The 60,744-nt window shown below is 42.6% G+C and overlaps 1 protein-coding gene across 2 annotated transcripts; it reads right to left on the reverse strand.

The window, feature by feature from the left end:
* Positions 1-1,255: 1,255 nt before the first annotated feature.
* On the reverse strand, positions 1,256-50,003 carry ERGIC2 (ERGIC and golgi 2). Of its 2 annotated transcripts, XM_030538231.1 has the most exons (17): positions 49,808-50,003; positions 38,917-38,965; positions 38,329-38,377; positions 36,054-36,199; positions 33,322-33,430; positions 31,188-31,234; positions 28,809-28,879; positions 21,343-21,383; positions 19,906-20,007; positions 18,015-18,110; positions 16,053-16,108; positions 14,390-14,488; positions 12,871-12,968; positions 8,306-8,468; positions 6,125-6,198; positions 5,671-5,725; positions 1,256-4,835 (listed from the first exon to the last, which is right to left on the reverse strand). In XM_030538231.1, exons 4-17 carry the CDS (start codon positions 36,157-36,159, stop codon positions 4,810-4,812), a joined length of 1,143 nt encoding a protein of 380 aa, XP_030394091.1. In that variant the 5' UTR covers positions 36,160-36,199; positions 38,329-38,377; positions 38,917-38,965; positions 49,808-50,003; the 3' UTR covers positions 1,256-4,809. The 2 variants fall into 2 exon arrangements, with proteins under 2 accessions (XP_030394091.1, XP_030394918.1); XM_030539058.1 differs by lacking the exon at positions 1,256-4,835 and having other exon boundaries at positions 4,873-5,725; positions 49,808-49,997.
* Between the last annotated feature and the right edge of the window lie 10,741 nt (positions 50,004-60,744).

A 60,744-nucleotide genomic window follows, 5' to 3' on the forward strand; every position in this document is an offset into this window, starting at 1 on the left:
TCACTGAAAGAGAATAATCTGCCACCTCGGCCAAAAGGAGCTGGGAGTGCTATGGACACAGAGCACTGAGCCATGGGGTTGAAAAGAGAAGGAGCAACTACCCCATCCTGCTGAACACAATGGCATCACTAACTCAGGAGCCCCATTAACCCCTGCTGAAGCCGAAGGCCAAGTGCCATGATGCTAGACCAAGTATAATTCCTTCAAAATGTTCTTAAGGGTGGGTGTGGGGTGTAGAATACACATGTGCAAGGATGTTTTGTCAAAATACCAAACTACTCCCAGGGCTCCAATACCAGGGCAGAAGCCAGCACTAAATGAATTTTGATGGAAGGGTCATTACATAAAAAATTAATATATGGAATAAACTACCACGGCAAGACCAGGTGCACATAGTACAATTGTTCTCAAATATTTTCGCACCGTGGAGTCCTTGAAGGCAGAGACAAACCTTTTCATGGACACTTTCCCTCCCAATCAAACAATTTTGATCTCACATCTTCCAAGAAGCAGCTACACTGCTTGGTTGCATTAAAAAAATATTAAGAAGGAACTTAAATGCCATGAGTGTGATAGCTCAATTACATCCCCTTGCTTTGTACTTGCACTGCTTATTTCCTCTTCCTACATACACCTCTACCTCGATATAACACCACCCGATATAACACGAATTCGGATATAACGCAGTAAAGCAGCCCTCTGGGGGGCGGGGCTGCGCGCTCCGGCAAATCAAAGCAAGTTCAATATAACACGGTTTCACCTATAACATGGTAAGATTTTTTGGCTCCTGAGGACAGTGTTATATCGGGGCAGAGGTGTATAAGGCTTTGCATTTTTTTAGTCCCAAAGCTTTCCTCTTTGCTTTCAGCCCCACTTCAGGACACTTGAAAGTTTGGTCCTGCCCTCCAGTGCAACTACTATCCCTCCAGAATTGGTGCAGTATACAAAGAGCATCACAGCTGAGTTTACACCACAGAAATAGCTGTAACAGATAGAAAGACAATAAACAGCCAGATAGGGATGTGTTGGTGTTTTGAGTAAGATAGTCAAGGTAGTCCCTGAAAATCCATAGAGAATCCTGCACTGGGATACTGCTAAGCGAGAACAGTATCTCTTGAGAGTGAAATGCCTCACGGTTGTGACTGAGCACATCTGCAGAAGCAGCTCCACCTGGATGAGCTTCACATACCATCACTGGTCCATGAATATTGAGTGTACACACACACACACACACACACACACACACACACACACACACACACACACACACACACACACACACACACACACACACACACATAACATTACAAGGGGCTGCCCAAGTACCCTCATCTAAACTCACAAATTAGGCAGTTTTGCTTGGATGATTTTCACATCAGTGATTTTCTTAATTCCACCCCAGTAAATGCCCCCCACAACATTTCCTCTAGAAAAGTCTGAAGCAGAATTTCTCTCTGCCTTATCCATGCACTCAAATTATTCCCTTCACTTTGCCTCCTCTGAGTCCAACTCTGGATTTGAAGCTACAAAGGCAAAGGAAGAAAGCAAAGTAGTAACAATAGCGAGACTCAGCGTCGATTTAGCTGCAACAAGGGCAACCAGCCACCAGGCTGAACAATAAGGAAGTGAAACAAGCCGCAGCCAGGAGCAGCTCGGAAAGGATGGCTAGTACATTGTATGGCTTATGTGGTATGGCACTAGAAGCCAAGAGGTGGGACAGATTAAGCTTTCCAAGGCAAGGAGGCTGCAAGTGCAAATAAGTTATAAAATGATATTAATGAAAAAGTCAAAAAGCAGCACAAATATCTAAAAGCAAACCTCGAGCAGCCCAACAGCCTTAAAAGGAAACAAGCACTAAAATATTTGGTGGATGCTTGGGCCCTGAATGTTGAGACTCACGCCTGTCTTTGATCATGAGTATGGTCATCCTGATTCTGACCTTCACGTTTCTCTCATGGACACATCATCTGTATTTTCTTTAAGGCATATGGCAGATGCCATACCAGGTCAGATCACTTTTCCGTCTAGGCTCACATCCTGCCTCTGGCAGCCACCTATGGCGGATGAAGAAGGGGATCCGACAACTTAACAGTCAGAAACATATATTAATCACAAGTCTGTGCAAGGGCATGGAGAGGAAAGAAACAGAAATTTGTTCCTTACCCAGCTCACGAAAAGAGTTCTACTTAACTATATCTTGCATAACCATCTTGCTTTTATCCATTTAAAATGTCTTGTCTTTTAAGTGCCCTCTGGTTCTTGTATTATGATACAAGATATGAAGAGTCTCCCAACTGGCTTCACTGTACTTATATTTATAGCTATATATATCTGCATTATTGCATCTTACTCTTTGCCTTCCCACATTTAATAGCCCTAACCAGCATTTTCAGGAAGTTTTGGGGTGCCTTTATTTCTGGAAACTCAACCTTGTGTCCAGTTTTTGGCTGGAGCTGTTGCTGTTCAGGACTGAGGCTCCAGCTACACCAAGAGCTTACAATGGTGCAGCTCCGGTGCTACGGGCTCTCTAAGGTAGCTGTTCTAACACACTCAATTTCTAGAATGCTGTTATAACAGATTCTGAACTGTTCTGTCTTCTGACCTCTTAGAACACAATGCAGCTTCTAGGTGGTGGGCACCTGAAAACCAACCAATCTGAGGGCTTTCAGATGCTTGGAGTATATGTCCAGTGTTTGTAGGAGGTTTCTAGCACCTGGGAGATGGGTTTAATTTGGACACAATGATATTGAAATCCCAAAACATTCAAGTAACTGGAGAATTGGTCTGAAATCAGTAAAATGAATTTCAATAAAGACAAGTGCAAAGTTCTACACTTAGGAAGGAAAAATCAAAATGTACAAATGCAAAGTGAGAAATAACTCGGCAGGCAGTTGTGGAGCTGAATAGGATCTGGGGGTTATAGTGGGTCTCAAATTGAGTATGAGTCAACAATGTGATGCAACTGCAAAAAAGGCTTATATTCTGGGTGTATTAACAGGAGTACCATATGTAAGATACAAGAGGCAATTGTCCTGCTGTACTTGGCACTGGTGAAGCATCAGCTGGAGTACTGTTTCCAGTATTTGGGCACTACACTATGAACAATGTGGACAATCTGGAGAGCATTAAGCAGAGACCAACAAAAACGTTGGTCATCAGAACCAGTGCAAGCAGAAGCAGGAGGGAGAATAGTCTGCAAGAGCGGCAGCAGCGGAAGATTCTGGCTTGAGGGAGTTGGAGCTGAAGAACTTACAAAGAAGTAACAAATTCAGAATGAATGACTCTCTGAATGGTTTAAATATTCCCTCCTGTGGATGTTTCCTTACATTTGTTTACAGTAACTGTCACCAACCATCACATTGTCCAAATACACATTTTATATCTTTCTTTGGTCACTATCTTCCCTAAACTTGACTAACTCAAGAGAAGTTATATTTAAGATGCAACTTCACTAGTTTCCTGTCCAGCCAACCTTCCAGAATACTTACTGAACAACGCTAGCATTCATACTGGTCACTGGGAAGCCACACTCTTACACTTAGCCCTACTCTTTTGCCCAGCTACACAAAGCAATGAAGCATTACAAGAAACCATTGTAATAAGCTGACTTAGCTTGCAACCCTTGTGTACCTTCTTGCAGCCACACAGAACGGCTGTCCAAGGTGCGGCTGCAATGTTAGTTAGCTGCAACACTTGGTACAAGATCTTCAGTTCAGATCTAGATGAGTTGGTGCTGACTATAATGACTTCACCCCAGTACAGACATGTAGCAACTAGCATGGCAGCTACAATGGTACAACTGCCTCTAACTATTCCACAACGCAGTGCCTCATATCTGGAAGTTACCCCAAAAGCCCCTGCTCCTTGCAAAGGTGCTAGGCACTACATGATGGAATGCTCTGGTATCACAGTTGCAATACAAGACTCACGTGAATGCACTAGCCTGGTTCCACCATGAACGGCATTACTGTGTGGGTGCACTACATGGTTGCAAGGACACACGATGCACCATGCCACTTAATGCAGTCTCACTGTGTGATGGTTTCCTTGCTTAAGGTAGCCAAGACCTTTGTTTCCCATCTCAGTCAGTTTTAATCTATGACAAAACTTTACTTCTGTCCTCAGATGACCTAGTTTCTCTAAATTTGGGACTTTTTCAATCAACCAAACAATGCACAGGTTATTCCCTTCCCACTCTTTATTTAATACTCTTCCGCACAATTCTCACAGCTTAAAGAGGCATTAGCTTTACAAAAATCAGGGTGGTATAAATCAGCCTATACTCTGTGTACTCTCTGGCGGAGTAGCTGTGTTTCTTAACGACATGTTTTGGTTAGTAGTTCAGCTATAGTACTTAGTTCTTTAGTTTCTCAATGCCACCAACTCCACTAACGTATTCCAGCATAAAGCTCAGGATGCTCCATTTACTTAAACAACAACAAAAAACCAAAAACTTTCATGACCTGTAAATTTTAACTTTTCCTCATCACCTACACTACAGAGAAATTTATTCAGATTCTCTGCCATCACCTGTTCCTTGGTGATTGTCTTTATTATACCCTGGGTAGTCCAGCAGACTCACTGGCTGACTCAGTTTACTTGCTTCTGTAGTATTTAGTAAAACTGCTTTGCTGTACTTAGCCATTTGTTTTTCAATCTTTTCTCCCTCCTCTTGCTCTCCCGTTATTTGTCAAAGCTTATGTTCCAGCAGCAGGCAGAGTACGTGTCTCTTCTTGAAAATCAGTGTTGTGGCCCTCCTAATCACAAGACATTCATTTTTTTTCTAAGCCATAGCAGAGAGGTGGTTTCTTACTTGCTGGAGATCGAGTTTAGCCCTGGGATAGGAAAACAGATAACGATTCCGGTCAAACACCTTTTCAACAGTGATTTATTATTCCTAATTCCTTGGCTCAAACTCAGAGAGAATCTGATTGTTGGCAAAAAGCGGCTATGAGAAGAGACACAGAGAAATGCCATATTCCCTGCTCTGCAGTATTTTTTCCTCTTGTAGATAGATAATGGTGCTACTGGAGAATGGCAGTGACTGCTTAAAGTGCTATGGCTCTGTCTCAGTCCCTGAGACCGCTTCCATTTCAAGGTTTTCAATAGTGCCCCCCACCCCCATCAGCATAGTATCTAAGCCTTCTCTACCTATTCATTTAAAAAAAAAAAAAAAAATCTCATGTCCCATTTCTGAAAACCTAGCAGCAAATCCTGGCTTCTTAAACTACAATTATCACAGCCACCCTTGCTTGCTGCACTGCACGCTGAACACTGCATGGGGCTCTCTCTGTATTCTGCATGTGTGTTAGCTTTCATAGGTGTTTGCCTGACTTTGCAGGCCTGGAATCCAGATCATTACACTGACACTTCAGTGCTGATGGCAGTTTTTGCAAAGACTCTCAGTTTCACTGCAAATATTGTCTCTCTTCAGTAACGCTTCTGCTAGCTCAAGAAAAGGTTGGCTTCACGGGGATTCCTGGCCTCCTTTGACTCCATGTGCACTTAAAAGAGACAAATTACACAGACTGTTTTTTAAAAGGCTTGATTTTTGCTTCCCATGAGCACTGTCTCAACATATTGCACAATGTTTTCTTTATTATAAAAACTGTCTTCTGTATCAGGCAGAAAGAAAGAAAAAAAGTTTCCCGAGGAGGTGCTAATGCATACTGTTGTCTGTAATTAGAGGTAAGTGGTTGTTTACGTGGCCATCCGGAAGTAGGACCTAAATAAACAAACAAAACAAAAACATTATTAATATCTCGTTCAAGAACTTCATCCATTACATTTGCCTTTTTTAAATACGCATTTCCTCCATTCTCTGCTTTTCTGTATCCTTAAATCCATAAAAGTGTGTGTGTTTTTTCCCCCTTGTGTAGTAGATTTTCCAGAGAACATCACTGTCCTCTTATTACAAATCTGGCTAAGGACCCAGGTGTTTCAACTATTATAAAAAACTTTTGAATATGCTCCTAATGAAATCAAGGAAAGTTTTACCATGGATTTAAATAGGAACAGGATTAGGTCCTACAGTTGTATTCTTTCACTACAGCTAGCTACCTTTGCTAGTACACAGTTGTTCTATTTCCTTAATTTCTATGATAAGAAAAGAAAATATTCTTACAGGTTTGTGAGAGCCCAGTTTGAAACGACAGCAGATAATTTCCACTATGAATCTTCCAATGCCATGTAAAATGCCTGTAATATCAAAGAGGGTTGGAGTTTTCAAAAGGAATAATATGAGGACTGTGTAAAAAGAGGCTTCTGCAATAACAACACCACAGCCTACGGTTTAAACTTAAACTCTGTCTCAGTACAACTGATCACCATACAGGCTCTAAAGAAAATGAAGTAACATTTTCTATATATTTTTCATTTCCCCTTAACAAAGATTTCTGGTTTTGAAATGGAAACCGCTCATTTTTTTCCATGCAAATGTGACCTTAAAAAACCCAATTTCATGTTAGAAAAGCACCAGGGAATTAAGTTAATCAACAAGGAGATTTGCATTACTATTTATTCATTGGCTTGGAGAAAACAAAAATGAAAAGCTTTGATTCAGACTGAGCAGTTTATTACACCACCCACTTGAAAAAAACTTGACAGGAAAACTCAGTTTCCCACAAGAAGCTGAAAGCTGTTTTAACAAGTTTAGTTTTTAAATTGGACAGAATCCTATATGAGCGTCACAAAGGTCTTCCATGTCACTGGTCATGTGCTACACACATGCTGCCCCTTGAATGAATCAGAGATATGCTCTGAATAACCAAAAATCCCAAATCTGACTTCAAACCAGCCACCACTACTGCAAGGGGCACAACTCTGATCCTTTGAGTCAGAGCTGTGACCTCTGAAGAGCTTACAGAGCAAATGAAGATATTCAGTGAAACAACATGGGTTCTTTTGGTACCAGTAGACCCTGTAACATTAGCAGTTGTAATAGGAGGTCAAAGGAATTTTGTGTCACAGGAAGCAATCCAGAACCAAAACAGCAATGTCAATCTAGCGAGGCCTTCTGTAGCACTGTTCTAGGCAGGTTTAATATCATGCTTTTCCCTCTATTTCTTTACAAGTGCCAATAAACTATTCTTTTACATAAGGGAAATGGAATTGGGTTCAGAGACTGTTTATTGGGCCAGCGGCTCATTGATAAATCCAGAAACGTCACTCAAGCAAGGCAGGGAAATAGTAAGTAACTGCCTGGGAATAAGGTCACAGAGGAAAAAAAGTGGTTTCAGGTAACAGGAAGGAAGTGCAACGGTGTGGATGAGGAAAACCCAACAACTGCTGGGTATCAAGCATGGTTACAAGCTCAAAAACTAAATGGGCTCAGAGACCACCGAAGCCATTATTAATTATCTATGTAATTTGGCTGATGATTATGGGGTTTTTGAAATTTCTCTAATTTCAAAATTAGAGGAACCTATATCTCTGTGAGCGACTCATTTTCTCATTGGAACACAGTATACTTTGTACAGCCTTTCCAGTAGACAAATGAAGTGCTCTGAAGTGTTTTGATAATGGATAAAAGGATAGCCCCTTAAAAGAATACAAAGGCTTTTGCCCGGGTTATGCTAATTCAACATCAAACAATGTCAGCATAGACAAATATGTTTTGTGAGGCAAAATGCATTCACTCAACAAGACAGCAAATGTTCACAGGTTAAAAGCGTCTCCGTTTCATCAGTTTTAGTACAGACTAGGAAGATACTTTCCTCAAATTAAAAGCAAGGGTACCAGTAATTCTTAGGCAAAGAGGAACCTGATAATTTTTATGATTCACTATGGCCCTCAGTAATCAGTGAATGGAGATGCCTCTTAAATTAAAGCTAGCTATTTCTCTCAGGGGCCAAATCCTATGGTACATTCAAGACTTAACAAGGAAAAAACTTCATGATGCCTTTAATGGGAGTTTTACCTTAGTAAGTTTTGGGCAAGGTTAGCAGAATTAGGCCCGAACTACGGTATAGAGTCAGACAGGATATTAGAGGTCAGACCAGTTTGTAGTGTATATCCATGAACTTCCAGAAGAGAATAAACTATGGTTTAGTTAGAAAAGAAAAGAAGTGGCAAGTTCACCACAGACAACAGTGTACTAGGATGCTCTATATACAGTATTAGAAATTCATAGCATTTCATGCACAAACCAATATCCCACACACTAGTTGCGAATGGCTACCTAACAGCTTATTGCAAGAACTCACAAAATAAGTAGCATAACCAGGATGGCCACTGAATTTATGGCCTTTAGTTACTTAATCCTATCTACCTGGTAGGACACAAGGAGGAATTCATTGATGGTTACCTGTAGTTGAGAAAATTCCACCGATAATACCACAGAGTCTTATTAAGAACTGCCAAAAGGGCATGTGTTCTTCTGTTACTGTCACCATAAGTGAACTGATGTCATATTTCATGAATATCCCTGATACCCCATGGCTGCCAGCTGCATGGTTAATCACTCTTTCCTGAGGGCAAAGAGAGAAACACACACAAGTTAGGAGTCTCACATCAGTCACATGCACAGCAATATCAAATGGACATGGTTGATAAAGAGAAACTTGTTAGGACAGTCAGTAATCAACATGAGACAATAACAGCAACAAGGTGACACCTTTTAAAAGCCACACAGTAACTAGACTGTGATCAACGTAGGGGTGAGATACTATTTTATACTGTAGACCTTTATGCTAGCAAGTCACTATTCACTTTCCCGTTTACGTGCCCTTTGTATTGTATACCCTTGTTCAATACCAGTGACGAGTACTTGCCCTCGTTTTATTCTATAACTAAGCAATTTACACGCTCCTCTCAGGATACAAGTTTACTAAATACATTTGTTTAACGACCAAGTTTAAAACCAGATCATCCCTGTCCTTTATGCAGGTGTATGGGGTACAGATAGGGTATATAAGGGCCAGGGATTGCTTCCTCCCTGTGCCCCTGTAATTGCCTCAAAAAGGAAGGAAAAGACATAAGGGTCATGGCTTTTTGTCCCATTCCATGAAACAGGCCACGTACACCAGAGGAAGTGCAGCCTCGCAAACATGTCCCAGGATGCTCTAGCCTTGCACTGCCCCTAATACAGGGTTGGGTCATAAGGAAATATTCTAGCCTATAAGTGTTTTCTTCTCTTAAGTATGAAGCATGCAGGTGCACTTTAAATTTCACAACACGTAGGCACTGTACCAACTTTACAGAGTGGCGAACTGAGGTGGCTGAGAAAGGTTATGGTCCAGGTCTTAAGAACCAGCCTCTAGATCTGTGTGCCTCATCTGAGACACATGGGCCTCATTTTCAGAGTTTCTGAGTAGGTACACCCTCAAATGAAGTCAAGAGGAGCTGCAGTTTTATTTATTAGATCCCTACATATGAATGTGGATGCTGACCCTTCAACATCTAGGGCCCTATTTTCAGAGTTGCTAAGCATCCACAGATTGTATTGTCTTCCCTCGGAGCATAGATCCTCAATACTTCTGAAAAATCAGAATATATATTTCATATATTTGAACATTTTAACCCAACAGGTCTAAAGATAGGAATCCATAATTACAGACCACTTTAGAAAATTCCACACTAAGTAATTGGACACAAAAATCAAACAGCCAGGTAGGTCAGAACTCATGGAAAAGGACTCAAAATTCCTGATTCCCAGCGCCTTGCTCTATCCACCAGACTAACTGGATGTCCTTAATCACTTTTATAACTTCCTCCAATTTGTGAAAAAAACTCTTTTATACCAAGGGGCCCAAAACAGAGCACACTATTCCTGACAATCTCACCAGGGCCATTTACATGATACCTCTGACGTGTAGTCCAAAGACATTTGTTTTTCTGTTGGCATACTGTGCTGCAAGGTCACATTCCCTTTGCGGGTTTCTTTTGGTAACATCACTTTTCAAGTTTGAATATCTGTGTTTCAATTTGTTTCTCCCAGATGTATTAGCTTGTACTCCCAAGTTGATTCTCACCTCTCTAATTCTCACCGCTCTATGCTTCTTGTATATGATCTCTTACTGGCATAATACTCCCCAAATTTAGAATGTTCTTCAAATTAACATGCTTCTTACTATCCTCACCTTCCTGCCTCTCCCCAATCATTAAGATGGTCAAATAAAAAGCAGTTTAAAACCTAGAAATTCAAGTTCTTTTGAATGGTTTTCAAGAGAAAAGTCATTGCATCAATCTGAAGTCATCCTGAAAAATGTGCTGCTATTTGCATGGTAGCGAGAGCTGTTGATAAAATAACCTGTCAGGTGGGAGCTGCTGAGAAAATGCACAGGCAGCAAAGAACTAATTCACTGAAGATATATTCAGCAATGAATAGGCTAAAGTAGTAAGCTACGTAAGAAAAGAGCAAAACTAAACAGAAAGGTAATGTATCACGGAGCAGTTTCATCCCATCTGAGAATTTAATACACTCCTTCCTTTTACTAAAGAGCATCCAGTATAATGGAAACTCAAAATCACAGACGACTGATTGAAAAATTCAGACCTCTCATCTTTCTCCAGTACATTCAGTTGACGTGTATAACCATGCTATATTTATGATATGCAGTTACTGTTTGTTACCAAATCAAAGCAAGAGAATGCCAGCTTCATATATCAATTTATAAACTACATACAAAGAGCTTTTATTAATTGCAACACTTACAAACCAATATCACAGATGAAACCCATACATACTTTCATAATTTTAGAACCAACAGGCTGTATTAAGCAATAAGGACAGATGCCGACAGACTTTATTAGGCATTAAAAAAAAAAAAAAAGGCTAGATGAAGGCAGTTAAGGTAAGTATGCAGAGCCAAGGATGCACTAACAAAAGTTGGTTCTTTTCTGATTGCTACCGACAGCCTGACTGTTATTCTAAAGCTATATTAAAAAGAGAAAAACAATCTTTCCGGGGGGCATTTTGGTCTAATATTTCTACTTCCAGCTGTTGCAGAGGGTTTAAGTGCTGGTTCCTAGCAATACCAGTTACTTCAGTTGAGCTACAACACTTTACAGCAGCTGAGGATATGCCCCACTATAAGCAGAAAAGTGGAGCTTGTGGTACAGGTATTGGTTATCGCTCAGGCCTTGTCTACAGTAATACAATTTAACATATTCAAACAACAGCATTAATCAACATTACTTTAACCATGGCTTTGTAGTCACCATAGACAAGGACAAGCTATGTTCCCCATTGTATCTGCTACTGATGTTATTAGGCCCTACAGAGGTCAGGTTTTAATCATGACAAGTTGGCATAATGTGGAGCCTGGGTTTTTCAATCCCTGGACACATTCTGTAGCCTGCCACAACAACACTTAGACGCTATACAATTTTTCTCTGAAAAACTGTTCTCTAATAGCCTTCCTCAGCCCATTTGTTAATTTAAAAGAAAAACTATACTGTTAACAGGCAGACTTGCCTGGTGAGACATATCGCTGTAATCCCACCCACAACCTCAGTTATTCATAAAAATTTCCTCCTAGGAACTTACGATTCAGTAGCATCTTTCAGACCAACCAAATCACCAGAGATTTACAGAGTTAAAGAAATCACTACTACTAAGAAAATAAATATTTTTCCTAGCAGAAAATGAGAGAAAGGAGGTACAGGAAGAAAAGCTGTGATGTAAAGTGAGATGGAAAAATCAATGAGGTGGAAAGATTTAGAAAAACCGTTCCAGATGGCAGGGCCTTGAAAGGAACAGTGAGATTGTCTTGCAGAGAAATGGCAAAATACTAGATGAGCAGGAGTGAGGAGACCTAAATATATCTTGCATGATCCAGATCATTGATTATGTGTCTCTAATTTTTGTTCCTGTTTGAGTTCAGTTCTCTACAGAGTAATCTCTGCACCTTTTCTTCAATATTCTTAATGTCCCACTGCTGAATAAAAAACAAAAAAACACTCCTTTTTCTCCCCCTTTGATAATGCAGCAAAAACAACTGTCCATGAAGCATAGCATAGTGCTCCCAATGCAAAATGAAGGCTGTGAGAAAACACTGGATTGTAGAATAATCAATTTCATACAAGTTACATTTAAGTGAATGATCATTACTATTCAATTTTTTTTTTTTTTTTTAAAGTGCAGTATCCCTTGCCTGCCTTTCATAGTTCAGCTTTTCAAAGAGCTGTTCCTTCAGCTTGTAAATATCAAGATCAACCCGAGTTCAACCACTGACTAGGGAAATGATAATGAGACAGGTGTAACGGGAATATAACAGAATGCTTTCTTCTTATTTACATCAGTCTTTAAATATTGGCATGACAGATTTTGGCAAGGAGTAGACTGCAGTAACTAATAGCTGGGTTTCCTCTTTTACAGATTTGGAATTTATAATGAACATCGAATCTAAAGATAATAGAAGTTTGACAATCAAGAGGCTGGGTGATTAACAGTAGGTGCCTGACCAAATTCAAATCAAAATAGCTGAGAGGCAAAGAACAGTAACGTTCTGTACCCTCCAGTTTCTCAATCCAACAGGAATTGGATAAAAGAACTAGAGATGGATTACGTATTTATCACACAAGCATATTAGAATAATTTATGGGAACAAGTTTTCATTATTAGCCTCAAATTAAGTAAGAAAGGCTGGTTGCTAATCATTAAATCTAACATGGGACCTAGGATTTTTGGATGCAAGATGCTAATGCAAATAACTGAATATATGTTGCCACATTCATACATTTTACATTCAGTACACCATCACTGACAAACATCCCAACATATCCTGGAGTATTTCAGTAAATTGACCTTGCCTGAACAGTTCTTAAAAGCAAAAACCAATCGAGTCTCAATTTTCCCATCTAGCTTTGTAAAGTACAAACACACTAAAACAAAACTTTTCCTTGGGTTGGTTTCTAACTGGGACTTACCCTTTCTGTCACGGAAAACTGGTGAGTTTCTGCTGAAATTTTATACGTATGGAGTTTTGTTGGCACGACTGTGATAAAATATTGGAACATCTGGTTGTCTAAAACAAAACAAATCTTACTATTGAATTAACACTAATTATAGAGTAAAAATCATTTGAGAGAGATATTCAGATGTTAAACAAGTATTTTTCTGAAAAGACCATTAAGAATATTATCTATTAAGCTCTGTCTATTCTGGGGGCAATTTCAAAAAGTCCCACTGTTGACAACACTGGTGTGGCTCCATCAATGTTAATTTTGAGGATTAGACCCTAGGACAAATTTTTGCTCATGCCAGATTTCACACATTGTTAGTAGTCCCACTGAAGTCAATAGGACAGTTCAGTGTATGAAGTTTAGCATGTGCCTAAATCTTTCCAGGGCCCTATTGTAGACAAGCCACAGGCTGCCACTGCTGTTTTAACCACCATCTCATGTAACCCTGCACACAGAAGCAGGGGTTATGGCAGTGGTTTTAAAAAGGTGGCTGAAGCCAACCGTTTGTCTATGCAAATTCTTCCAGTGTTCCTAACACTAGTGGGACTGCACTGATTAGATTTTCAGAAAGTTTCCCTAGAGAAGACAATTCATTAGAGAACTCATAGTAGACAATCAGCATTTTGTAATGTATTTGTAATATAATCCCTCTAAATTCAACATCCTAGCAGAACAAACCACCAAACAACTGAAATGATAATTTCAAGTGAAATGGTATTTCAAATCAGCAAAGTAACATCAGTTGATCTGCTGTCTGATCAAGGTCTGTGGGTCTAAAGTTTTGAAGTTTTTTAGCATATTAAAATATTCATGTCGCAAAAATAAGAAATTCCATTTCTTTTGAATAGTTTGGTAAGTAATCTTACTAGTGACATTACAATAATACTTGGTTACTCTAAAATACAAAACACATCCAAAGAGTTCAATATGTTTAATTGTCAATGAATATGTTAAACAGTGACTAATCGTCACAGCAGCTCTGTGAGGTAGATATTAGCTTCAATTTATAAATGAGGAAATTTAAATGACTTGCCAAAGACCACACAGTGAGTCAGTGACAGAGATGGGAACAGAACCTAGGAACCCTGAATCTCAGTCCTACAGTCTAACCACTAGAAAGTCTCCTTCATGACGACACTTGGCTCTTTGCAAGTCCAAGTTGTAACACACAACTGTAAAACGTTTTGAAATTTGTCCATATAGGTGAGTGCTCACCCATAATTTAAATGCACTTACAAATGTACTGTAACTACAAATCAACATCAGAAGTAATAAAGGAGAAGCAAAGTACTGTTAAAAAAAAGATTACACCATGAATGATGCAGGATAAATAAAAGGAGTAACTAAATGATGCATTCCTTATTTACCATAATGTACCATTTGTTAATAGCAGAATTCAAGAAAAATGCTAATATTTTTAAACTAAGAATTAAAAAAGCAGCATCTCAGATACTAAATTGTTTTTCCATCATGAAACACTTACGATCTGATGCAATTTTTTCTGTCCCATCTAAAGGATTAATAATTCCTGGAATGAGCTCTCCAAAAGACAAGTGATCTATTCTATGAGAGAAGTTGTATGCTGAAAGACAACACACAAGAACCACCAAATGTAACTGGTTTATTTTGGTGAAATATGAAAAAAAATTTACATTTCACACACACACCCACCAATTGGAATATTTAATCCCATTAGGATGGATATAAAACGTTATCAGGATTTGCACTTTTGTAAATATTTCCACAAATCCAAATGTGTATTTATTATAAGCAAAGCTTGCTTTACTGGCATCATCAATATTTAAAAATATGTATGTTCAATTTTAACTCAGGACTTCCCTCCATTTTAATAGGCAATATAATGTAAATCAGGGGTCGGCAACCTTTCAGAAATGGTGTGCCGAGTCTTCATTTGTTCACTCTAATTTAAAGTTTCGCGTGCCAGTAATACATTTTAAAGTTTTTAGAAGGTCTCTTTCTGTAAATCTATAATATATAACTACTTTACATACTACAACAGTTTAAATAAAGGTTTTTTTAAAATGTTTAAGAAGCTTCATTTAAAATTAAATTAAAATGCAGAGCGCCCCGGACCAGTGACCAAGGCCCCAGGCAGTGTGAGTGCCACTGAAAATCAGCCTGCGTGCCATAGGTTGCCTATCCCTGACGTAGATCAAAATGTACAGGCATTTGCAACAGCCCAAGAGTTAAAGGGCCAAGAAGCAGCCAAGGAAACCTGGAATTACATACAGTTCACATTTCAGACTGACCAGAAGTGTTGGAAAGATTAAATTGTTTTATTGATTAAGTGCACAAACTTACATAATGCAACAATAATGTTATTAATTTATTTCCTAACCCTGAAAAGGTTTGTGCAGATGATTAATTGCAATGAGAATACACGCATGTAAAATTAAATTCATATGGAAGCCTTTTCAGGACTGGAGGCTTAAACAGTAAAGAGTCAGGAAGCAAAGCTAAGTTGTCACAGTAACGCGCACACACACACAATTCAGCAGCCTGACTCGTAATCCAAAACACTGAAACAATGCTTTATGAGGTCAGAAATTTTAAACTCTTTATAGTCTAAATATTGCAGGGAACAAGCTCTCTGAAAAATACAGTTTATATAGTACTTTTGAAATCCAAGATATACTATTATAACATGCTTTTTATTGTTATTTACATATTACTTTAGATATAATTTTACATTATGACTGTTACACAATCAGCATAAACAGATAGACTGTGAATGTCCAATGCATGAAAAGATTTAAGTCACTTTACAATACACCGCTACCTCGAAATAATGCCATCCGACATAACACAAATTTGGATATAATGCAGTAAAGCAGTGCTCCGGGGGGGGGGGGGGCAGGGCTGCATACTCCAGTGGATCAAAACAAGTTCAATATAACACCGTTTCACCTACAACACGGTAAGATTTTTTGGAGCCCAAAGACAGTGTAATATCGAGGTAGAGGTGTATAATATCCTGAAGTGTATTCTCTGCTTTCTTTTACAAAACAAATCGCTCAACCAGAATATCTCAGCAATAGTATGTGTCCAGTACTAATATCCAAATCAGTAGCTAGGAGATGCTATGAACCAATAGTGGTTTTTGAAAGAAGACAGTAAAAGCTTACAATCGTGGCTCACAAGGGCTGCCAAGTGTGCATGGCCTCGGGGATGAGGAATTGCCCTAAAGAAAGCAGAAACATGTTTTATAAAGCAATGGTTTAATGGACACTTATGAGAAACTCAAATAATAAAAATTGGGGTTTCCATAAAGCAAATCACCAGTTTTGCCTTGATTTCAATAAAATTGCTCTTTATAATGGGCATTGATATTTTCATTGTTGCTCAGTACAGATAACCAGAGTAACACCTGAAGACACATTAAGCTCATGAATATCTTCCAATACACACAAAAAGTTATTTTTAGAAGCGCCAATAGATTTTGTCTAGCCAGAGAGCTGCAAGGGAAAAAGCTGTCAAATCCTGGTCCAAATACAGTACAAGACCAATCATGTAAGAGCTCAAATTGCCAATGGTTAATATGGGCTTCCCTGCACTTGCCTTGTGACTAGGCAGATTATCAGATTCATCGTGGGACTCTATAGTATGTGCATTGGGAGAGGCTGGAAGAGCAGGAGGAAAGAGAGAAGGAAAACAAAGGGAGCACCAGCATCACACTGGAAAAGGACCAGTCTGGACTGGAAAACATGGTACACTTCCCCAGCCCCTCTTCACACTCAAAAAGAAGTTTTACTTCTAGGCTTGCTTTTACTACCTTATGACCTAGTGTAAGGTTTACCCCTAACAGAATTAAAGAAATCCTCCTGCACCGTTCAAACATTAAAAGTTGAGTGACTATCCTAAGCAGATGCATTCTGGAGAAATGGAAGATGAGATAAAAGATTGGGAGATCAGGCAGTAGAAGACTACGATAATCAAGGCAAGACACAACCAGAAGGAAGGAAGCAACAGAACTTAGCAAGAGCATAGATATGAAGGGGATGAGAGAGAAGACAGGGTATACTGGGATGCAGGAAGGACAGAAGAGATGGCAATGGAAAGAGTAGGAGGGGAGAGATTAGAGCTTCAATTTTGGACAGACTGAGCTTGAGAAGACAGCTGGACACCTAACAACCTATGTCAGAGAGGTAATTTTGAGAGACAAGACTAAAGAGAGGTGTAGGTTTGGGATTCGCTCTAGCAGAGACGGTAGTTGAAACCACAAGAGGACATATGGTTATAGAGTGGGCCCACAGAGCGAGAAGAGGAAGTTTTGCAAGTCTTAGGGACGTCAGACAGGGATAGAGAAAGAATGAGGAGCTGTTTAAGGAGATACGTAGATGCTGAAAGAACAGTCGGCAAAGCAGGAGAAGAATTAGAGCACAGGCCAAGAAAGGGTCATTGCAGAAACCACACATGGCATGTGAACATGACACCCCTAGCCATGCTAGTGCACAATGATCTGGCTTGGTTACAGGAATACATTTCTAATACAGATTTCTAGTTTAAAGTGCTTACGAGATAACATGATTACAGAAGCACGTCAGGAAATTGTGATCCACATTTAGTCATGACTCCCTAACACGCTTCTATAACTATATCATCTCATCCATACAACTAACAAAAATCTGTGCTGGAAAACATATGCCCTTCACTATGACAGACAACTCTGCTCTTGAATGGTCAGAGGTATAGTAAGGTTGGGCCCAATTAGATAATAGGCAAGTATGAGCATTCTAAAAGTATTAGCTGTCACTTTATCAAACGTTAACAAAAGGCACTAGTTCATCTAATTAGCTGTAAGCATTCAATTTATGGATATATGACAACATTGCTGAACACAGGAGAAGCAGCTACTTCAGCAGACATTTCAAAAAGTTCCATAGTCCGTGTTGACTAGAACCAGACATGAAGAAATTCGGTGTTTGAAATGAGGGATACCATATGAAAAATATGACCAGAAAGGGAATCTGTATTATGATAGAAGTAGCTAACTAGGCAAAAGTGAGCCAAAGAAAGTTTTTTCCTTAACTACATACACATCTGTCTTGATCAATTTGCGGTATATTCAGTAAGTGAAAAGAACATACTTGCCCACAGTTATGTGAAAGTTTCCTGCCACTTTATTGACATAGAGATGACCATGAATTCTGCATGCATCTGGAGGCAGTAATGAATTATCCTCCCTGTTTGAACAAGAAACAGGGAAACAGCTCAAAACACAGTAATTGAGATTATTTTATATGTGAGTGAAAAAATAGCATCAACGTAAAGTTTAGAAACCCACATTCTTCTGCCATGGAAAATAAACCTTCTGGTACAACCTAGATATTCAGAAAAGGGAAAACAACCGGTAATTACAAACTATGAGCTTTAAAACATCTGGACTTCTATGTTAACAAGCACATTTTATAGTAGATGAAGCACACAATAAATGTTACACACTCTCATAGAGAGGAAAACAAATTAAGAGCAGCTCATTTTACAAACACTCTCCTGGCCAGCCTGATGCCACTCAGAGTTTCAACACATAGCTCAAATGTTCAAGACTCCTAGGGGATGAGGCTAATCAGATGGACAAGAACCAGAACAATTACAGAGAAGACGCTCGCAGGCCTTACGGATATCTGCCATCTCATGAAACGCTTTTCAGCAACTCAGATTGAAAATGGTTTATTCAAGTAATGCAGCTGTACTGACCAGGGCGAACAGCACAAAACAGTTTTTTTTAAAACAGTTGCTGAAAGCTAAGTAATGACTGTCTCAAGAAAAGTTTTCAACATCTGTTATTAAGAAGTTTTGCCCTGCTCACAATTGCTGGTATAACCATGTCACCTGAAATAGTTTCCAGATCTGCTTCTGAAAACAGTTTGTTAAAACAGCCCGAAGTGTAGTTTAAATGGTGCCCCAGAAGATAACGAAATGGGGCATCACTTCTGAGCTCTCCTCAGCAGTGGTTTAAGGTGAAAAAATATAGTTGATCCCCAGACATGGGAAAGGAGACCACAGTGTAGTAACTATGGGAGGGGGCATTTATTGTCACTGGAAAAGGAGAAACATTTTTTTTTAATTTACACCAATTAAGGGAAGGCACAGAATGTTTTCTATATATTATTTAAATGATTTTTAATTAAAGAAAAAAATCATGTGTTATTGATTTAATTTTTTTATTTATATTAGAAATGCAAATGCTTAATAAAGCAGGTTAAAAACCAGTAACCCCAGGGGCGGCTCCAGGTATTTTGTCGCCCCAAGCACGGCAGGCAGGCTGCCTTCAGTGGCTTGCCTGCGGGAGGTCCCCGGTCCTGTGGATTCGACAGCATGCCTGCAGGAGGTCCGCCGAAGCCGCGGGACCAGCAGATCCTCCGCAGGCATGCCACTGAAGGCAACCTGCCTGCCACCCTCGCGGTGACTGGCAGAGAGCTCCCGTGGCTTGCCGCCCCAAGCATGCGCTTCAAGTGCTGGTGCCTGGAGCCGCCCCTGAGTAACCTCTGTCGATGACTGAAATGAAAGAACTGAAACAGAGGACTCAAATTGTTTTAGAAAGGTAGTTTATCAAACTAAGTAGATACAATTTGTTTAAAATATTTGAAAATATTTTGTAACTAATTTTAAGCAGCATTAACATGACCGTAAGTGATGAGTCTTGAATCTTGTGGGGTGCTGAACATCACAAAAACGTTAGAGAAATACAAATGGATTCATATAAAAGAGCAACAACCTTTCTGGCAAGCGTTTGCTGGCACACTAAGGATGTAAGTAAAATACAATCCAGTTCAGAATGTTATTGATTTCTTCACAACCCAGACCTGCAAGTTTCTAAAACATTAAGACAAAGGTTTGGATTCAGGGAAACCTGAAGCAAGGGAGAGGCATTCAAGTCTCTTCACCATTATAACTTTGTCTTCAAAAATGAATTAAGGAAAGCAATCAGTCATGAGAGAGAGTGAAATCAGCTGCATGCAACAATTTCTCTCTCACCTTGGTGGCAATGCTGTTGAAGCACTTTTAAAAGCACTTTTGAATATCACATCTTGAAGGGAGTGTTCTTCCTGCAGCCTACTCTGAATTAACTGCAGCATCCTAAAGATCACACAGACAAGTACAGTAAGTGGGAATGCATGCAACGGAGTAACAGAAAATAAATTCATAGTTACTGCCAAGTACATTAGTTACATATTATAAAACCACTCAATTCAGCAAAAGGATGGTATGTTAAATATAGACATATGCCAAACAGTCCTACTGCTCAAGTATACACAATTTAAAAACTAAAAGTAAAAGCACTGGTGTTGGACTCACCATAGTATAACATGAGGATGCTAAAACTAGAAAACGATTCCTAAAGAACTAAGTATGAATTTAAAGAGGTTTTAGATTCTGTGACAGAGCTTTCAGATGAGAAGGACACAGTTAAGGTTTGTTGATGAGAGAGACGAGCTTACGAGCTTACGCAGATCTCTTCTTCAGGAAAAGACCTGAAGAAGAACTCTCTAAGTCTGAAATACCTCCCACTCATCAACAGAAATTGGTCCAATAAAAAGATATTACCTCACTCACCTTTTGTCTCTACTATCCTGGGGCCAATACGGCTCTATAACATCACTGCATACGGTTAAGGTTGGCAGGCCCAACCATTCATTTACTTTGGCAGTGGAACCATTGGTAAAACTCAGAAGTTTGGGATTCCATACACACATCCCTCATCACCATCTCAACCAACCTCCCAATTCCAACAAGAACAAATAAGAATGAACCCTATGCCTAAATTCATACTAAACAAAGCATTGCATGCAGTCTGCAGGGTCTCGCATTAAAGTACATATGCACTTGTCTGCTTACTGTTGTATTATACAGGACATTAGAGCATTTCTCTCACCCTCTCCCCAGCTGCATCAAAGAGTTAGTGGAGGAAGGAGAGAGCAACAATAAACTTTGAGTGGTAACAGTAGTCAATTCAACTGCTGAACGTGGCAAGTTATTTTGGTTTAGTGACACTTACCTACATCTAAACATGACAAATGAGTTTATAAAGAGACAAATCAAAACTACCACACATGCAATTAACCTAGATAAAATGCTTCAGGACTGGTTTACTCCAAGGACTGATGGATGGTTCAAATAGTTTTATATTTTAAAAAATGAAAGAGTACTCTTTCATGGTGAAGACACTGAATGCTGACTGGCCAGCTCTAAAAAGCCAGAGAAAAAATAAATGAGCTTTAATTTTCAATGGGTGTGTACTGCACTATTATGGGCAGTACCTGTGCAAGGTAACATATGGTTTGGGTTTTTGTGTGTTTTTTTTTTTTTTTTTTTAAAAACATGACTTAGGTATACTCAGTGACAAAAGAAAAGCAGACCTATCACTGTCCAACCTACATGCATTCACATCAGTGCTTTAGAATTATCTATTACCTCTGCCACTCTCTTTGCAGGGGAGACAGATCAAATATTACCTGCAACAAAGAAGACACATAGTAACACATAACAAGAAAGCAGTACCAATGACTCCACCCCCACCAAACTTCTCTCCACAAAAATCAGATGAGAAAAAATGAGGGTGATTTAACAATAATGTTTTATTTTGTGCTAAAATATTTATCTAATGTGGCCCATGTACAGGAAATCCAAAGCAGACTTTAAATTTTAGCTTTTCATTAGTTAATCCTAATAATGTGGAGCTATGAGACAGATTTTTATAAGCATACATAGTTCAAAAAGGTAGCAACTATAGTTTAAAAACAAAAGAAGCAAGAGCAGTCACTGTTCAATACTTAACAGTGTAAAACAAGGCTCAGCATTTGGTATATCGAAACCTCACCCTACTTCTTCCCATGGCAAACACACCATTGAACACCTTTTATTACAGATACAGCAAAGAAGGAAAAACAGTTAAAGCATCTGAAATGTAAAGTTTTAAGTACGGCTTTCATTTTAACAACATCCCTTGTTTCCTTTCCCTTTAGCTGGAGAGAATTTTTACAGTCTGTTAGATGATATTAAAGATGGTAATTACTGTACTTTTGGTGAAGAGAGAAGAAGTTAGTTGAGATGGGCTGGACCTGTTGTTGCTGTTAAAGTTAGACCCCATTTTCTAGAAGACAAAACAAGGCAAAAAACACACAAAACGGGAGAGAAGAGGAGCAAAGACTGAAAATTTGGCTTCTGTCTCTGATGTTGACCTTTCACTTGCAACCTCACTGCTGGAAAAAACACAGACATGGAATATGGTCTTATTAGCTACTCTGAGACCTGGCAAACTCAAAGCAGCATTGGGCTGTTTAGGGTATTTCTTTTAGCTGCTTTTTTCTGGTCACAGGCTGACAGTAGTGTTGCAAAATATACAGTCTCGGTCAGCTAAGAGACGCTTGTTAGAGAGAAGGAAAAAGGAGAGTGATAGGAAAGAGAAGAAATAAGATTGGGAAGGAAAAGAATACATAATGTGGTGATGCCCAGGGTGGAGGGGTTCTGTGACCATGTCTTACATCCTAGATGCTGTTTGGGATTCAACTGGAGCTGGTAGAGGTGATGGTGTCATCTGGGTCCCTGTTCCTGGCCTGACCTAGGCAGGACATCTCTTAGAATTAGGACAAAGGAGGCCTGGGGTCCAAGGAGAAAGTGGAGGTGGCAGTCATGATGCCAAAGCTCACTCCAGTAGCCTCTGTCTATTCTTTCATAAAGTTTCTCTCTTTCAGGACCCACAAAGGGAATGGTGGGAGGAACAGCCCATCTTCTCATTATATTGTCCACCAATTAGGCCTAGTTTTGACACACCAATTTTGGTTCACTGAGTTCCAGACCCCCATCTTCTTGTTTACCAAGCATGATCTTAACATGGTCCTTGAGTTATATGTAGGCCTTTTTGTCTGGGTTAATTCAGTCTGTCTCCCTTTCCTATTTTTTCCCCCATCAACATTTATTTTTATAAGTCATTGTGTCATCTTATGAACTCTCACTCACTTTTCACAGTTGAGCCACAATCAGAGTGAATTTGCAGGCCCAATTATCACAACAGCCCCTAGTGGGCCCGAGACTCTGTCTTCCCTCTCCAATCACCCATTTTTAGGGATATGACTCAAAACATGGGAACTTTTATCCTTTGTAAACAGCGTAACTGTCACCATACATTTCACCACCAAGTGTACTGCTTTGATTACACATCTAATAATTGACAGCATAACACTTCCACATTTGTTTTATATTAAGCTCTGAAAATATGGCTCATAAAATCAAATATTTGAAGTTGTTCCTGGCACAGAATTATCAGTGAAGTGAAAAGGTTCAATAATGGCATATGCATTTCATCAGCTACTGTAAACTGAACAGTCTCCAAGAAATAACAGACAGGACTACTTAATGGGCTTAATTAACCAATCTGCAACTAAATAGACCATTGTGATGCAGCATATACTCCCAGGGGACAAGGTATTTAACCCCATTCACTCAGGATCACTGTACTGACTTGCAGTTAAACATACCCTGTAAGTCTACACAGCAAAGAAAAACCCATGGCTGGCCTGTGCCAGCTGACTCGGGTTCACAGGGCTCAGGTTGCAGGGCTGTTTGACTGCTTTATAGACTTCCAGGCTCGGGCTGCAGCCTGAGCTCCGGGAGCCTCCCACTTTACAGGGTGGCAGAGCCCTGGCTCCAGCCCAAGAGGAGAAATCTACAAAGCAACGAAACAGCTCTGCAGCCCGAGCCCTACGATCCCAAGATTGCTGGCATGGGCCAGCTAGGAGTGTCTAGTTGCTGTGTAGACATACCCACAGGCTGCTTCAGAGAAACAGCATATAATTGCTATAGGATTCAATGACTTGATGAAACAACATCAAGCAGATCTCATATCCAGATGCATCACTGTCTGCTCAATTGAAAGGTAAGAAGCAGGTGGATTTGATTTAAATCACTAGTCAAGAAGACTCAATTTAACCATGGATTTCTACATAAAAGTGCATTCTTGTTGGTTGTTATAACCTTAATACATATTCCTCACGACTCAGAGATAGATATAGGTTTCATTGTTAGAAGATACACTATACATTTTTAAAGTGATTTATTTTGAAAACTTTTCAGACTAGTTTTACAGCTGTATCAGAAAATGAATGATTGTTTGGTTATTTCATTTAGCAAAGGGGTAATTGAAGCAGATACTTATGAAGTCACTGGGAGGTGAACTATCTCCAATTCAACAGGTCAATCATTAATATTTGGAGGATTTTCTTGCTGTGCTATATTAGGAGAACATCACCAGGCAGACATTTAAATTGTTTTATTTAAATATAACTACAACGTTAGGGATTCTGGATTTTTTTCTTCAACAGCAAACAAAATATTTTAACAAAACAAGCATATGAATTTTTGAATTTAGTTAAACAATTTTTTTTAAAAATCAGCTTTGTTTTTGTTAAAATTTCATTTAGTTAAATGAAATATTTAAAAAAAAAGCAAAAATAAAAAAATCGACTATGTCAGCCAGGTCAACGTGAGAAACCTAAAATACTGGCTTCTGCAGCTAACTCACTGGTTTTCATCTTCATTTTCCTGTTTGTTTATAATCTGGAAAAGAAAAAGAAGCTTTCCTGTTTTTTTCTGGATCCAAACTATTTCTCAGTTTGGAATGAATTAGTCCAAAGGAAGAAAATATTCTTTCTACACTGGTAGAAGAAGCTACTGCTGTTAAAAGTGAGATTATCACTTCAACAGTCTCTGAATTCAAGTGCTTAAGTGACTTCCACCAGTTCACTGGTGTGACTTTCTTTAAAACATCATCAGTAAACATATATTTCTTGAATGGTTCATCCTTAGCTCTGAAGTTTATTATAGTTGGCATTACGGAGGGATGATTGCTGGATGTCCATGTCAAAGCCAACTCCTCTTCTTCAGCAGTTATGGTTTGACCCTGGTACCGAGTATTGAGAATATTTGCAAGAAAACGAGCTGGAGATAGTGCTTGTCCCGTTCATTTTTTTAATGCTTGTAATTTAACTCTGTCATTGCATATTTCTCTTTTTAAGATCTCACTCAGTTCATTCCAAATTTCAACAGCATCAGCAATAAAACAGCCTTTTCCCTGCATTTTGTTCAAGGCTACAGAAATAGGCTTCCGGGTACTCAGCATGTGTTCAACATTTCTCTTAAGCCCAATGTTGAGAACTTTGGCTGTGACCATGCCATCTATTTTTTCCACAATTTGTTCACAAACTGTCATCAGATTAGGCCAGTTCTTGATATAGTGCTCAAAACAGTCCACTGCTGAGTTCCATTGCACATCTTGTAGGAGAGTTAGTTTGATTCCTCCCACTTTTTTCAGAGAAGCTGCAGCAAAGTGGTTGCTACAGAAATATTTTGCAATTTCAACAACATTAGCCTTTATTTCTGGAACACTTAAGTCTTTGGCTAGGAGGTGCATCAAATGAGCATTGCAACTGTATGTTATTAGCTTGGGACTCTTCTAAATAATTTCTTCTCACCTTGGATACATTTGCAGCATTGTCTGTGACCAAGCTGCACACTAGACATTTGAATTTTTTTCAGAGTTTATCACTTTTACTATACTACTTCTTGTAAGTATTCTGCTGTGTATGCATTTCCTGATGTAGCCATTGTTTCTGTAAGGAAGGCATTCCCTTCTTCTGTTGTCACACAAGCAAATACAACAACTTGCACACTGCTCAATTTCTCTTTCATACACTTTATCCAGCAATTTTCCTGCAACATGTGCTTTGTTAGGAGGACTGCATTCTGGTCTTAAATGACTGAACTATGATAACCAAGTGTGGGTTCTCAATCACACAGAAAGGAGAGTTTGTTGCATAAACAAACTGGGCTATTTTTTCATCAATTATCTCTCTTTGTAATCTGCTGGTTCTTATCACAAACTTATTTATGGTTGTTTCTGGATGATGGAGATTTTTTTCTCTTTTAGCCACAGTATATCATTGTAGCAATGTGACATACATGATGTGACTGAAACACTATCATTCGTTGATAACTCTGAAACTATAGAAAATGATGGTGATCTTGAAGGTGGATAGTCTTCAGAATCCTGTATGTTGAGGATGGATTCCCCTAAACAAAATAAGTCAATGCAGTTATTTAATTATTATTACCATACTGCTCATTTAGTATTACTCGTTGCATTCACTGACACTCAGTACTACTTTAAAGGTGAAATTGTAAAAGGAAGATCTGCCTATTTCAGCTATTTTTTTTTTTTTAATTACAACTGCATCTAAAATGATAGTGCCATAGAGTACAACTATATTTTTTGCTCAAACATGAGGATTCAAGAATAGTCCAGAAGGAAGACAGGCAGTCCTTAAGAAAAAAAAGTATGAAATAAAAAAGCTTACCAACCTGAAAATCCTGCATGTTCAGACATGTTCCATTTATTATCTTCAACGCAGCTTCCTCCTGAGAAGGAACACTTCTCATGATGTTGTTTCATTCAGGCAACCAGGCCTTGCATTTCTTTGTTGCACTGTTTGCATTTTGCATGCATGCCTGTCTTACCCACAGGTAGAGGAACTTCATTAAAATATTCCCAGACTGGGTCTCTTTTACAGCCTGCTGCCATTACAGGTTTTCCCTTCTAGTGAGAGAATGGCATGGGAGATCTTAAATCAAAGAAGGCTACACTCAGAAAGACCTCAAGACCTCTGAAATATGCTGCTCAAACAGTTTCACTCCTGTTTCTATGTTTCTACTGCCTGTCTCTCCCTTCTCACATTTATCTCCAGACTTCTTCTCCTGGTCCAGATCTATTCCGCCCCCAACTATCTTCTATTCATTGAATTTTTTGAAACTTCGCACTTTTAGAGAGAGGTAAGGGACTGACTCTGCGTACACAAATTTGCAGAGGGACAATAGGGGTTGAGGTCTGTTATTTCTCACCTGTATATATTATTTATTTATGTAAAAACATTTTTGCTGTTAACAAACGTTATCTCTGGAGACACAAATCCACAGTTTGAGAACCGCAAAACTAAGAGTTTGGCTACACTTGCGAGTTACAGCACAATAAAGGACCCCCGGGGGGCTCACTAGCTCACTACCCGTCCACACTGGCATGGCATGTAGAGAACTCTGAATCTGCGGCTACAGTGCTGCTGGCACTCCACCTTGGCAAATGGAATAACGTTTGCTGTGCCCCCGCTGGAGTGCCGTGGCGCCAATGTTAACGAGATGTTGCATTACTGCGCTTCGATTGACCTCTGGAAATGTCCCATAATCCCCTTAAATCAAGTGGCTGCTCTGACCATTGTTTTGAACTTGCTGTAGGAATGTGGATATGCCCTTTCAAAGCTCTGTTTCTGACAGCTGGCTGTTTATCAGCTTCGGGACAAAGGAATGCTGCTTGCTTTGATGGAGTGAGAGGGAGAGGGAGGTCTGCTGCTGTCTGAACTTACAAGACAGCATGCTGACATGCTCTCAGCCCCCCAAAAACCCTCTCTCCCTACATACACACACACTCCCTGTCACACTCCACCCCACCCTCTGCATGTGAAAAGCACGTTGCCGCCACTTTCATGCTGGGATAGCTATTACAACGCACTGCTCTTTATGGAGTTGCAAGAGCTGCTAATGTGGCCATGCCAGTGTAAGCTTCCAGCTGAGAGTGTAAACACTCAGCTGCATTTTCCCTCCGAAGGCTGGTTTAACTCCCAGCGCTCTAGAACTGAAAGTGTAGCCATGCCCTAAGCATCTCTGACGGTATCTTCTAGACTGAGCACTGAGTCCCATTGGGTAGATAGAAAGATTAACCTAAATAATCTATACAGAAGCCCCTGGAACTCCATAAAATTGGGTCCCTAATCCATGAACTATTGGAACTCACTTACAAAACCTTTCTTAAAACACTACATGAATATGTTGTCTCATATTATAGAGTTAGAATTTATAATCCCTACTCCATGATGAGATATCTTTGAGCTATAATGTATCTTAATTAAAACTACCTTTACATTAGATTTTTTTGATAAAATGCTTTTTTGAGGTAAAAGCTTATTTAAAAAAAAATCATTGATTTTTAACCACCCTGGTAAGAAGATACCACAATAATGACCATCCATTAAGGAACTTGTAATTTCACTTCAGGTAGCACTGGAAGCTGGTTCTCCAACAACTGGACAAGAACAACAACAAAACCCACACACATGCACAGGTGCACACACAATGGTACTTGAAAAAGAAATAACAGGCCATGAGGTAGTGTGTTGAACCACTTCAGAGAAAAATGTAAAAATCTCAAAATGAAAAAGCAACCTCAAGGAACCGACATTAAAATAATAACCTAAACTGGGGGAGAAGACAACAGAAAACATTTTCAGATTCTACTTTCTCTTTACAGAAATGCAAAGCAAAAATCAAGCAAAGCTGCCACTGAGAGCTCGTCATGTATCTAATTGACAGGAAAATGAATATAGAGCCAATTGTTAGCTGTTATAATTCAGCAATAGAAACGCTCTTGCTACCTAATGGTGATGTAATTTAATAGCTATAGAATATTCCAATCTACTCATGAATGCGGACCCAAGAGCAGGGAATCTGCTGTAGTTTTCTTAGTTATAGACTTAAATTTGCACACTATCAATGAGCGAGCATGCAGAAAACATAGTTCCAAGCTCACAATGAAGGTGCATTTCTGGATAGCATTTCTTTCTAGTGTGAGCATCTTAAGCTCACACAGCCAATCCTGAAACCAGTTTTGCATGGACAAACCTTTGTGACCATGTGGAGCATAACTGACTTCAGTGTGACTCTGTATGGGTCCAACTTCAGGACTGGATAGTATTTTTGGAGGTACAGGTTAGCCAAAATGAAAAGGCACGTCACAGCTAATAAAGAGCATCATCTTTATAAAGAAAATGGAATAAACTTACTGGTTCATAAACTAAACCATCTGCAGAGGTAACCATTGTTTCTGCTAAATCCAAAACATCAGCCCCCACATCTGTTTCAAAAAACAAAACAAAATGGAAAATATTAAAAGAAAAGATAGATATGAATAAAAACAAAAAATATCCAGCAGAAATCAAGCTTGACAACATCTCTTCAAACCTATCAGTAAAACAGCAGATACTAATTACGGTGAGAAAATCTATTCCTTATTTAGGGAATGCAAGTCCATACCAGTAAAGGAAAAAAGCTGGCAAGAAACTCAGGCCTGAAAAAACTTTTAAATCCACCGAACAAACCAAACACCTAACAATACCAAATCATCATAGACACAGGGCAGAGAGAGAGAGAGAAGGGGACAGACAGTTTTTAAAATCTTTTGTCACTGATGTATCACTTTCAGAAGAGCACATTTACTGCTCTATTTAAACAGTAAGTACTGAACAAAATATATCAACTCTAATTATTGTAGCTCTGTATACACAAATATTTATGCACATTTACATACACACATTGATCAGTGCAAACTTAAATATCTTCTATTTACATAAACGCAGTTATCAAATCTAAATGACACTAGTCCACAGACAGACTAAGCTATTTGATTTTTTTTTAAAGAAGGAAAACACATGGGAAGATAGATTGGTATAATACAGGGGTCGGCAACCTACAGCACGCGTGCCAAAGGTGGCACGCAAGCTGATCTTTGACGGCACGCGGGGCGGACTGAGCCGCTCAGCCCGCCGCTCTTGGGGTCCTGCTACTAGCCCCTTGCCAGCTGAGGTCCCGCCTCCAGTCCCACTCAGCATCCACTGCTGGCCTGAGGGAAGGAACCCCAGGCTAGCAGTCGGCTGTGACCCCAGCTGGCAGGAGCCATCAGCTGAAACCCCAGAGCGGGGGCAGGCAGAGACTCTCAGCCCACCCCCGAAACCCCAGAGCTGGGTGGGTTGACCTGCTCAGCCCACCGCTGCTCTGGGGTTCCGGCTGCTGGCCCCTTGCCAGTGGGGTCCTCGCCGCAGCCCCACTCACCTTGCTTCTGACTGGAGTTCTAGCGCAGGCTCCCTGCCAGACAGGGTCCAGGCTTCTGGCCCTGCTCAGCCCTACCAGCCGCCAGCTCCACTCACCTCAGTTGCTGATCTGAGGTTCCAGCCAGTTAACAACTGATCACTCAAAAGCCTGTGTGCAGCTTAAAGTATCCAAATACGTGCCACCAGACATTGGAAAACTCAGCAAGGAAAAGCAAGGGGCAAGGATCACACTAAACTAACAAGATCTGCATTTTAATTTTAAATAAAGCTTCTGAAACATTTTGAAAACCTTGTTTACTTTACATATAACAGTAGTTTGGTTATATATTAAAGACTTATAGAGACACCTTCTAAAAAACATTAATATGTATTACTGGCACGCGAAGCCTTAAATTTGAGTGTATACATGAAGACTCGGCACACCACTGCTGAAAGGTTGCCAACCCCTGGTATAATACTAACTCAAAAAAGCATACTGATCATATTTAACTCTTATTTAGCACCTTGCATCCCCAAAGAGCATGACAAACAGTAGTTGTGATAACAGCCTGATGAGATAACTAAGTATTGTACCCTTTTATCATATGGCAGGAGTGAGGCAGAGAGGTTTAAGGAGTTGCCCAAGACCAAACAGAGAGTCTGTATCACAGCCAGGTTTAGATTTCAGAGAGTTCCTAGCTGCTACTCTTGTGGTAGATTAACAAGTTTAAAATAACCCATAAGAGTAGGAAAAGGGGTACTTGTAAATCAAACAAACAATTATGAGACAAACTTCAGCATCACACAGTCTAAAAATATTATAGCTGAGTTAAAGACCCATGAAAAGAGGGATTCAACACAGAATGTAGACAAAACTTTAACACCAACAATCTGACTAGGAAAAAACAGTTTTCCCTGTCAATCAAGGATAACTAAAAAAAACAGTGTAGACAGATGTAGTTTAATTACCCACTGCTTGTTAAAAAAAGCTGCAAACCTGCGTTTAACAATTATGAAGGCACTGACTGAACTTGGCCAGCCTCAGTATGAAACTGACTCTCTCTCCTTAGTTTTGCTGTAAATGCCACCAAACAGCAGAGCAAGTTTATGATCTGCCTGACTTACTAGTTTGATAAATTGCTGCTCTATCTTTCAGTTAACTATGCCCACTCCTGTAATTACATATTATTGCTCCAAAAAATCTGGAACAATCATACTCTCTTCCTGGACAGCCAAAATCAACATCCAAGATGTATGAACAAGTTAACATAGGCATTTTATTTTTAATCTGAAAGCAATACCAATTTTTTTTAAAAACCACAACCACCAACACTATCATGCTGATGAAATACTTACATTGACACTTCATGGCAACAGTAATATCTATATTCATTCTTAATTTACTGGAAGACAAAAAAGAAAAATTTGCAATATTTATCACATTTAGTACAGATGCCAAGACAAAATAACTATGTGAGAAAATGTACAGAAATGCACTCCAAAGGCAAAATGAATACGAGTACACCTAAATATTAAGATTTGGGGAAGCTTAGGCAGAGAGGTTTAGTGAGTAGTTTAGAAAGTCACCCAGTGTCTATTCACCATTTAAGCCTTTAATATAAGACAAGTGGCAAGGGGAGAATTCGTTTCACAGCAAAATTAAATATTGCAATTATCTTTAAAAACTAAATGAAATATGACTGGTTCAGGAGTTTAGCTATCTCTTATAAAAGACCAGTGGTTGCAAAAAAGCAGTCTCCATTGTCAGTAATATTTTGAAATATATTTTCATGAAACTGTAGTAGCACACAGCTCCCAATAAATTTAGTGGAATGGGAGGCACATGGGGGGTCACAAAGCTAAAACTCTATGCAAGGATTTGAACATCTACTTCTTGTTTTATCATCTCCAGGAACAGGCACGAACTCTGTGGGTGCTCGAGGCCCAGAGCAACCATGGAAAAAAAATAGTGGGTGCTCAGCAGCCCTGCCAATCAACTCCTCCGTGCACCATGGATCAGCTGTTCAGTGGCATGCAGGAGGTGCAGGTCGTGGTGGAGAAGGAGTGGGGGCAGGTGGAGGCAGAAGGAGGGGTGGGAAGAGGCAGGTGGTAGCAGGAAAAGATGAGGTGGGGGTCGAGCACCTTTTCGAAACAGAGGAAGTTGGCAGGAGCAGGAGCAGGTTTTTATTTCATTTCAGTGAGAATCCTCCATGATCACAATTCAACAGCAGCTCTTTCTGACCCAAATTGGGATCTAGCTGCCAGAAAATGCTATTGCCTTTGATACAGTCTTCTGGTTTTGTAACAAGGACTTTTCAAGCACCAAAGTACAGCCACTTTAAAAAGCAGGACTTTTCAAGCAGCAAACAAAAAGTCACATGAATCAGGACTATTCCTTCTACCTATCTGAGAAACTTATATGACCTCTATCTCCGTAATATCTGAGCATCTCACAATATTTAATGTGTTTATCCTCAGAACATCCTTGTGAGGTGAGTACGTGCTATTAATCCTATTTTACTGATAGAAAACAGGCACAGGCAGGCTCAGTGACGTTGCAAAGAAACCTCCTCACCAATATATACTTAAGATGCAGGTTGCACAGTTTAAAAAAGGAAGGTTTGTTACACTCACCCAGCATAGCTTTTCAGCCAAACTTAAGAGACACTTTGACGAAGGAGCCAAAGGCTATGTAATTGTGTGCAATAGGAGGATGTCAGCCTGTTAAAATGGATTTTTCTTTGAGGGGCAATACCTGAGTTTTGCATGCATCTCACTTAAATCTATTATAGAAAGTTTTTTTCTGAGTAAAATAGGTCTTTGAACTTTTGACATAACGCAATCATCACTTCAAGCCAATTTTCAAAAATGTACATTGCATCTGTGAATTGGGTTACAGGCTTTAAATACACAAAGCATAATCTTCAAAGGCGCTGACCACCTTCAGCTCCCACTGACTTCAAGTGGAGTTGTGAGCACATAGCACCTCAGAAAAATCAGGCAAGCACATGGAACTGACAGCAAAAGTATCTCCAGCCAACCTCAGTTTTCATGACAGGTAGTAAGATGACAGGCAACCTTCAGATAGCCCGGTGGCCAACAGCTAACTGCTTTAAAATTAATCTTCAATACTCTGAACTGCACTCAGAAGCAAAACAAGCAGCATACTGATAAAAATGCTGAAAGAGTGCCAGAACAGCACCTTGGGTTTAAAGGTTAGATTTGACTGAGATTACAACTAAAATGTTGCTGGATTGTAAGCAAGTCTCTTCCCTTTTCATGGAAGGCAGTTGTGTTTCTTTTTCTTGCTGAACCTGGCCCCAGCATATTAAACAACAAAACAAAAAGTAAATCATCTGTTTCCATTTTAATTTCAAACTGTAATTGCTTATGAGTAGCAAGAACATTTTAAATCCATTCTTTTTCAGAACAGCTGATGAAATGCAGACAACTTAAATTTAAAAGAAATTATAAGGAATAAAAAAATTACCTAGTAAAATCCTTGTCTACTTCATATTCATATTTCATCCAGGTGTCTCGATACACCATAAACTCCATTATGGTTAATAAAGCCATAGCTGTAAATGCTATTAAAGAAACTGAGAAATCAAAAAGAAAAAGGATCAGCTAGTGAGGAAATGTTATTTATTGATGGTGTTTACAAGGAAGAGACAATACAAAGAATTTAATACTTAAGGAAGGCATTTTTGTGCAGATAAATGAATTTATTGAGTTGAGGTTTTATGACTTATTTGTGATAAATATAGTTAAGTGCAAAAATTCTCTTAGAAACACATCATCAACTGAACAATTTTCACATATTCATAGGAAGAACAAAGATACTGGAAGTCCCAATCCAAAAATATCTTTTGGGTATGATGAGCTGTGTCCTCAGAGAACATTTCATAGAGTCCATAAAAATTTTCTCCCTCCACTTCAAGGATGCCACCCGATGATAACTTTCCATGAATAAGGGACGCTGGATGGACTTAAGTCCATCACTGCTGATCCTTTCTCAAATACAAAGATAACCACAGAGCAAGACGAGCTTCCCAGCTACTTATTTATAGAAGTGTCCCATCATCATGGTATCCATGTGCTCCACCCTCAGCTCGAAGGCTTGGCATACTGAGTGTACAATACATCCATCACCATTCACAGGGCCTGAAAATCAAATCCAGCTCTATCAAAATGACAGTACAGAGTACTAAACACAGAACCTATTGGGATTTTCAGTATTCACATAGAATATTTCCTTTAGTTAAAACAGCCTAAATAAAAAGTAAAGCCTGATGTTTGCAGCATTACCCTGTAACAGATATGATCATTTCCTGTATATCCTTGGGAGACCTTATTGAATTAAGTTTACGTAGCTTCAGGTCCATTGTTTTAAATGAATGGTTTATGTATCATTTCGTTCTACTCTATGCACAACTCTTCCAGGAACTACAAGCAGTGGGTGGTGATTAAAGCAAATTAGCAAGGTTGCAACCCCCACAGTGAGACACCAGCTCCTGGGAAGCTCAGATATACCAGTTAAAACTGGATTCTCCACAGACCAACAGTCAAAGAATAGACTTTTGGATAACTAGCCTGAGTTCAAAGTGACTCTGGATCTCCTTTCTGGGCCAGCAAATGGACAGGACCTTCTGCCCCAGGCAGGGCCCCAATCCTTGTGGAAAGGCTGACACCTACCAGAGCCTGAGGTCAGAGTTGGGTGATCTCTAATAAGCTTTTTAGAATGTGTGTAGGCTCTTTAATATTTATAATATATTTTCTCTGTAATGCTTTCCCCTTAAGAATAAATGAACTTGCTTTAAAAGAGCTGGGTGGTAACATACAACTGCTGGCATTTACGCTGTTCATATAGCCTCTGGAGAGAAAACAAAGTGCACATGCTGGCCAGTTTAGGCAGTCTGGCTTGCTGGGAATACCACAGAATAGGCAGGGAACTATGCAGCCTGGAAAAACTTGAGTCTGCAGGGAGACAGATGCAGCTGTCTGCTAAAGAGAAGTGTCAGTTGAACAGCTGGGAGCCTAGAGTGGATGCCCTTGAGGGATTACGGGGGAGGGGGAGGAAAATATAGGGGCAGTTGCCCTGAACTGTGACAGGCCCCATTTACCTTTCTCTAACTTAAAATGGTTAAGGCTGGGTCAAGAAATGCCTAGGGGGCACAAAATGCCTTGGTATCAATCAGGTTTAGAGAACCTGGGCTTTCATATCACAGATTTATGCTTCTAGCCTCCGTTAAGAAAAACAAGTAAGGAAATAAGAGGCACCACTCATTCAATAAGGAGAGGTATCTGCGTAAGTCACTTGTGCATAATTATCCAGTACAAGGCTGCCAGCTTCTTCTTTCTGTAACAATTACAGATGCACAAAAGTCAGCCCACTTTATCTGTGTTTCAGTGAGCAAAAGAACACAGTAGAAAGCACCAAAAACTGGATTAAATGGTCAATTTCTAATCCAAGATGAGCATTGCACATCTCCAAAGATGTGCATATCTCCTCATCGTGACTGTGAAATTGTGCATAAAGTCCTGCTATTGTGCATGCACACAGAAATACAGTAAAGATGTCTGAGCTTCATGCGGAGGCATGTGATGTGCATCGCCAGTTAGAATCATGATTTTGGCCTGGTCTGACACCTATAGATAGAATTGGTGTTTCTTGCAGCTTTAGCATTTGAGAGGAGCCCAGGTGAACACTGAGGCTGTAGTCTGCACAAATACCTTCAGTGGAGAGGGTATTACAGAATTATTGAGTGCTTCCCTCACCCTGCTAACATCACTTCAGTCTTCCAAAGAGGATATTTAGGAAGATTATTCTTTTTGCATCTGATGTTAAAGTGATATACAGTTGGATATCAGTTGTGTATCACTGGTATTTCAGTCCATGCTGTTTCGCAATCTCACCTCATGGCTTCGTATAGATGTTGAACAGAATACAGAAAAGGACCAATCCTTACATCTGCTTGATTCTTAACTACTGGACAGAATTTCCTGTGTGACAGGTTCATGCATTTTGTCCAACAACAGGAGAAACAAACTGAGTCATCATCTGAAAGGGATTAGCTACAGCACAGTATATATCTTTCAAATCCACATTTGTAAACTGATGCCCATGTCTTCCCCTAATTTTAACATTTACTACCAAAATGCGCTAAAGAGACTCACCACATTAACCAGGCCAGGCATCATCAGGGTCTCAGTAAGGCTTACCTGTTCCACCACTTGTTGAAGTCTCTACGTAGCTCTCAGGAACCTTTGGAAAGGCATCCAACTCTTTCACCAAATTCAGCGTCTTCTTCCGATTCAGTCGCCTCATCTTCAGCACATTCCCCTACTTCCTCCTTCATATATTCACTCTATATTGAGAATACATTCTTAAAATTAAGAGAGACACCAACAATCCAGCTTCAGACCTAAAACTGACCAATTATAGGAATAAATTCCATGGTCCGTGTTAGGCAAACTATGGCCCATGGGACACATCCAGCCTGTGGGACCGTCCTGTCTGGTCCTTGAGCTCCCAGTCAGGGAGGCTAACCTCCAGCCCCTCCCCTGCTGTCCCCCCTTCCCCACAGCCTCAGCTCTCCGTGCCGCCAATGCTCTGGGCAGCAGGGCTGCGAGCTCCAGCTGGGCAGCACGGCTGCGAGAGCTGCTGGCCTGCCCCAGTGCTCTAGACTGCATGGCTGGCTCCAGCTGGGTAGCATGGCTGCCAGTCCTCGTGCTCTGAGTGGCATGGTAAGGGGGCGGGGAGTGAGGGGGGTTGGATAGGTGTGGGAGTCCCAGGGGGCCTGTTAAGGTGTTAGGGCGGGTGTGGATAGGGGTCGGGCAGTCAGGGCGGTTGGATAGGGGGTGGGATCCCAGGGGGGCGGTTAGGGGTGGGGGGTCCCGGGAGGGGTGGTCAGGGGGTGGGAAGTGGGCGGGGGCCAGGCTGTTTGGGGAGTCATAGCCTTTCCTACCTGGCTCTTCATACAATTTCAGAACCCCGATGTGGCCCTCAAGCCAAAGAGTTTAACCATCCCTGGCCTAGATGATCTTAACAAATCGGTGAATAACTTACACTTAGAGATCTTTTGATGAAAGATGCGGTGTAATACCCTCAAAATTTATTATAATATATTCTTTCCATTTTACACAACTAAATGATTATAATTATTGACAGATATTGCAGTTAATTAAGATTAAACCCAGTTCTAAATTAAATGTACTAAGGACAAACTTCTGACAGTGAATCAAAGTCAGTGCCTTAACTAATGGAGAATGTCAAACAAGCTGTGTAGGACTCAGAGGGATTCCACACTGCTCATGGCCTCCCATGTTCAGCTAAGGCAGATTTGTACTGTATGCTAAAGAAAGAATCATCCTGTCAATAACTTGATCACTACTAGTGAAAAAGCAGTATAATTCAGTGTAAAATTCATTCAAGGATCAATGTGCAACTAAAAATTATTCATTGACAAAATTTCCTTGAAGAAAGTCAAAATAAGCCTTTTTATTTTTTTTTTAAACTTGTATATTCTGGATACTCATACCGGCACATCTTTTTGCGCTCACAGAAGTAAAGCCGTTTGTTTTCACTGCCCATGACATGTGCCTGAAAATTACACACCAAATTCTAACACAGGTCACAATGAATCAACTTCCAAATATGCCTACGCTTTTGAATTAACTCTCATGCCATGTCTACATCTAAAATTTTGCAGCGCTGGTTGTTACAGCTGTATTAGTACAGCTGTATAGGGCCAGCGCTGCAGAGTGGCCACACTTACAGCAACCAGCGCTGCAAGTGGTGTTAGATGTGGCCACACTGCAGCGCTGTTGGGTGGCTTCAAGGGGGGTTCCGGGAACGCGAGAGCAAACCGGGAAAGGAGACCAGCTTCGCCGCGGTTTGCTCTCGCGTTCCCGGAGCCACCCAGCAAACCGCAGGGAAGGAGACCTGCTTGCTCGGGGTTCCGGGAACGAGAGAGCAAACCGGGAAAGGAGACCAGCTTCGCCGCGGTTTGCTCTCGCGTTCCCGGAGCCACCCTGCAAACCGCAGGGAAGGAGACCTGCTTGCTCGGGGTTCCGGGAACGAGAGAGCAAACCGGGAAAGGAGACCAGCTTCGCCGCGGTTTGCTCTCGCGTTCCCGGAGCCACCCAGCAAACCGCAGGGAAGGAGACCTGCTTGCTCGGGGTTCCGGGAACGAGAGAGCAAACCGGGAAAGGAGACCAGCTTGATTACCAGAGGCTTCCTCCTTCCACGGAGGTCAAGAAAAGCGCTGGTAAGTGTCTACATTGGATTACCAGCGCTGGATCACCAGCGCTGGATCCTCTACACCAGAGACAAAACGGGAGTACGGCCAGCGCTGCAAACAGGGAGTTGCAGCGCTGGTGATGCCCTGCAGATGTGTACACCTTCAAAGTTGCAGCGCTGTAACTCCCTCACCAGCGCTGCAACTTTCTGATGTAGACAAGCCCTCACAAACCCGCAGCACACAAGTTGTCTTACCTTGTCCTGATGATTGTCTTACTGTTTTTAGGAAGGGCTGAGTGAGGTACTAAAAAGAAAGAACAGAATCCAAAATAACCTGTTAACCTACACATGTCCAGACTCCTGAGACTGCCCCAAAAGTCTCATGCAAATTATGTGCATATGCCCATTGGGATAATAAAGATGCTGTCCTGACTCTGTCCCTAGTTCTGAGTTTTCCTGAAATACCTATAGCACAATTTATGCAGATTGAGAGTGGAGGAAGGGTTGCTGAAGCAGGTCAGTAGAGACTGGAGAGATGCGGGAGGGCTGACAGGCCAGAGAGATGAGGATGCCAACAAGTAAGTGGGAAGAGGAGAGGGGAAGGAGGAGAGGCTGAAGCAGGTCAGGAGAATGAAGATCGGTGGAAGACTGTTAGTGAAAGTGAAAGTTAGTGAAAGGCGTAAAGGGGAATGAAGTAGGGTGCGAGTGGTGCTGGAACGGGAAAGTAGATGAAGCAGGTTGGGGGGATGGAGGGGAGTGCTGGAGAAGAACATATTTTAAACACCACAGATGTTTATAGTTTGCATCAATATCCAAAAAAACCCAGCAGACAGGTTGGCTTACCTTGACCCTTTGTCTCTCTTGATGTTCTTAGGTATTGTGAAGTGAGGCTCTGAAACAAAAAGAAGGAATCCCAAACAAGTCATTATCTGTGCAGCTATTTAGTTGATCAGCAATGCATCCATGCCCATAAACAACTTGAAGTTACAAAGTTACACATACATGAAAATCTTTAGCGGTACAGGGCTGGTGTAACAGCAGAATCTGCCCTGCATCCAAACATGCCCTTTTTGCTTCTGCACATGCTCACCCTCCTACTATTATCTTAATGGTCATATGCACGTGCTTATTAGACAAGCAAAGTCCCAATGAAGCTTCTGCCCTTACTGTGCCTTTTGCCTGCGTTATAACGCGGATCCACTTCCGCAATGCCCAGAAATTTGCTAATCCAGTTTGGAGACAGTGCCAATCCCCAGACAGATTTTTGCCCCAGATCCCTAAACGGCCCCCTCAAGGATTGAACTCACAACCCTGGGTTTAGCAGACCAATGCTCAAACCACTGAGCTATCCCTCCCCCCAGAGGGATAGCTGTAGTTTCTACATCGGAGAGTTCCTCTTTTAAGACTTCTAGAAAGCATGCTCCACACCCCGTTCCAAATCAGATTTTGGAAGGCACTTCAGATTCTTAAACCTTGGGTTGAGCGCTGTAGCTATTTTTAGAAGTCTCACATTAGTACCTTCTTTGCATTTTGTCACATCTGCTATGAAAGCATTCTTACAAAAAACGTGCTCAGCCATCATCTAAGACTTCTATAATATGGAATATATGGCAGAATGTGGGTAAAACAGGAGACATACAATTCTCCACAAAGGCGTTTAGTCACAAATTTAATTAACACACAGTTTTTTAAACAAGCATCATCAGCATGGAAGCATATCCTCTGAAATGGTGGTAGAAGCATGAAGGGGCATCCAAACGTTTAGCATATCTGGCACATAAATACCTTGCAATGCCGGCTACAAAAGTGCAATGTGAACACCTGTTCTCATTTTTAGGTGACATTGTAAACAAGAAGCGGGCAGCATTATCTTCTGTAAATGTAAATAAACTTGTTTGTCTTAATGATTGGCTCACCAAGAAGTAGGACTGAGTGGACTTGTAGGCGCTAATGTTTTACATTGTTTTGGTTTTGAGTGCAGTTATGTAACAAACAAACAAAAAAATCTACATTTGTAAATTACACTTCCACACTAAAGAGATTGCTCTACAGTACTTGTGTGAGGTGATTTGAAAAATACTATTTCTTTTGTCTTTCATTTTTACAGTGCAAATATTTGTAATAAAAAATGTTAAGTGAGCACTGTATTGTAATAGAAATCAATATATTTGAAAATGTAGAAGAACATCAAAATATTTAATAAATTTCACTTGATATTTCTATTGTTTAACAGTGCGATTAATTTTTTGAGTTAATCGCGTGAGTTAACTGCGATTAATCACGAGTCCTAATAAAAACTATTGACGATATATATGAAAAGATGCACTGTTCTTTTTTCTAACTGTACTATTTGGAGAGTACTTTATAGGTTCCAATAAAAATTACTGGGCAAATCCTTCCTCAGGGATAGAAGCCCTGAGAACACTGAACACAGTGGAATTACTGTGATTTCTCTGTGCTAGCACTACAGATATTTCTACAGTTTTACAGTACCTCAACACGAACAAAAATTGCTGCACAGAGAGCCCCATACAAGGAAGAGAGGATATGATACTTCCAAGAGGGAAAGAGAGGTGGCAGGAGGAAACTGAGAAGAATTTAAGCTAGTGGTTCTCAACCTATTTACCATTCTGGACCGCATATGCTACTCTCTGTCTTATGTGGGCCACATCCACACAATATATATACTGTATGGCCATGAGGATGTCACATGAGTCACAGCTGTGTGCTGATTGGGTTGCAAGCAGCCTGCGGATTGAGAACCACTGATTTAAGCAGTCTTTATATATCACAAAAGAGCATAAAGAACATTAATCCTTTTTTTAAAGGATTTGCAGTTTATCTTTAAGGCCTCAGTTCTGCAAAAGTCTATGCACATGCATATCTGCAATTCATACGGGACTACTCCTGTGTGGGTGCACAAGTCTTTGCAAGACCAGGGCCGAGGGCTGCTGGTACAGTAATTTCAAAGGGTGGGATGCATTAATAAAAAGGAAAATGTGGGCTGTATATCAGGAGAAATTTGCTAAGGATAAGAACTGATACAATGAGCAATAGCCTTCAAAGGAAAAGGATGGAAGCCAAATGCATTTAAAACTAGACTGAACAAAGGTATATTTTTCCAGTTGGTCATTTTAATCTTGGGATTATTCCCTTCCCACTTTCAGGGCGTTAGTCTCTCCCCTGCCTTGTACTTTGTGTAGTCATTTGCATCTGTGATGCTATCAAATCAGAATGGTTTTTCCTTCTCTTTTACACCAGTATTACTCCACAGTGTGAGTACAGAATCCAGCCCATAAAGTAAATGGCTATACAAGCCCCTGGAGAATCAGGCCCTTCAACACTGCAGAAGTCACCCATACTGATTTCAGTTTTAAAAGAAAAAAAAAATTGGTCAATAGATTTCAAAGGGTGTAGACATTTTGGGAGAAGTGTACAGTACCTGGCACAAACTGCCTACCTGTGGAACACAGACACTGACAGTCAGCTCCTAAGCAACCAGAGGAGATAGCGAACAGGAGCAGCAAACTGGGGAGTTTTGACAGGAGTTTAGAAAGGGAGCAGGAAAGCTAGATAGAATGTTTATTAGACTATAAACTTAGAGTAATAAATGCCTCAAAAAAAACAAACACACCTGCAAGAGTAAAAATAATGCAGGAAGAAGTGCAGCAGCAGAGTGGACTGAATGCAGCATGTATGATCACCTGAGTTGTGGGCATGTGGCATGTGTGTGGATTTGGTGCAAACAGCTCCGTTGCCCTCTGAGATAAGTATGGGTTTGAGACAAGCATGGCTGAACTGGAGGAACTAAGGGAGACAGAGAGGTACACAGACAAGACCTTCTGGGCCACATCAGAGCAGTCTCACTCCCAGTCTGACAGCCACTGTGCTACTGAAGAGGATGGAAGTCTTCGGGAAGGAGAACATCAAGCTAGAGCACGGGGAAATGATCCCACAGTTGGGACCATCCCCTCAGATAATGTTATGGTATCTTCTCACAATGAAGATACCTCTCCAGGGGAGGGGATCCCTGTTATTAGGAAGAGATAAGCAATAGTAATCAGGTATTTGACCATTAAGATATAGATATTTGGGTTTGTGATGACTGGGAGAACTACATGATGAATTGCCTGCTGGGTGCAAAGGTTGCAGACTTCTCAAGACACCTAGCCAGATGTATGTGCAATGCTGGGAAGGAGCTGACGGTCGTGGTACATTTAAGTATTTGACCATTAAGATATAGATATTTGGGTTTGTGATGACTGGGAGAACTACATGGTGAATTGCCTGCTGGGTGCAGAGGTTGCAGACTTCTCAAGACACCTAGCCAGATGTATGTGCAATGCTGGGAAGGAGCTGACGGTCGTGGTACATTTAAGTACCAATGACATAGGGAAATGTACGAAAGAGGCCCTAGAAGCCAAATTTAGGTGGCTAGGTAGGAGATTCAAGTTCAGGACCTCCCTAGTGGCATTCTTTGAAATGGTTCCAATGCCATGCACAGCGCCAGTTAGACAGGCAGAACTGAAGGATCTCAACATGTGGATGAGATGATCATGTTCAGAGGAAGAACTTAGGTACAAAACATATAGGAATGACAGAGTAGGTCATGTTGGTGGGGGAGTGGCATTATATGGAAAAAAAGAAAGCACACAGTCAAAAACAGTAAAAGTCTTAAATGAACCAAACAGTATCATAGCACTGCTACGGATGGAAACTCCATGCTTGAACAATAGGAATACACTACCCACCACCTGATCAGGGTGGTGACACAGTGACTGTGAAATGCTCAGGGAGATTAGAGAGGCTACAAAAACCAAAACCTAATAATAATGGAGGTTTGCAGCTATCCCAATATTGACTAGGAACATGCCACGTCAGGGCAGGATGAAGAGATAAAATCTGTAGATACTCATTTAACTTAAAATAGGAACTAAACAAAGATGAGGAGGCTAGTTAAACAGAAATTAAAGGAATAGTTACAAGAGTGAAATGCCTAAAAGCGCATGGACACCATTTAAAAACATCATAATAGAGGCTCAAACTATAAGTGTACTCCAAATAAAAATTTAAAAAAAACAGTAAGAGGCCGCTACCATGGGTAAACAGTAAAGTAAAAGAGGCAGTTAGAGACAAAAAGACATCCTTTAAAAACTGGACGTCAAATCCTACTGAGGAAAATAGAAAGGAGCATAAACTCTGGCAAGCTAAGTATAATTAGGCAGTCCAAAAAGAGAATGTAAAGAGCAAAAGAGACAAAAATTAACAGTAAAAAAAAATTTTTTTAAATACATCAGAATTGTGCCAAACAATCAGTGGGGCCACCACACAATTGAGGTGCTAAAGGGAACACTCAGGGAACACAAGGCCATTGCAGAAAAGCTAAATGAAATGAATTCTTTTCTTCCATCATCACTACAGAGAATGTGAGGGAGATTCCCACACCTGACCTATTCCTTTAAGATGGCAGATCTGAGGAACTATCCCAGATTGAGATGTCAATAAAGGAGGTTTGGGAACAAATTGATATATTAAACAGTAATAAGTACCCAGGACCAGATGGTATTCACCTAAGAGTTCTGAAGAAACTCAAATATGTAATTGCAAAATTAACTGTGGTATGTAATCTATCATTTAAATCAGCCTCTGTGCCAGATGACTGAGGACAGCTATTGTAATGCCTACAATCTTAAAAAAAGGATCCGGTAGCGATCCTGGCAATGCAGGCCAGTATGCCTATCTTCAGCACCAGGCAAACTGGTTGAGACTATAGTAAAGAACAACATCATCAGATACATGGATGAACAAGATTTGTTGGGGAAGAGTCAACATAGCTTTTGAAAAAGGGAAATCATGCCTCACCAATCTATTAGAATTCTCTGAGGAGGTCAAGAAACACATGAACAAGAGTGATATGGTGTACTTGAACAAAGTCCCTAACCAAAGGCTCTTAAGCAAAGTAGGAAGTCATGGGATAAAAAGGAAGGTCCTATCATGGATTAAAAGATCCAAAAGATTAAAAGATTAAAACTGGTTAAAAGATAGGGAACAAAGGGTAGGAATAAATTATCAGTTTTCACAGTGGTGAGAGGTAAATACAATCATCCTCCAAGGATCTGTACTGGGATCAGTACTGTGCAACATATTCATAAGTGATCTGGAAAAAGGGGTAAACAGTGAAGTGGCAAAGTCTGAACACGATACAAAATTATTCAAGATATTTAAGTCCAAATCAGACTGCGAAGAGTTACAAAGGAGTCTCACAAAACTGAGTGACTAGACAACAAAATGGCAGATGAAATTCAATGTTGATAAATGCAAAGTAATGCACATTCGAAAACATAATCCCAACTACACACACAAATTGATGGAGTCTAAATTAGCTGTTACCACTCAAGAAAGCGATCGTGAAGTCATTGTGAACAGTTCTCTGAAAAACATCTGCTCAATGTGCAGCAGCAGTCAAAAAAGCTAACATTCTGTTAGCAACCATTAGGAAAGGGACAGATAAACAGAAAATATCATAATGCCTCTAAATAGATCCATCGTACACCCACACCTTGAATACTGAATGCAATTCTGGTCTCCCTACCTCAAAAAAGGAAAAATTATAGGCAGCCAGTTTAAAACAAACATAAGGAAGTACTTCTTCACACAATAGACAGTCAGCCTTTGGAACTCATTGCCAGGGGATACTGTGGAGGCCAAAAGTATAACTGGGTTCAAACAAAAATGAGATAAATTAATGGAGGATAGGTCTATCAATGGCTATTAGCCAAGATGATCAGGGATGCAACCTCATGCTCTGGGTGTCTCTAAACTTCCTACTGCCAGAAGCTGGGACTGGACAACAGGAAATGCATCACTCGATAAGTTACCCTGTTCTGTTCATTGCCTCTGAAGCATCTGGCACTGGCCACGCTCAGAAGACAGATACTAGGCAAGATGGACTGTTAGTCTGGCCCAGTATGGCCGTTCTTATGACATTATCCAAGGGGAACTGTGCATCTCACAATCTTCAGGCACAGAGTTGCTTGCCGGGAACTAAGATGACTAACGATACATTCTCTACCAGGGATATATTTTGATCAGTACTAACCTTTCAGTCAGTATCAATACTGCCACAGCTCCCTTTCAAAAGGATTGAAACTTGAGATCATTCTGCCAAATATCCAACACTTACAGAGCAGAAAAAAGACAGACTGAAAAATTGTATGCATCCCTGAACCCAAGGCCTAAGGAAACCTGATAAACATGTGGGAAAAGACAACCCACAATATAGAACATGAATACAGAGTTACTCCCATTTTCAATATTTTAGAGGGAAGAGCAAGTTCATCAGACAAGGGAATCTCAAAGTGAGTAAAGTTTGAAAAGACAACTGCATTCCTCTTGGTATTACATAAGGTATTTAAATTTAAGAAAGAGAGAGAACTAAAATTAGAAGGAACAGAAAACAAATGAGTGGAAAAGAAGAGTAGCTCCAGTCTTTGGCCTCGTCCAGACTAGGGGAGGAAAATCGATCTTAGATACGCAACTTCAGCTACGTGAATAACGTAGCTGAAGTCGAATATCTAAGATCAAATTACTCACCCATCCAGACGGCGCGGGATCGATGTCCGCGGCTCTCCGTGTCGATTCCGGAACTCCGTTCGGGTTGATGGAGTTCCGGAATCGATGTAAGTACGCTCGGGGATCGATATATCGTGTCTAGACTAGACGTGATATACCGATCCCCGAGCAATCGATTTTAACCCGCCGATACGGCGGGGTAGTCTGGATGTGGGCTTTGAGGGCTCTAGAAAAAGCTGACTTGTAAAGGAGGACATGCAGAGGAACACAATTAAGTTCTCATTGAATTCTGGTCGTCTATCTTGGGCATTTTGTTGTCCCTGGTGCTATTTGGATAATGATTAACTGGATAGACACACAAAACAGAGATCACAGAAAAAAAGAACATCATCTGCTACAGGAGGCACAAGACCGGGGCAAATATGACTTCACATGACTTGCATTCTCCTTATCCTGGAGCCACCTGGCTCCCAGTGCAAGTTACAGCATTCTTATGGCTCTTATGTCCAGCAGCCAATGCCATAAGGTGCCATTCTGCAGCCAGAGATTATCTTGACCCAACTCCCTTTGCCTCCTGAAATGTTCCCTACAATGGGGGCTAGAAGAAGCAATAGGCAGAGAGATACAGCAGTTGGTTTTACATCACCAGGGACCTGGATCTGCCAGATTACTTGATACTATGCATCACCAGCAAGGCCACAGTTTTTTTTAAGACAGACATCTCCATAAAATTTTAATGGAAACAAAATATTGCAGTAAGATTATTTTCCTGAATCCAAGATAAAACAGTGAAAACACTTTAACTGTAATAACATATGTAATTGCATCATGCTAACTCAGCATACACACTAATCATAATGCATTTGAGTACTGAGGTACTTATGCAGGCTACTGTTCATCAGTAAAACAAACAGTCTTAAATCTGTGCTCTTTCAAACACACCTCCAAGAGACTGCAGCCTATCAGCAACTGCCAAATTACCTTCATCAGCCTCTTAGATAAAGGGAGTGAAGAAGAATGAAGTCAACCTGGCAAAGACTGAAACATGTCAGAGGTTTATTATGCTCAAAGCAAAAGAACTGACCCTTCCTGACTGTCTTCTTTCTACACAGATTTAGTTAACTACAGTATTTAACAAAACCCACACCATAATTTGAGAACAAGAGTCACCCATCTAAACAAAAAAGTAACAGTTTTGCTTTAAAAAAAAAAAAATCAGTGATTTGTGCAGCCCCTGGTATGGTGGGGGGGGGGGAAGGAAGTGAGGTCACCTAAGAGGTCTCAAATTTGCAGATTTTAAGGCACAAAAGAAACAGAACACAAAACAATTTCTGAGAACTAGGATGTTATTATGAAGTTTAGCCCAGTAATAGATATGTACAGTCACATGTATGTGTGTGCGCACGGCCTGGAACATTGCAACTATGCTGAAGATGTCAAAGGGAATGATAGAGGCACATGGGAGATGAACAAACAACCAAATTACAAAGCAAGTTTGGAGACTCTTCATCACATTTTTCTTTAAAATCAAAATATTATTATTATGCACTTGACTTTAGGGTCAAATCTGAAAATTGTAGGTGGAATGCATAACAGTAACTTCAAACTCCGGCAAGCAGGTCAGTGAATCAACACCAGGCAAATACTGTACCAGTGAATTTAACCCCAAAAGTATTACAACAGCAGCAGACAGTGACGTGAGGCTCAATTAATTAATGTTAGTGAGGCACTTTGAGACTGTCAGTGAGAAGGGGCAAGCAAGATACGTTTAGGACTATTATTCTTATTCTTGGTAAAAGGGGAACTACAAGAGCCACAAACACTCACTATTCCAGGGAATGGGGGACAGGAAGACAAGAAAGATGGGAGATGGTAAAACAGGGATGAAGGGACTGCGCAGAGGAACAAGGAGGAGGATGAAAGGGAAGAGGAGAAAGATGGGAGTGATAAGAAGATGTGGGAGGAAAAAGAAAGAGGTGAAGAGGTGTGCAGGAGATATAATCTGATGCTGGGGGGCGGGGGAGTGATAGGGAAGGGGAGGCTAAGGTCAAGGAAGACATATGGGGGAAAAGGAGCTAGCCAGGGCTAAGAAGGGGATCTTTGGAGAAAGAGATAGGGGCAAGGGATTGAGAAAAGAAGAGAGATAAGGGACTGAGAAAAAGATTACAGGTGGAGGGAGTGGGAGGGGCTGAGAAAGGGATATGGGAGACAGCAGGATATATAGGGTGAGGAGAAAGAAATGGGGGGAGGGAGACAGAAGCAGGGAAATGGGAGTGTCAGGGATATAGGGTGCTCAGGGTGAGGAGAAGAGACATGGTGTGTATGGGATACAGAAGTTTCAGAGTGAGAGGCAGTGACACAGGGCTCAGGATGAGAGATCCGTGGGGCAGAAGGATGCTGGGGCAGGGGGCCCAGGGTGAGGAGGGACTTCGGTTTTGGAAATATATGGGTGCAGGCTCAGGATGAGGGGTAGGGAAGGGGATTTGGGGGATATGTGGGGAGGCGGCTCAGGGTGAGGAGGGGTAGGGGGTTGGGGGATAGGTGGGGAGGCAGCTCAGGGTGAGGAAGGGCATGGGGGTCTGGGGAAGGGGATCAGAGTGAGGAGGAGTATGGGGGTTTGGGGAGGGGCACAGGGGTTGGGGGATAGGTGGGGAGAGAGGCTTAGGGTGGGGAGGGGTACTGGGGTTTGTGGAGGGGTTCAGAGTGAGGAGGGGCACAGGGGTTGGGGGATAGGTGGGGAGGTGCTCAGGGTGAAGAGGGGCACGAGAGTTGGGGGACAGGTGGGGAGGGGGCTCAGGGTGAGGAGGGGAATGGGGGTTTGGGAAGGGGCTCACAGTGAGGAGGGGCATGGGGGTTGGGGGATTGGTGGGGTGAGGGCTCAGGCTGGGGAAGGGTACAGGGGTTTGGGGAGGGCGCTCAGGGTGAGGAGGGGCACGGGGGTTGGGGGACTGATGGGGTGAAGGGTCAGGGTGAGGAGGGGTACCGGGGTTTGAGGAGGGGCTCAGGGTGAGGAGGGGCACGGGGGTTGGGGGACTGATGGGGTGAGGGCTCAGGGTGAGGAGGGGTCCCGGGGTTTGGGGAGGGGGCTCAGGGTGAGGAGGGGGTTGGGGAGGGGGCTCAGGGTGAGGAGGGGTCCCGGGGTTTGGGGAGGGGGCTCAGGGTGAGGAGGGGGCGCAGGGTGAGGAGGGGTACCGGGGTTTGGGGAGGGGGCTCAGGGTGAGGAGAGGTACCGGGGTTTGGGGAGGGGGCTCAGGGTGAGGAGGGGGTTGGGGAGGGGGCTCAGGGTGAGGAGGGGTACCGGGGTTTGAGGAGGGGCTCAGGGTGAGGAGGGGTACCGGGGTTTGGGGAGGGCGCTCAGGGTGAGGAGGGGTACCGGGGTTTGGGGAGGGCGCTCAGGGTGAGGAGGGGCACGGGGGTTGGGGGACTGATGGGGTGAGGGCTCAGGGTGAGGAGGGGTACCGGGGTTTGGGGAGGGGCTCAGGGTGAGGAGGGGTTTGGGGAGGGGGCTCAGGGTGAGGAGGGGTACCGGGGTTTGAGGAGGGGCTCATGGTGAGGAGGGGTACCGGGGTTTGAGGAGGGGCTCAGGGTGAGGAGGGGTTTGGGGAGGGGGCTCAGGGTGAGGAGGGGTACCGGGGTTTGGGGAGGGCGCTCAGGGTGAGGAGGGGTACCGGGGTTTGGGGAGGGCGCTCAGGGTGAGGAGGGGCACGGGGGTTGGGGGACTGATGGGGTGAGGGCTCAGGGTGAGGAGGGGTACCGGGGTTTGGGGAGGGGGCTCAGAGTGAGGAGGGGCTCAGGGTGAGGAGGGGCACGGGGGTTGGGGGACTGATGGGGTGAGGGCTCAGGGTGAGGAGGGGTACCGGGGTTTGGGGAGGGGGCTCAGAGTGAGGAGGGGCTCAGGGTGAGGAGGGGCATGGGGGTTGGGGGATTGGTGGGGTGAGGGCTCAGGCTGGGGAAGGGTACAGGGGTTTGGGGAGGGCGCTCAGGGTGAGGAGGGGGTTGGGGAGGGGCTCAGGGTGAGGAGGGGTACCGGGGGGTGAGGAGGGGCACGGGGGCCGGGGGATAGATGGGGAGAGGCTCAGGGTGAGCAGGGATACGGGGTGGGGCAGGGGGACACCGGCGGTGCCGTGGGGTAGAGCGGCTGGGAACGGGGAGACGCGCCTACCTCGCGGCCCGGCCGGCCAGTGACGGAGCAGCGGCGAGCGCTTCCCCGCGCTCCGCTCTGGCAGCCCCGTGGCCCGTGTCTGCGTCTCCGGCTCTGGAGCAGGTGTTCTCCGCGCCAATGAGAAGGCCGCGCGTGCCCTACCGCCAGCGAGCACCGAGACGGGGCGGCTGGAAGGGACAGAGAATGTGCCTGTCTAGCCCTCCGCGGAGTCCGCGCTCTATGGTTCTGCTCTTCGCTTCCAGCCGGGGCGTTGCTGCCTGGCTTCCTGCCCTACACGGCCGGCCGGCCTGGGGACGGGGACCGCCTGCTGGAGCCGGGATCCAGCAGCTCAAATGCGGCGGTTGAACTGATTGACAGGAGCAGCCGAAGCTCCTTGTCTGCTGACTTGGGGGTCACGTTTCCAGCCCCCCCCCCTCACCCCGCGGGCTGGAAACAGCTTTTGTTTTTTTTTAAAGAGCTGGGAGTCTTACAAAATCCCAGGACTCCTGGAGCTGGGGGCTAAAAAAAAAAATCACCCAGTAGCATGAAACTCTTGATAATAGCATGAGCGTTGTTAGTAGGGTGACCAGATGTCCTGATTTTATAGGGACCGGCCTGATTTTGGGGTCTTTGTCTTATATAGGCTCCTATTACGCTGCACTCCCATCCTGATTTTTCACATTTGCTGTCTGGTCACCCTAGTTGTTGGCAATGCGGAATCATGCCATCAGCTCCTGTCCTCCAGTCGTGCTCCCTTACTGGCTAGGCTGCTGCTAGTGAGGGAAAGCTGGGGCTAGCCACCGCCTCGCTACTGCCTGCCCCTCTGTGTTGCAGGGGTGAGGGAGCCAGTGTTGCTACCGTAACACTCATGATTTTATTCTGAGTCTCGCACTATGAGTCTTGCACTATTTGGTGCTTTTCTTAAAGCCCCAGACTTTGACAGGTGAGAATCTCAGCTTTCAACTGAATTTTTAGCCCTCATGGTTGTTGAGAAAGTCTTGAAAAGGTGACCCAAGTGAACTGTAGAGACAGTGAGGTCTTGTCTACACTACAGCGTTTTGTCAACAAAAGTTATATGGACAATCAAAAAATGCTATAATAACATCACTATTACATGTTCACACTATGCTCCCCCTATCTGCAAAGCGTGTCCACACTTGGTGTTCTAGCATCGACAGAGAGAGCAGTGCACTGTGGGTAGCTAGCCCACAGTTCTTCTCACCACCTTCTGCAGGTAGGACTTGTGGGAAGCCGGAGTGGATCACAGCATGTCATGGAGGGGGGCTCAATGTCCCATGGTGCATTGTTTTCCATCCCAGCATTCTGTGGGCTTCCAACTGTGTTTTGCTGCATGTTTGTCAATGGCCCTGGTGTACTGTGCATCCTCCATCACTGTGTGAAAGGATGGATCCTGTACTGCTCTCTACTTTTGTGGTAACTGTCATTAACACATTGCTAATATATCATGCACATGCATGCAGGATAACACATGCAGTATATCATGAGCTCCCAGTCTGAACAGGAATCAGAGTTCTCTGCCCTGCTGTATGCCATGGGAAAAAACACCAGATAATTTGTGGCATTCATGGAGCAGCTGCACACAGTGGACCATCGCTTTTGGGCTTGAGAAATGAGCACTGAAGGAGGAATCTCATTGTTTGCAAGTGTGGGATGACAAGCAGCGGCTGCAGAACTTTTGGATGTGGAAAGCCACCATGGGCAGCTGATGAACCAGCCATTGGGAAGGATAGACCCTGGCCTGTCCCCTGCTGCCTGACGCCCTGCTCCTCACCCTCCCCTTCTGCCCTCCCTTCCCTGCAGGGGCCCAGAGCACCCCCATTTTGGCCCCCAGACCCCTTCCCCAGCCCGGAGCTCCGGTTAGGTCCCCAGCCCCAGAGCTCTGGGCAGGCCCCCAACCCCAGCCCTGGAGTGCCGCCAGCCCTGGAGCTCCGGGTGGCATGATCCCAGCTCCCCAAGTGCCTGGTGGGCAGCGCAGCCCCAGCTCCAGCACCAGCTGCCCTGAGTCCTGGTGTAACGCCAACACCAGCCCGCCCCAGCCCCAGCCAACCTGAGCTACTATGGAAGAGCAAGAAAGATCTGCACTGCAGGAAAGGGACTGGGGTCACACTAGGCTGTTTGGGGAGGCACAGCCCATGATACCCACTGCCCATGAAAGCCACATTCCTGGAACTGTGTGTAGAACTTGCCCCAGCCATGATGCACAAGGATATCTCTCAGTGAAGAAGTGTGTGGCAATCACAGTGTGGAAGTGGGCGACTCCAGACCACTACTGGTTGGTTGCTAATCAGTTTGGAGTCAGGAAGTTGACTGTGAGGGCTGCTGGTAGAGGGCTTATTTCTTTACCCGCTTACTTTCCTGGTCCTTTTTGCATGAACAGAGAGCAACAATACCTGAAGTCCAAAGGTGCAAACAATTTGATGTTTATTGGGGTGAACTTTTAGCAAGCATGATTCCCGTTTCCTTCCTTAGTGTTCCCCTTTTCAGCTCTGACACCACAGTCTTACCTGTGTCCCTGTTCCCTTTCCCTGTTCCCATTCCCCTGCTTAGTGAAACATAATTTCAATTCCCCCACCCCCATTCCCTGTTCCTATTCCCATTCCCCTCACCTTTACTTCCTGATTGACTGCAGACTATATAGTAAAACTTGAGTTCTGGTTAGCTATACCTTAACCAATCATTTTATTGAAATGTAACTAACCAATCCTAACACATTGTAACATGATTATTTAACCAATTATATTCCATCACCTTAATTGGTTTACACTCAAAAAAATTAATTATACAGGAAACAAAAACAGTCACAAAACCAAACAGAGATTATACAGATAAACAATAGGAAAGTGGAGACTACAGTAATAAAACAATACAGAAATGAGGATTTTACACCCCACCTATTGATAAGTGAGTTCTTGCCAGACAGGATACTATCAAACTATTTAAATCTTTTAGGCTCTTCACTTTCTCTGGAAGTGATAGATTGGATCACCTTTTTAACAGCCCCAGATTGCCTTATTTTAATGTAACTAGTTTGAAGTGTGAGGATGTGACCTTTTGCTTCCCAGTTTGTGGCTGCCACTGCTGCTTAGCCAAAAGCCTTACTTAGCCTAAGAACAGAGCCTTAGACTGTTACAGTAAAAAAAGAAAAAGGGCCCTATACAGGCAGGCAGTGATTTTGTTTTGTTTTTTCTATACCTCTATAACTAGCTAAATAATAAACATATACCTACATTTTTAAAGTATAGGCCTTTGCAAACAGGCCTGAATATCTATATCCTAACAGCTGTGTTAATGCAAGCGTGCAGGACCATTAATCACATCCTGCAAAAAAGGACTGTGACTCTTAGCAATGTGTGTGAAATAGCAGATGGCTTTGTGGAAACGGGTTTCCCTAACTGTGGTGGGGCAATAGATGGAACGAATATTCCAATTTTGGCCCCAGACCATCTTGCGATGGAGTACATTAATAGAAAGGGGTACTTCTCCATAGTATTGTAGGTGCTTGTTGATCATCATGGGCAATTCACTGACATCAATGCAGAATGGTCTGGGAAGATGCATAATGCACACATTGCAGGAACACTGGCCTGTACAGAGAGCTGCAAGCAGAGACTTTCTTTCCAGACCAAGATTACAGCGGAGGACATTGAAATGCCAATGATAATCATGGAAGACCCAACATACCCCTCACTCCCATGGCTCATGAAGCCTTACACTGGAAACCTGGACAGCCAAAAGGAGCACTTCAACAATAAGCTGAGTAGGTGCAGAATGAGTGTGGACTGTGCATTTGGTAGATTAAAAGCGTACTGGCAATGCCTTAGTGGCAGGTTAGATCTAAGGCCATGTCTACACTTACAGTTTTGCAGCGCTGGTAGTTACAGCTGTGTTCGTACAGCTGTGTAGGGCCAGCGCTGCAGTGTGGCCACACTGACAGCTACCAGCGCTGCAGTGTGGCCACATTTGCAGCACTTGCAGCGCTGTTGGGAGTGGTGCATTGTGGGAAGCTATCCCACAGAGCACCTAGTCCCATTTTGGCGCTGTGGCTTGTGGGAAGGGGAAGGAAGTGTGCGGGTCTTTCCGCTTCCTGTTCCAAAGCCCCATGGTGCTTTGCTACACATTCCGAGCAGTTTGGCGGCATTGTGAGTCTGCAGCGCGATTTCTGAGATTTCTGTTACAAATGGAGCCTGAGCTGCTGAGGACCTTGCTGATGAATGTTGCCAGCACATCACGCATGGCAGTGGAGCTATTCCTTCAGCTGCAAAGTGACAGTGAGGAGTCAGACGATGATATTGAAAAGCCTGACGCTCAAGACACTCAATTGCTTGTGGCATTAACAGACGTGCTTAGCACCGTGGAACGGCGCCTTTGGGCTCGGGAAACCAGCACTCAGTGGTGGGATCACATCGTCCTGCAAGCCTGGGATGACGAGCAGTGGCCGCAGAACATTCGGATGAGAAAAGCCGCTTTCATGGGACTGTGTGCTGAGCTCGCCCTTACCCTGTGGCGCAGGGACACGAGATTGAGAGCTGCCCTGCCAGTGGAGAAGTGGGTGGCTATTGCAATCTGGAAGCTGGCAACTCCAGACAGCTACCGATCGGTGGCGAACCAGTTTGGAGTGGGAAAGTCCACCGTTGGAATGGTGCTGATGCAAGTTTGCACAGCCATTAATCGCACCCTGCTAAGAAGAACTGTGACTCTGGGGAACGTGCAGGACATTGTGGATGGCTTTGTACAAATAGATTTCCCTAACTGTGGAGGGGCAATAGATGGGACGCATATTCCTATTCTGTTCCCACCCCACCTGGCATCAGAGTACGTTAATCGCAAGGGGTATTTCTCCGTGGTTCTGCAAGTGCTTGTGGATCACCGTGGGCGTTTCACTGGCATTTACTCAGGATGGCCTGGAAAGGTGCACGCATCTTTCGGAACAGTGCCCTGTTCAGGAAGCTGAGGGCCGGGACCTTTTTCCCAGACCGCAAAATCACAGTAGGGGACGTCGAAATGCCCACTGTGATCCTTGGAGACCCCGCTTACCCCTTAATGCCATGGCTCATGAAACCGTATACAGGGAAGCTTCACAGGAGCAAGGACCGGTTCAACTACAGGCTGAGCCGGTGCAGAATGACTGTGGAGTGTGCTTTTGGCCATTTGAAAGGGCGCTGGAGGTGTCTTTATGGGAAGCCAGATTTGGGGGAAAGCAGCATCTCCGCTATTATATCTGCATGCTGTACCCTCCATAATATTTGTGAAGGGAAGGGTGAAAGATTCAGTGAGGAATGGACCTCCGAGGTTCGACGCCTAGAGGATGAATTTGCACAGCCAGAGAGCAGGGCTACTAGAGAGGCCCAGGAAAGGACTTCAAGGATTAGGGATGCCTTAAGGGAGCAATTTGATGCTGAGAGCCAACAGTAATGTTTGGTGCCTTTGCTGTGCTTTGTTCTACCTTGGGGTACAATATTTACCACTTCCTGCAATAATAAAATGTATTGAAAAAGCCATAAAATCCTTTATTCAAAGTACAGTACATAAAAGGCCAGGGGGGTTAGGGTGGTGGACTGTACATTCAGAGGTTTGAATATGTCCTGTTTGGATTACTGTTCAATGTCTGCTGCACTTCAGGATTACTATGCTGCAGAGTAATGGGGGTGGAGTGCACAGGGTAAGAATTGTAGTAATCAAGGCTGGTAGGTGATCATACAGGTGTTGGGGGCAGCTGGGGGTAATAAGAAACTGGCTGCTGGAGAAAGGTGTTTTGTGCAAATACTGGGGAACTAGAAAGAGAGCTTTGGGAGAGATGTGGGTTACCATGGTACAGATCAGCCTGCATGGCTACGAGAGACTCGAAAGAGTCAGTTTGGTGAGCCAGGAGGCTTATCAGGTGCTTTGAGGTTTTTTTGGTAGCCAATTCCTTTCTCCTGCTTTCTGTTTGCCTCCACTCATACATTTTCTCTCTCCATTCCTGTGTCTTCCTACTTTCTCTGTTGTAGTGAATCATAACTGCTTTGATCAATTCTTCTTTTGATTTTCACGGATTTTTCTCAAGTTCTGCAAGCGACGTGAGGCCGGTGATCCGGCTGCATTAGTCAAGGTCACTAAAAAAAACATAGATAGAAACATGTAATACACAGAGGCTACATTGTTTATTATCACACAGTGAAGGAGTTTTTAGACCTTTTGTAGCATCCTTCCCACATACCTAACATAACACAGAGAGGCCAGGAAAGCGAAGGCATGGCGAGCAATGGGGTGAGTGTTTCTGCCCCGACTGCACCTGGGAGGGGGAATTGACCGATGGGTCACTGGGGTTTATCTGCACTGGGTACAGGAGGTAGCTGGTGTCCTGCACAGGGGACAGTAGTGAATAGGAAGGTGGCGAGCTGCTGGCAGGGGGGGCGGTCCGCATAAATGCCGGCCTGCTGGTGAGGGGGGGGAAACGCACCCCGGGGCAGGCTGCCTCCTGGAAAGGGGGGGTGGAGACCGTAGCTCACCGTGGGGCTGGCTGCCTGCTGGAAAGGGGGGGGGTGGAGACCGGAGCGCGCCGCAGGGTTGGCTGCCTGCTGGAAAGGGGGGGTGGAGACCAGAGCGCGCCACGGAGCTGGCTGCCTGCTGGAAAGGAGGGGGGGGAGACCGGAGCACACCGCGGGGCTGGCTATGTGCTGGAAGGGGGTGGGGAGACCGGAACGCACCGCGGGGCTTGGGCGGGGACTGCGAACCTGGCGCCCTGCACTCAAGTATCCCTAAATTCTCAACAGGGTTTCCTACTGCCAGATATATCACTGCTGCGTGTTACCTGGGAAGAGAGGGAGGGTCTTCTACAGCAATGTGGATTCCGCCCTGGCCCCTATGCAGCTTGCCTGTGTGCAGCCATGGCCCCCCACCCCTCGCTGCACAGTGGATGGGACGAGTTAGCCTGACCGGGACAAGGACCACGGTGGCTCTCCCTATAAACTTGCGAAAGCACATTGCCCACGCTCTGGCTGCAACTTTTCAAGAGAGTACCGAGGCAGATTACAGAGACGTGATAGAGCAAATCAATGGGCTATTCCACGTTTAGGCATGCATGCAGGCAGCCGTAACCCAAACCGTCCTCTCCCAAAACATAAAAATCTGCTTACCCCGAGCACACTCCTCAGCTTCTTCCTCACCAGCAACTTCCACCTGCTGCAACTGGCTAGCCTCCTCCTGGCTTGAGAAGAGCTCCTGGCTGCATGCCTCCTGGGACTCCAGGGTGTCTCCTTCCACCCCAGTAGCCTGACTCTCGGCTTCCTCTATACCCTCCTCCACTTCTCCCTGCTCTGAACTCTCCATCGTGCTCCTAGGATTGGCAGTGGGGTCACACCCAAGTATGGCATCCAGCTCCTTGTAAAAACGGCAGGTTGTGGAGGCAGCTCCTGAGCGGCAATTTCCCTCACGGGCTTTGCACTAAGCACTCCGCAGCTCTTTTATTTTGACCCTGCACTGCAACGTGTCCCGTTCATGGCCCCTTCTCAGCAAGAACTGCGATATCTGCCCATAGGTATCATAATTTCTCCGGCTGGAGCGCAGCTGTGCTTGCACAGCTTCCTCACCCCAAACACTGATGAGGTCCTGCAGCTCGGAACTGTTCCATGCTGGGGCTCGTCTGGGGCGTGGAGGCATGGTCGCTGATTGATTGAATGATTGATTGCACTCCACACCTGGCTGAGCAAACAGGAACGGGATTTTTAAAATTCCCGGGGCATTTAAAGGTGGGGTCAGCTGAGCCCAGGGCAGTGGAGTGTGCATGATTACCAGAGAGGCTTCTAAGGTATGCTGGGATACTTCCTTATACCCCGGAGGTCAATAAAAGCGCTGGTGGGCGTCCACACTTGCTGACCAGCGCTGGATCACCAGCGCTGGAATCCCTACACCCAAGGCTCGACTGGGTGTACAGCCAGCGCTGCAACCAGGGAGTTGCAGCGCTGGCTGTGCTTTGCAAGTGTGGACACATCCTAAGTTGCAGCGCTGTAACCCCCTCACCAGCGCTGCAACTTTCTAGTGTAGCCATGGCCTAAGTGAGGAAAACATTCCAATGGTCGTAATTGCCTGCTGCATGCTGCGTGATCTTTGTGAGGCAAAGAGTGAAAAGTTTGCACAGGGGGAATGCTGAGGCAGATCAATGGGCTGCTGATTTTGAGCAGCCTAATACCAGGGCTATTAAAGGGTCACAGTGGGGGGCAATTCAAACCAGGGAGGCTTTGAGGCAACATTTTGAGAATGAGAACCAGTAATGTGTATTTCTAGACAGCAATCTACCATGCTTCATTAATTTGAATTTTGTTTGTTTACCTAACGATTGTGATGATTCCTCAGCGGGATTTGCAGTAAGCAAATGATTAAACTGCATGTAGTTTAATCTAGTAAAACATAACAGCTGCAATCCCAATTTGTAGGACATAAAATAAAATTTGGTTATCTTTCAGAGAGTTTGTTTTTATTAAACACCAATAAACACACACAAAGGCTTGGTGGCGAGATAGCAGTGCAGGCCAGTGTAGGCTCTCATAGCTGCCCATAAGTACATCTATCATTTTGGAAGCTGTCTGAAGGGGTGGAGTCAACGGGGTATCGAGATGTTCCAGGAATTTGCAAGAAATGACTGGGCGGAGTTTTGGGAGGGCCTGGATCACAGTTCTGAATCGGCTGCCATGGGTAGTGGGGAGGGTGAGCTCACATGTATTCTAACAATAGCATGATTAGGGACTTCATCATCTCTATTTGCACCTCTATGACTTTTATCATCCACTCCCAGGCCTTTTGTATGAGCTCCTGATTCTTCTTTCTGCCCCACCTTTCCATTTCTCTCCATTCCCTACATTCTCTTTTTTCTGCCTCAGAGGATTGCATCACTGCCCAGAAGATGTCCTCCTTGCTATGCTTTGGTCTGTAGAAACACAAGAAATAATGCACAGAAGCATGATTGTTAGTTCAGTTACAGCATTGAAACAGTACAGTAAAGGTAAAATACATCTCTTGTAACATACCAATCAGTTTCTCACTGACCCTTGGCAAGCATGCATCTCAGCAAACATCCTAATCGTGGTGAGTTTGGCCTGGGTGGATGGGGGGTGTTCAAGCTGGGACAAAGAGCGATGGTGATTATTCAAGGGGCTCGCTGCAGGTGACAAGGGACAATGCTTAGTCTAAACCAAATGAGATTGTAGCTTGTAAATAATTTGTAAATTACTGATTGTTAGTTTGCGTCTGAGATTTAATAGTGAAATAGCTAATTTGAAGTTGTCCCTTTAATTCACAATAGTGTTTTATTGGCTAGTTATAGGACATGGGATAAAATAAGTCACTGATCTGAATCCCTGTTTTAATTACAGTTGTTGTATTGTGAATCCTAAATCATCACGGCTAGACTAATAGGTGTCTGTCTTCATAGACAGAATATCCAATAGTCAATAATACAAACATTTGTTTCTTTTGACTTTACTGTCAGTTTTGCAGAAGTACTTCTGTGATTGAATAAACGGTTAAAATGAAGACATTATGTTAGCATTTAGCAGTTAGCATTTAAACAAAGATATTTACACAGGTGCACTTGGGAACATTGTGGCCTCCAATACATATTAGACAACTACAGTTTTATTCAATATTCTGTGTTTCCTTGAATAAACAATTTGGCCTTAATAATTATTGTTTCCCAAAGTTCCTTTGAAGTTGCACATACATAAATTTCACCTACAAATCATCTAAGACAATGGTTTTCTCTCCTTTGTAGTCTGATTAATTATTACAGTTACAACTGATTATTTATTAGGCTTCAACATACTGGTCACAGATAACAGTTCTGTTCCAGTTTCTACTTGGAATTTGATTAGAAGATAACATTTGGTGAAGCACACATAGAAACTTTAGTTAAAACAGACAAAGGTAATCGAAATAATAGAAAAATCAATCTACATAATGATAAGAATAAGATTAGTAAAATGATTTCCTGTATTGTTCATACTTAAATCTTACATTGTGGAGACCGTAGCTAATTCATTAAATAGATCTGTTTTAGGGTCAAACACTGGCAGCCAAGTAATGAATGACACATGCAAGAAATTAAACACAATATAATTTTCATTTATACAACATGACATGGTTGGGATGTGCTGTCACAAATGCCTATTTCCTTATAATGCTTAGGGATAATTGATTGCATATGGCAAGATACCTTGATTCTTTTGTTTCTCTTTAAGAGACCATCCTAGATTATACCAATTTAATAACTCTTTATCTTTTTTCCAATGTAAGTCTATTAAAGTTGTGATAACTATATTTAAGATATACTTCTTTAATCACCACCTTTAACACAATTGTTTTTGTTTACCTTTACCCAGTTGAATACCTATTCAATGCAGGCAAGACATAGGCATGGGAGTATTATACATTGTTAAAGAAGTTTAATTGATTCCATCCAAAAAGGGAACATTGTTCCATAGTTTGGTTATTAAAGTTCCCTATGATGTCATACATAAACAGTTTTCATATGATGTGACTGTTACCATTGCATCAGGTTGTATCTGTTGATTTTGATTGATGTGAAACTGAAAATTAGTTCTAAAAGTTGCATCTTGTTTGCTCCTTTCAACCAGGGCTTCTTGTTCTATATACAGAGCATGTAAATTTTTGCCCAGCTTCAGGCCCAAAGCAAATGTTTTAGCCAGGCCCTGACTGGTGATCATTCTATTGAGACTGCTGATTAGGAGAAGCAGGCCAACCACAATCTGGAATTCATCTTTTGCTTTTGTAGGACTACTTGACACATGCGGAGACAGATCTTTTTCCAGGTACAACTTTATTTAATTTGCATGGTAAAACTTTTATACATTTTCTTTATTCTACCATCCCAGACAACTATTGGTGGTTTGAGATGTGGAATTGTTGCTGAATGTCTAAAAATTATAAACAAACCTAAAAGACCA

Source organism: Gopherus evgoodei, chromosome 1 (assembly GCF_007399415.2).
Source record: "Gopherus evgoodei ecotype Sinaloan lineage chromosome 1, rGopEvg1_v1.p, whole genome shotgun sequence".
NCBI classification, from domain to species: Eukaryota; Metazoa; Chordata; order Testudines; family Testudinidae; genus Gopherus; species Gopherus evgoodei.

Excerpts from the sequence above, each read along its gene's own strand:
- ERGIC2 (XM_030538231.1), bottom strand. The coding sequence starts at position 36,159 with ATGAGGCGACTGAATCGGAAGAAGACGCTGAATTTGGTGAAAGAGTTG. Across the intron at positions 18,111-19,905 it reads TCAACAGCATTGCCACCAAG|GGAGGATAATTCATTACTGC; the intron begins GTGAGAGAGAAA and ends TTGTTCAAACAG. Across the intron at positions 6,199-8,305 it reads TGGAATTTTCTCAACTACAG|GCATTTTACATGGCATTGGA; the intron begins GTAACCATCAAT and ends TTGATATTACAG.